This window comes from Pelodiscus sinensis, chromosome 1 (assembly GCF_052426305.1).
Source record: "Pelodiscus sinensis isolate ZL-2025 chromosome 1, ASM5242630v1, whole genome shotgun sequence".
In the NCBI taxonomy this organism is placed as follows: domain Eukaryota; kingdom Metazoa; phylum Chordata; order Testudines; family Trionychidae; genus Pelodiscus; species Pelodiscus sinensis.
The window spans coordinates 228,262,167-228,332,617 of NC_143052.1; the positions used below are offsets into that span (position 1 = coordinate 228,262,167).

Sequence of the window (70,451 nt, forward strand, 5' to 3'; positions counted from 1 at the left end):
TCTTTAAGAATGGCCTACATTCTTTGTAGGCGATATTTACATCTGCATTCGGTCTTATTTAAATGCATAAATAAATGCATATTGTCTTCTTTCATCCCACTTATAATGTCATCCAGATCACTCTTTATCTGTCATCTTATTTATTTTCCACTCCTGAAATGTTTGTGTCATCTGTAAATTGCATCAGTGATAATTTTATGTTTTCTTCCAAGTTATTGATAAAAATGTCAAATAGCTCAGCACCAGGAATTGATGCCTGAAGGACCCCACTACAAACACATCTGTTTAATGATGTTTCCTCATTTACATTATGAAAGCTATTAGTTAGCACATATTAAATTGATTAAAATCTGGCTATGTAAATTTTATATCATCCTAGGTTTTTTTTAAATCAAAACTCTCTGTTGTACCAATTCAGGCACCTTACTGTCTAAGGGTATGTCTACACAGCAAAGTTATTTTGAAATAACAGCCATTATTTCAAAATTTTGCTAGCATCTATATATGCCAACCGCTATTTCAAAATAGCGGCGGGCTTATTTCAAAATTTGTAAACTTCATTCTACGAGGAATAGCGCCTGTTTCAAAAGATATTTTGAAATAGGTGCTGTGTAGACAGGAAATAGGTGCTATTTCAAATGAGAGGGCCTCCAGCCCATCCCAGGGTGCCCTGCTGGCCACTCTGGCCACAAAAATAAAAACTCCTCTCCTCCCTCCCTCCTCCCTGGAGCCCTTACAGTGGGTAGAGTCTGGCCACAGTCTTTGGGTACAGCTAGACTACAGGCTTTTGTCGACAGAAGTTTGTTGACAGATACTGTCGACAAAGCTTCTGTCAACAAAGAGGGCCTAGACTACATCCAGTTCTGCCGACAAAGCAAGCCGCTTTGTCGACATGACAGTGTAGATGCAAAGGATAGTGTAGATGCAATGACGCCTTCTGTTGACAGAACTCTGTCGACAAAAGGCGTTATTCCTCGTAGAATGAGGTTTACAGCCATCGACAAAACTGCCGAGTTCTGTTGACATTATGTCGACAGAACTCAGTGGTAGTGTGGACGCAGGTATAGTTTTGTCGACAAAAGTCCATTTTTGTCAACAAAACCCTGTAGTCTAGACACCCTTTCAGAGCCAGCACACCACACCTCCTCCAGTACCATGATATGGATAGGGATGTGGATACAAATTTTGTACCCATGCAGGGCTCTAACTATCCAGAGAAATCTGTGCACAAGGGATAGAATTGGGGAGGGAGAGGTTCTTTACTGTTCATTTAAGATCATTTCCATTGCTCCAGAAGAGTAAAAGGACATTCGTATGATACACTATCTGGCCCAAGTTTCCTAAGAAGGTGTCACATTTCTAAATGCAAATTAATTTTTAAAAAGTACAAACTGGCTGCTTGTTTCAATCTGACTCCACACCAAGATTCATAAAGTCAGTGGGAGTTTAGCTACTGACTACAATGGAGTCAGGATTTCTCCCATGCTGATGGGATTTAGATAAAATCAAAGCATTAGCATGAAAATCAATAGGTCTCCTAAATAATCCTTCTAACCAAGAGCAGCACTGATGTAGTCACCCAAAGGTTTGTATTCTGTAGAATGAATGCCACCCTAGATTGTTGTGAACTCTTGCAATTTTACATGAATCTCGCAATATTTGGCGTAGTCTTAAAACTCCAGCTTCAGATAGATACATGACTATATAGCCCTCAAGGCTGCAGAGAAACATTTGAAAACATGCAATGAGTTCACCCAAAGACCTCAGAAACCAGACGGCAAAGAAAAAGACCCCAAAGGTACTGGGGTTTTTTTTAATCATGATATTAAGGCAATCTTGTGATTTTTGAATGCTTGGAGTTGGCAATATTGACAGTCCCATCTCTTCCCAGCCACTCCCCGACTTACGAACACACCAACTTACAACCATCCATACTTACGACCAACCTCCCATTAACCCCATTATAATAATTTTGAGTTGAGAACCATGTATGTCAATTTTTTTGAACAGCACAGGGAACGCGTTTAAGGGTATTTCCAACTTATGACCAAATCGAGTTACAACCAGCTGTTCAGAACATAACCCGTTCGTAAATCGAGGACTGCCTGTAGTTTTAGGCTCAGGATGAAAAGCCAATGTGACAACTGACAGTTGATTCTGTTTTTGAAAACAAAAGTGAGAGCAGCCACAGAGAGAGAAACACTTGAGGCCATCCTATTTTATACAACCTTCCCTTGAGATTTCTGTATGTGAAACAATGTAGCATGTGGACTTTCAAAAACAAAGGTCGAAAGAAAAACCTGACTTCAGATTGGATTTTGCATGGTGCTGAGCACTCTGACCTCCATCTAGCTAAGCATATGCTCAACTGTAAGTATACAGGTAGTCCTAGAGATTTCTCTAAAGGCACTAGGGTTAGGAATGAGTTGAAGTTAAGCACACGCCTAAGTAGTTTTTTGGATCAAGACCAGATTGCTCCGTGCTTTGCTGGATTTCACTCTTGGTGCTTTATTTTATGTTTAATTTTATTTTTAATTCTTGAAAATGTATCCCTGAGGTGAAACCTTGGCCTCAATGAAGTCAATGGCAAAGGACCTATTTACTTCGGTAGGATCTTAATTCTACTTATGGCCTTTAATTATGGTTTTATACATATATATCTAACCAAACACATAGCAAAGGGACCTTGCTCACTAAGGCTATGTCTACACTGCAGGTTTCTTGTGCAAGAACTTTTTGTGCAAGAGCATCCATGGCAGTGTGGACACTCTTTTATGCAAGAAAGCTCTGATGGCCATTTTAGCCATACACATGTTGCCATACACATTTTAGCCATACACATGCCTTTTTGCGAAAGAGATCTTGTGCAAAAATGCTTAGTCCTCGTAGAAAGAGGAAAAACTGTTGTGCAAAAAGCCCTGTGTTCTTATGATTAACTGTACTTTTTCTTGTGTAAGAACACGCTTGTAGTATGGACGCTCCATAAGTTTTTGCACAACAGTTTTTGTAGCCCAAATCACAAGTGTAAGTTTTATATCTTCTTATAGAAACTGAATATTCTCTGCCCAGTTGTTATCTTGTTTATATCTACACTCAAGGTCTGATACTGAGAGATGCCTGTGAGCACAATGGGCACTAAGGGCACTTACCACCACGCTGGAAATAGGCATCTCCCAGGACCAGGTTTAAAGCTTGCAACTAGCAGGGCTTGCTCTAAAGCACCATAAAATCAGGGGAATCATTCTCTTGATTTTATTATGCTTTGGGTAAAACCCTAAATGAAGGAGTTGAGTCTAGAGCTGTCTGAAACTTTTTATCCAAACCTTTTTTTTCACTAAAAATGCGCATTTGGATAGACCAAAACATTTCACAGATCTGTGTCAATTTTTGTGAAGTGTGTGTGTAATTTGGAAATGCCAGGTTAGATTCACAAAATGGATATGAAGGTCCCAGATTTGAACTCCAACCCTCCACTCCACTCCTGGAGTGGAAATTTACACACAGAGAAGCCAGGTAAGTGCTCTAATCAGGAGGCTATTGCATAGGAAAAGTTCTTGTCCTCTGCTGTTGGAGCTGTTCTACTTGGTATTAATAAATATTCATTGGCACAGGGACCGGAATCTCCCAAAATCTGCTCTAACCCCCCATGGCCTACGGAGTCACTTTCTCTGGCCCAATGAACATTGAAGGGTTTCAGACTAAGTGGAGCAGCTTCAGTAGGCGAGATTAAGCAGACCGACCAGCACAGCATAGCCAATAGCTTATAGAGGAGAAGGGTTAGGACTTTCACCTGGGCTAAAGGACATCTGGCTTCAACTTGTTGCTCTACATTAAGGATTTGAACCCGGGACTCTGAGGTTATGTCTATATTGTGGGCTAACGTTGAATTAAGATATGCAACTTCAGCTACATTAATTGTGTAGATGAAGTAGAAGTAACTTAACTCAGCATTTGGCGCTGTCTACATAACAGAAAGTCAAATGAAGAAAACTCTTCCTTCAACTTCCCTTACTCTTCACAAAATGGGGATTACAGGAGTCAGAGTAAGAAGCCCATTATTTCAAAATTATTCAGAAAAACAGGCTTCCTATGTAAATGCGCACTCTGTTATTTCAAAATAAGCATGCCATGTAGAAATAGCCTAACAACATAGGTGAGAGCACAAACCATTGAGATATTGGGCCTAAGTGGAAAAGTACCTTTCCCTCAAAGTTATAAATTTAGGTTTAGTTTCCAAAAAACAGTGTGAAATGCTCAATATAAAAGCCAAACATTTTATTCGACCCAAAATTATACTTTTTCTGATTTTTTGATCCACTGTTTTTTTAAAAAAAATTGGTTCAGGGTTGATCTGAAACTAATGTTATTTTTGTTTTTTTCAGAACAACCTATGAATTGAAAATCAGTTATTCATTCATTGCCTAAGTCCCCAACTACTGGCATTAGCCAACTTCTAAGGTTATTAAAATAGTCATCTGAAGCTTTGAGAAAATAGCAATTTACTATAAAAAAACAGCTAGGAATGTAAAGGATTCTAAACATTCCCTTGCTGCAATAAGACTTAAATATGCAATTAATGGAATTTCACACAATTATTATAATGAAATCTGTCTACAATAAGCACCAAATGACTAAGCAGATATTGATTCTATAGAGGAGGTGAACTAACCAGAAATTAAACAAAACAGCACTGGAAATGTATAGTGACCACTTGAAAATATCTCTGAGGTAGAAGTTTGCTTCTAGACCAAGACCCAGATTTTTAAAGGTATTTGGCCATTCCTGCGTCAGAACTGCAACATAACTGCTATAGCCACCTCAACCTCATTTTCAAAAGGAATTTAGGCACTTAGGATGGGATTTTGGCTGCTAAGTTCTCTATCTCTTTTGAAATTGAGAATTAGAAACCTAAGTCATTTAGGCACCTCTGCAAATCTTACTGTTTTCAATCTACAGTCTGTGCACTTGTTGAAACATAAGCTCTGTTTCCTTTTGGTTGGAAATATTGTCAGTCAGGCTGCTCTTTCTTTTGCACGCTTCGCATTCTCATTATAAAATATGTCAGATGCAGAGCACAGCAATCAGGCATCATACAGATTTACTGGGAGACAAAAAAAAAAGATTTTCTGAACTTACTACAAATCTGAGGATTGTACCATAACTGTGAACTTGCAGAGTGAGGAAACAGCTAACGGTTACATGGTCATTTCCTGAGCTCTATGCACCGAGGAGTAACAAACACAAGACGTTTTCTAACAGCCAGTCTGTTACTTATGGGCTTTTCACGCTACACCAAAAACACTGGAGCAGGTAAGGACATTTTTTCACTTCTTTTTTCATGCTCTTTTATTGGAGTAGTTTTTCAGGAGATGAAATAAAAACTGGCTCATTTCTCCCCCTCCGCTGCCCTCCATTAATTACTCATGGAAAGAGCATGAAATAATCACTTCAAAGCAATGAGCCATAAATATATGTGCGTATGCATGTGTGCCGCTGATGACTGGGCAATTTATAGGTTAAAGTGACACCATATAATAAAAAGGTAACTTTGCAATCAGTCAGAATTATTACACCAAGTACCATAAGAAGACACGGTTTACCTTAGTTTAAGATGTTTAAATAATCTATTAGAAGAAAGGAATATCAGGTATAATTATTTCTAGTAAGAATAGTAAATGGTGTAATGAATTTCAAGTGATGTTGTAAAAAGCAGAGCATCAGTTTCTAGTCTTTGGTAGAAACACAAATGAATAAACTTTGTACCCAATTTCTTTGAAAATCTCGACTGGATATATATCTGTAACCTTTGTAGAGTTACGATTTATAGTCATTCTGAGACTGCACTAGCAAAACATGTGAAGGGAAGTTTACAGCATGCGCGTATACAGGAGTTCCCCATGGCTCCCAGCTTCTGGTCTATGCTGCTGCCAGGAACTGTGGTGAGTTCAGGAGCCACCTGGAGCTCACTGCGAGAGCCGGGAGCTGCAGCTTCCAGTATTCACAAATTTTGCCATTCACGGTGGTGCCAGGAACGCATCCAGCACAAATGGCAAGAGTTTCCTGTTATTCTTCACAGAGTTTTGATGATTGCCTCATAGCATAAAAGCAGAACTCTGACAGACCGGCACTAGAAAGAAATCTTGTAGCACAGTGAACTTGCTGTTGTATCTGTTGTCTTTCACAATATACTATTTCTATGTAATAGATTTGCCACATTTCAAAAATAGTCAGATTTAGGGCACTTGTTATAATAATGTGCTGTCACCAGCCCATCACTATTCAATGATCGCTGGAAATGTTCAGATATTGTAGGGCAGTTGTAACATGAGACATTGGTTACCTGACTGTGCCTGCCTTTTCGAATGAGCACCTTCAGGAGTTTATAAATGGAAAAAATACTGACATAGATTCTAGAAAGGATTTTCAAAAGCCCTCCATGTGAATAAGGTGCATACATCTCATCAGCTTCCAATGGGGTTCTGAAGACACTTCTGTACTTATACATAGACCATTACAGCAGAATCTGAGCACCTCACAGTCTTTAATATATTAACCTCACAAATCCCAGTGAGACAAGATAGTGCTATTATCCTCATCATACAGCCAGGAAATAGAAGCTCAGAGGGTTTGTCTACACGAGTGGTCTCTAAACTTTTTACCTCATGCCACCCTCATCCCTGTCCATGCCCTCTCCTCCCTACACCCAGCCAGTGCCAGAAGCAGAGGTTGGAACCAAAGATGGGGGCAGGAGCGACACATTGATGGGGACCAAGGGCACTAAGGTGGTTGCTGGGGTTGTGAGTGGGCCACAGGGCCAAAGCTAGGAGCGGAGACTGCTAGCACTCTCTCCCTGCCCCTGGTGGTGGCTTCACTCTCCCCCTGCCCATGGTGGTGGCTTCACTGAGCCTCCCTGCCTACCTTGAATGCTCCTCCATCTCTCTCTAGAAGACTGTGCCCCACATTTTGCCGACCTCTGGTCTATGCTGCACTAGAAACCAGCCTTATAGCCTGCCTATACAGACCTGTGCTTTCTGAGCTCATGCTAGTGCTCTAAAAATAGGGGTACAGGCATTGCAGCACCACTGGAGGCTCCTGTTATCCTGTCCCTTTCCTCCACATGCAGGTGGTTAGCCTACGCCTCCATCATTGCTACAGTATCCACCCTGCTATTTTTGCCATGAGAGCACAAGTCCTCCCCCGTCACAAATTGGTTTGCTTGGTCTAGGGAGGCTCACTCTCTACTAGATTGTCAACACACCAAGAAAGGCTAAGGGGTTTGCTCAAGGTCACACAGAAAGTTGTTGGGCAGCCTGGAATGGAATGGCTAGCAGCCTGAATGTTTCTGCGGCCTTTTCCACGATACTGCAGGTATTTCTGAAAATTTTACCCAGTATCATCTACCTCTACGATTAACAGTGTAGGCAATTTTGCTCTCACCCGATTGTAAATACAAACATGAGAGGCCAAGCTGAGGATCTTTAATCATTTTGTCCTGTATCTTCCTGGTCAGAATGAGCATTCTTGTTTAGTGCAGGAAGATGGCCTGGAAGCAGGGGCATGTACAAGAATTTAAACTCTGCTCTTTTGGGGAGGACACATTCTGTACCTCCAGTGCAGCCCTGGGCCGGAGGTGTTCATCCTCTCCACCGTGGCCTCATAGCTAGAGTAGCTCTTTTTCAACACTGGGGAACTGGCTTTTCCTGACAGGAACCCAGGACTGCTCCTGATTATTGTGGGGGTTCAAGCCTCTGCTTGCCCCTCCCCTTGTGCACACCCCTATTTGGAACGAGTACCACAAAGGAGAAAGGGCTTGGTTACTTTTAGTAATAAAACTAGAAAGATTTACAACAGAAATTGCCAGTGTGGTAAATGTGGTAATCCCTCCCCCACACCTCCTACACCCAGCTATAAACTATCTATAGGCAGGAGGGTGGGGAATCACAAAGCCATAGGGTTAGAGAGGACCACAAGGGTATTCTAGTCTAACCCCTTGTCAAGGTGAAGGTTTTGTTGTGTCTGGGCCATCCAAGACAGATGGCTATCCACCCTCATTTCAGAAACCTCCAGAGAAGGAGCTTCCATGACTTCCCTCAGCAGTCTGTTCCACTGTCCTACTGTTCTCACAGTTAGGATATTTTTCCTGAGATTTAATCTAAATCTGTAGTTTGATCCCATTAGCTCTCGTCCTGCCTTCTGTGGCCAGAGAGAACAACTTTTAACTATGGTTTTCTGGCAACCTTTCAAATATTTGAAGACCATTATCATGTCCCCCCTTAATTTCCTTTTTTCCAAAGTACACAAACCCAACCCCCAGGCCTCCAGCAACCTGTCTTTAAGAAGCTCTGTTAGGATCATGAAGCTGGCCTGCCATGGTCTTTTTTCTGGAGAACTTCCAGTGGAACATGGTGAGCAGGGCTCCTATGGCCTCTATGTCAGGATTTGAATCCTTATGGTAGGTGAGAAGTTCTGTTAAAATAGCATAGTGGAGTTCTGTGGCTATTATCTCTCAATCATTCCATATTGTTTGATTGGCTTACAAATAAAAGGATGGGTTTTATCTGAAGTTGCAGAGATCATTGCTGGCAACTCACATCAGCAAAGATTCAGTTTCCTAGTATTACAGTATTGATTCAATGTTCCAACCTTCCAAAATGTTGCCATAATTTTTGTCTCCTGTTCTTTTGCCTTTGCCCAAATGTTTCATTCTATTTAAGTATAATTTTAAAATGCAGTTCCATTCTGAGAAATGATGCTGTAAATATGGCATGGTGGGATTCCAGGTTTATTGTGTCTCAACGAGCTCCAGATTAAATGTTCTTGACTTACATGTAAAAAGAAGTTTGTTTGTTTGTTCTACCTGCCTGCCCTGAAAACTGTCTAGGATCTGAAAGTCAAGCTTGTTTTCTTTTGGAGCCATATATTACCTGAAGGAAGCCAGGTAGTAGCTTCATAGTTAAGACTTTGTTCTAAAAATGGGTGTAAAATTAGCAATACAACTTCCTTTCCCCATCCTGTTTTGTTTGTTTGTTTTGCTCAACAACTTTTCCGTTTTTGGGGGGGGGGGTCAACAACTTTTCCCTCGGGAATAGTTGCTCTTAAAGGGGCAAGCCTCCTCTTTTTTGTTGGTGTTGTTGCTTACAAAAATTCCTCGGTGTTCCTTATTTAAAAAAAATTATTGTTTGGTGTTCCTCAGTCTTGAAAAATTTAAGAAGCCCTGGTCTATACTACAGGGGTTTTGCGCAAAAAGCTTTTTGCGGAAGAGATCTTCCACAAAAACTTCTTGTGCAAAAGCGCATCTACACCTCAAAAGCGCATTGCAAAAGTGATGTGCTTTTGCGTAAGAGAGTGTCCACACTCCATGGATTGCCATCGGAGCACTTGTGCTTTTTCTGACAGGCTCTTTTTGCGCAAGAAACCCCTGTAGAGCATCCACACACACCTTTTTGCATAAGAGCTGTAACGCAAAAAGGAGTTATTCCTCATGGGGAGAGGAATAATTCTACTAATAATAATTCCTGTCGATTTACTGTTTTGGTTTGGTTTGGGGTTTTTTGTGCAAAAACTCACTTGAAGTGTGGAAGTTCTGCCAGTTTGGGGGCAAAAATCTCGTAGTGTAGACATAGTCTAACAATAAATGCCACTTGGCAAGAAATTTTTCAAAAGGTTAGATGTGATTCCCTTTGAATTTTCTGTATAGTTTTTTCTTGTTTTCTTATGCATTTTTAATAGGAAAATTTTGAAGGCTCTGGCTGAAAAACCTACTTTTCATTTCTTATGAATATTTCTTTTTTAAAAAATCATTTACCTCCACAAAGCTTAGTAATGAGGGGGATCCTGAGTAAAATGGCTCATTTAAAAAAATGCCAGGTTAGCCATCATTTATGTTATAACTGAATGTTTATTCCCTATGCACATTGCTGATGTATGGAAGAAGAGTGACTGGAGGCTTAATGAATGGAAAATAAACATACAAAATAGACACACAAACTTTTTGCATTAAAGCCTACATTTTTCTATCCTATTTTATCTTACAACTGCTAGATACTTGTTCAGCTGCTGATGGACTCTTGATGTTTCTACCAGCATCAGTTCTTTTGCAAAGCCCCCAATTAAGTACTGAAATCATTCAAAAAATAATGCTCAAAATCATTCAAAAAATCATTCAAAAAATAATACTCAAAAAACCTTCACTGTGAAACATTTAGAATTGCTACACGGATAAGGTGACCATATTTCTCTATGCTGAATATGGGACACCTGGTAAAATGACTCATACTCAAGTGAGTTCAATGGCAGTGAATCAGAACTATGCAGTACAAACATTCAAATGAGCATCAAGTTGACTGAGCCCCTGTTAAAAAGAAATGATGTGTAATTGGAATATTTCTATTTACCTTCTTTAAGGTTTGCCTGGGGAGAGGTCACATGCACATACATACACACACACTCCTGTACACCTCTCTCACACAAGAATGCAGGTGGCCGACTGACCTGACCAAACCTTCCCTGACCCGTGCTCTCCAACCTCCATGCCTGGCTAGGCCCCCAGAAGAGACCCACCTCTCCTGGTGCCCTAGCACTGTGTCTTCTCCAGGCATGCAGGGTCACAGGAGGCCCCTCCCCAGATTTCTGTGAGGCTTTGTCTACATTGTAGTGTTTTTGTGCAAGAAGCTTTTTGCGGAAGAGATCTTCTGCAGAAACTTCTTGTGAAAAAGCACGTCCACCAGGAGTGCACTGGCAATCAAAATAGGCCTGGGAAATGGGTTGAGAATGGCCCTCCCCATGACGTCACCCCTGCGTGCCCCTCAAGCTCCTCCCCCTGTGTCATGTCCGGCACACAGCGCAGGAGATGGGTCAGGCTCTGCGTGCCACATACAGCGTGGACGCGGAGTCACTCGGGGTGAGGGACAACAGTGTGCGGACACGGCAGCCCACCGGGAAATTCCCAGTATCCTGCCGAGCCAGTCCACCCACCTCAAAAGCTCTTGTGCAAGGAAGCTCTGCTTCACAAAATGGCTTTTTCTGATAGGCTCTTTTTGCACAAGAAACCCCTGAGGATCATCCACATTTGCCTTTTTGCGCAAGAGCTGTAGCACAAAAAGGAGTTATTCCTCGTGGGGAGAGGAATAACTCTACTGGCAAAAGCCCTCTGTCCTGTTGATTTACTGTTATCTTTTCTGCACAAAAACATGCTTGAAGTGTGGATGCTCTGACAGTTTATGCGCAAAAACCCTGTAGTGTAGACATAGCCTGAGGGTTTACACCAGAACATGGCCAGCAGCAGCCTTTCAGTTTGGTGCATGAGGGAAGGGACAGGAGCTGCTTCCAGTCACGGGGTGGGAATGGAGGGTTGGGATAACTTGGCCTGTGTCTTTGCAGAGATCATCTCTTTCCTCCTACCCTTCAACTCCCCTGTGGCTAGAAGCAGCTTATCCCTTCCTGCCCATAGAAAGGCAGCTAACACCTCCAAGCTGCTGACAGCCACTGACATGACCACCTCCTGTCTCCTGGCTACAGAGTGTGCAAGAAGGCATTAATCCCTCGGGTTGTATTATGCCCTAAAGGCCTAGGGAACCTGACAGCAGAGGCTTCAGTGAACCAGACCAGAGAGGTGGATCAGTAAGGGAGAGTGCCTAGGGGACAGAGCAGCCCCACGCTGCTTGGGGGGCAGGACCCAGGCTGGGGGCTGGAAGGGTGAAGAGGGTGCTAAGGCCCTGCATGGAGGGCTGCTGCGGAGCCTGCTGGATCAGGGCACAAATCAACTGGAAATAATTTCCTGCCCGCCACTGCTAAGCTTACCTGAGGGGCAGAGAAGCTTCTGCCTGGCAGCACTGTGCAGGGCTTTGGCACATGCAGGACTTGGCTCCTCCTGGCCTGTGCCCTGGGCTAGAGGGCCTTGAGCTCTCCATGGTTGCCAGCCCAGCCAGAGGCAGTGAGGGGAAGAAGGAGCCTGTCAGCCCGGCTGTTGGTGACCTGAATGATCAGACCAGAGGCTGTCAGGGGGAATACGTAGGAGCAGCAGGGCTGTGGAGGTGAAGGGGCACAGCAAGGAGAGGACAGTGAGAGCACGTAAAGAGCTGATGGGTGTGCAGCAGAGGCCACACATAACCAGCGACCACCAGCCTGTTCTGCAAGGGGACCAGTTCTGGCTAGAAACAGGACAGGTGGTGGGGGGAACATGCTGGCCAAGAGCAGGCACGCAGCAGGGGCTGCACTGATGGACCAGCAGGGAGAGTAGTTGGCCTCTCGCACTGCAGCTTTCCCTGACCACCAACCTTGCACACCCACCTCTCTTGTCAACCACAGAACGTCCTCCCCCACTCTCCGCTGGTGGATGGGACAGCTAGCAAACAAGGATCCAGTCACCAGTAGGACCCACCAGTATAAGAAGAGACACAAAAATTACAGGAGAGAGAGAAAAAATACGGGACAATTTGCTCATTTTTAGGAAAAAGGAGGGACACCTGCAGGAGGGCTTAACTACAGGACTGTCCTTTTAAAAAACAGGACATCTGGTCACCATATATATATGCACAAACCCTCAAAAATCAGGCAAGTGAAACCTCAAGCCACCTAACAGTACACACCCTGCAGGCCTATCACAGATCTGATAAGAAATCCCCTCCTTGCTACCTAGTAGACAGCTGTGACTCAGTCTGTAGGTCTGCAGGGTGTATTAAGCATCTGGAGCCTGAATGAAGCCCAGCCAGTATCCCAATCTTGCGGTCCCTAGGCACATCCTCAGAGTGCAGGCGCAGTGTCTAACACTTCTTTCTAAGAGCTGGAACCCGCTGTCCAGCTGCCTAGCCCCTGTGCTCATTACTGTCCATTCAGACTCCTCCCACTTAAAAATATCTGGTCCCACAACACCACTCCATGATGTGAGTCTGTTTCCTCTCTCTGGCAACACGACATTTAGGAGGAATATAACACAGACATTTGCCCAGCATTTAACACATTATTGCTTTATTTACTTAACAAATAAAGCACAAGGAAGAACCGATCATTTTGCAATGCCCCTTATTAATTTACCTTCCTGAGGAGTCTTTGGGACACCATCTCGGCTCAGGAAAGACAGGCAAGCAGCATTTTCCCTGATTTATATGGCTATTTCAGCACCAGTCAGTTTGAGCTGCTGAAAGTAGCCGACAATCTCACATACATTCACTGACCTCATCCCAGATAAACCAGTTCTCCTGGGAAGACACTATCCTATTGTCTAGTTATGACATTTCAGAGAGAAGTACATTAAGCCGATTAACCTCTGCTGTTATTCTTTTGCCACTAGCCTTTGTAATTTCTGTAAAATATAAAGGCAAAAAGACAACAGAGAAGGCAAAAGGCTGCACTGCAGTCCAATGAGCTAGCTAGCTGCTTTGCATATATAACTTTTTTATGAGTCTGATTATTTGTTACATTATAGGTTTGTTATTTGGTATTATAATAGGTTTATCAATTTACATTAGCATATTTCAACTGTAATGCAAGGAACACACAACTTCTTGTATGCTAAGGCAAGTTACCATAAATATTATCAAAACCTTTAACCTAGATAGGAAGTGATGAGCTAAAACACAGTATATGAATGTGTGACTTTTCACATATAGAAGTGGACAAGTTAAAGTGAGTGAGTAGGAAAGGCCACCCAAGTTTGTGGCCTTTTTCAGACTTAACAGTCACACCACAAACTTGGAAGTAACCAAGTAACTGCTTAGCACAGAAACAATAGAGATGAGGAAGAACCATCATCGCTAATACTTGTGAATATGTCATAATATGCACGAGCATGCTAGCCCATAGAGTAAGTGTACCCTAAGTTAAGTTTGGACCAGGAAGGAGGGTACTTAGGATCAGGCCTATTAATAGATAAAGCCTGAGCTCTGGTGGAATGGGCCTGGATCAGTACCAGCAACTGGATCGCTACCAACCCGTAGCAACTGTGGATGCAGGAAGTGATCCACTTCAAGAGTCTCTGGGAGGAGATCAAGGAACCCTCTTACCTCACTCCACGTAGGCCACAAAGAGATGTGTGGACTTGCGGAAGGGCCTTGTCCTTTCTAGGAAGAAGGCCAGTGCTCTACAAACATCTAATGCATGGAGGCACCTCTCCTCATTGATCGCATGAGGTTTGAGATAAAAGATTGGCAAAAAGATGTCCTGGTGCAGATGGAAGGCAGACTACCTTAGGAAGGAAGACTGGATGAGGCCACCTTATCCTTGAAGAATTGTTTATACAGATGTTCCAATATCAGTGCTCGAAGCTCCAACACCCTTCTAGCTGATGTGATTGCAATCAGGAAGGCCACATTGAAAGAAAGCAGCAACACAAGACACATGGCCAAGGGGTCAAATGGCAATCCCATGAGCTGTGCCAAAACTAAGTTTAAATTCTACTGCAGGAGAAGATCTCAAGTCTGGGGGTAGAGCTGCTCCATACCCTTCAGGAACCAGGATGTGACATCATGAAAGAAGACAGAGTGTCCTTGGAGGGGCAGATGAAATGTGGAAATGGCCACAAGGTGGACTCTCATGGTGACCAGAGCAAGCCGTGCTGCTTCAGGTGGTACAAGTAGTCCAGATTTCCTGAAGGGAGGCCTTGGACAGAACAACTTGTTGCTGCTGCATCCACACCAAGAATCGAGTCCACTTGGTGACATAAGTAGATCGCGTTGAGGGTTTTCGACTCTCAAGGAGAACCCTTTGAACTTCATCTGAACACTCCTGCTCCTGAGGGTTCAACCACGGATGAACCATGCCATCAGATGTAGTGAGCTGAGGTTCAGGTGCAGTAGATGTCCGTAGTCCTGGGACAACAAGTCTCTTCCTAGGGGCAGCTGCTTGGGCACACAGGATATCAGGTTCATGAGTGCCCCAAACTAGTGCTGGTGAGGCCGGACCAGCACAATGAGAATCACCAATGCCTTGACCTTCTGCAAGACTTTGTCAATGAGAGGAAATGGAGGGAAGGTGTAGAGAAGACTTTCCGAACCCTGGAACAGGAATGCATTCGGAAGGGAGCCCTGCTTCAGACTGAACTGGGAGCAAAATCTGCTGCACTTTGCATTCTTTTTCATTGTGAGGAACCCCAATCATGGAAGAATGAGGCAGTCACCTTGGGGTGAAGAGTCCACTGTGGTGAAAGAACTCTCTACTGAGATGATCTGTAATCATGTTCTGCACCCCTGGGAGGTGAAGTGCCTCTAGCATGATGCTGTGAAGGACACAGAACTGCCAGAGCCTCATAGCTTCTGTTCATAGCTCTAGGGAATGGGTTCCCCCTTGTCTGTTTATGGAGTACTTGATGGTGGTGGCATCAATGAGAACATGCACCACTCTACCCATGAGGTGAGGGAGAAACACCCTAAATACATTTCTGATGACCTTAAGCTCTTTTGTATTTATGTGGAGTGATCTTTGCTGTACAGACCACACCCCTTGAGTACGAAGGGTCCCCATGTGGGCCACCTAACCACAATTTGAAGTGTTGGCTACTAGCTCCCCCAAGTGCAGTTGAGGATGGTATGGGAAGCCTGACATGCTCTGTCTTTATCCACCATTCTAGGGCCCTTAGCACAACGGGTGGGACCATCATCACCCTTTCTAGGGTGTGATTGGCTGGCGTGTACACTGACACAGTTTGAAGGGGCCTCGTTCTGAGCCTGGCCAGGGGCATGACATACATTCAAGCGGCCACGTGCTCCAGGATCTGCAGACACACCTTTGCAATGGTCATGGGAGTGCCACACGAGGGTCAGCAGGGCCTTGAACCTCTCTTGAGGGAGCAACTCTCTGGCTGTGGTAAAGTCCAGGACTGCCCCAATGAACTCTAGCCTTTGTGTTGGCACGAAGAGAGACTTTTTCTTGTTTATCAATAGACCAAGCCAGTGGCATGTGTCCAGGAGAAGACTTATGTTGCGTTGGACCTTGAGCCTCGAGGGGCCTTTGACAAGCCAATTGTCTAGGTAAGTATACTTACCTGTAGGACTACTACTTGTAGTCCTTGACGCCTCAGGTATTTAAACTAATGATAGAACTATTTACAAAATAATAGGGAATGCTAGCTACCTCTAAGCACCATCACTGAAGGTAAGAAGTAACTGAAGAGGAAGGGACCAGGGAGTGTCCTATATAGAGTGGCATACATGCACTGCTCCAGAGGATGCTGAAGACCCCAACCCCTATGGGTACTGCTTGGAGAAAAAATTCCGGCACCAAAGCATGTGGCAGACACAGACACCTATGTTGAATGGACATGAGCAAGGCCTCAAAGAGGAACCCGTATTATCTAAACAACATTATGAATTTCCCATCAAATCAGGCAACAGTACCTTTAAAATGTAGTTTGAAGTTTGGTAACGATACAAAGAGTTAATAATCTCTCACCGAATTAATATAGTCACAAAATGTCACATTCTTGACTGAGAAACACATGTTTTACCCTTTCCACAACTACTGTGCACCACAGACCACATACCACAACCATACTGCTGCCCTCCTTGGGATGCCAGCCTTCCATCACTCTCTTCAACTCCTCTCCTGCACACATACAGCCCTTGGCTAACCACTTCCAACACTACCAACTATTGCAGTGAAAATCCCCAAATAGTAGCATGGGGGGCAGGGAGAGAAATAATTTGGAAAAAGGGTAGGTGCAAAAGGGGGGAGCTCTTGTAAAAATCTGGCCCCAATTGCAAGGGTTCCTCTAAGCTGTGTGGTAGCAGGGCCCTGCTGCTGCTCTGTACTCAGCAGGGAACCGCTGCTGTCCCTAAGGCAGAAGTGCCCCTCCCCCAGCTCTGAGGTCCTGAGGCTGTAGGGTTCTGCTGCTGTGCAGCTTAGAGGAAACCTTGCCCCATTGTGGGTTCCGAATAAACACTTTTGGAAGTCTGGCCCATAAATGCTTTGGAACTAGCTAGCACATTTCAATACTATGCTCCTGATATCTGTGCTTGTGTGAACTTAGAAATATCTTGAGATTTTATCATTTTGAGATATGATTTGTTTATGGGTTCTTGTTTTTTTCTTTGCTCTTCTTCACAGACAACAAAACTGATTACAGTGTGGAAACAGCAGCGCTGACCAGATGAAAAATTCCCTAGGGAACTGCCTGTAAGTCTGATCATAGTTTGCACTCATACAGTTATGTTTTGAGATGAAAAGTCTTGTGTTTTGCAGCAGTCTGCTATTTCCTGTATTATACAGACCCTGTGACAGATGGGCTATGTCTAAACTACATCCCTCTGTTGGCAGAGGGATGTAAATTAGACGTATCAAAAGTGCAAATGAAGCAGGGATTTAAATATCCCGCACTTCGTTTGCATAAATGTGGCCACCACTTTTTTTTTTTCAAAACGGGGCTTTTCGAAAAAAAACGGCAGTTTAGATGGGGCATTTTCAACAGAAATGCCCCATTTTGAAAGATCCTGTACTCCTCAAAAAATGAGGAGTACGGTATCTTTCAAAATGGGGAATTTCTGTCAAAAATGACCCATCTAAACTGTCGGGGGGGGGGGTTGTTTTGTTTTTTGTTTTGTTTGTTTGTTTGTTTATTTGTTTTCAAAAAACCCCAGGGTTTTTTCGAAAAGCTCCCACTATTATGCAAATGAAGCACAGGATATTTAAATCCCCGCTTCATTTGCATTTTCGATATGTTTAATTTACATCCCTCTGCTGACAGTGGGGTGTAGTTTAGACATGGCATGGAGTGAAAGAATGTCCAAGAGCTCCTTATAGGTATACTAGGATGAAATTAAGAAAGGGCTCATTTAGTCTGAATGTTAGAAATAATTTCTAAATGATTAGTTAGATAAGACTGAGGAGTTATCTCTCAACCACAAACAAGGAAGCTCCATTGTTTGTAAGTAAACATCTAACACTCAGCTGGATACTATCCTGTTCTACCTGAGTCAACAGTGGTGAAAAATGTACTCAAATGAAATGAACCAGGATTAATCCTCACCAAGAGAGAGACAGAAAATTCTGCCATTTCGCAGTCTTGTAATTAAAGTCTGCGATAGTAATGGAACCTATAAATAAGATTGCCTCTCACTTCCAATTATATGATAGAGTATTCAGTTGCTTATAACTTTGCAAAATGTCTACTACTCAGGCTGAAATCTTCCATGCCAGGAAATGTTCCTTCTAATCTTTCCATCCATGGATTGGAATACATTTTATGTGCATCAAGGCATGTGTGAATGTGTATCACCAACAGAAACAAAAACCTAGTTTGGGGCACTCTGTAGCCACCTGGGTGGCATTTGAATCTCCCCTGAGTAGCCAGACAAGTGCTCAGTTTACAGGGAACATTGAGGCCAGGTATTTATGTCTTTGGAAATATTTTTTGGAAAATTTCAGCAGAAATGTTTCAGCCATATCTCAGAAAAAAAGTTAGGGGGAAATATGTAGTTTAACATGCTAGAACATGTTTACTGCTGTTTGCTGACAGATTGTAGTACTTCGATGCTTTGGAGCCAGGCTTTCAAATTTTCGAAGAGGTTCACCATAGTGTCAGGGGCATGCATTTTGCTAGTCCTGTGAATCTCTGCCAAAACCTGCTCAAATTATGTGCTTCCAAAAAAACACATTCAATGCAAGCTCAGTAGAAGTCTGGTAGCTAAATTCCCAGGAGTCTATCCTCACTGAGTATGCTCCATTCCAGGCTTCAGGTACAGATACATTTTGGGAGGGCACTAGGAAATTTGACATCTGACTGGTTAGAGTTGGTACTATATTCTGCAGTGTAGATTCTAAGCCCAAGGTTGTGGCCCATCTTCAACATTTTTCAGCCTACAGTTACTAATCAGTGTACTCTCTGAAGCCCTGTGTTCTCTAACCCAGGGTCCTATTCCACATCTCAACAGCGCACCCAGTATTTCAAAATAGCTTTCGAAATAATGGGTGCTCTATTCTGACGTCCCTGTAAACCTTATTCCACGAGGAGTAAGGGACATTTCGGAATAGCAGTTTATTTCGAAATTTGGCTCTGTGTAGATAGTGCCAAATTATGAAATAAGCTATTTCGAAATACACTCAAAATAAGCTCAAGGAGTCTTCTGGGGTGGTGAGTCAGTGAAGAATCACAATGATGTCACTCCTTACCTTAAACAGCTTGTGCATATGGCAGGAACCTTTTTTTCTTAAAGCGTAGTTGCCACACCAGTCATTAGAAAAACACTAGTATTCCAAGATGGAGTCCATCACCAATGGACCCAGTATTGTTACAGCCACCATAACTCAAGGGCTATTTGTAGTGTCCTTAGGAAGCCTTTTCCATTCCCCTTCCCCTTGCAAAATAGTTTATAGTGTCCATCCTCAAACCTCCAAATAATAGCTGAAAATAATTCTAAACGGTTAAGGTTGTTATAATGAGCAATGAACCTTTCCCCTGTAAGTCCAGTCCAGGTTGTCAGAGAATAAAATGAAAGGGTTGATGGCTTAGGCAAAGCATCAGAAGACTGAGCATCTCAATTAGCACTTTTACACTGCATCTACACTACCGAAAACTTGACCAGGCAAGGTCGGGAATAGCATTACTCTTCATGAAATCAGGAGTAACTAACATCAACTTCAGAGGCCTTTAAGGTCAATATGACGGTCTTAGTAGTATGGACACATCATTTAGAAAATTGACTTTATGCAGCTACATTCGATCTGAACTCCTAGTGTAGGCCAGCCCTTAGTTTCAGCCACGGTAGTGAGGGTAAGTGTACTATGACTGTCATTTACAGTTTGGTCCTTGCCCTTTAGGTGCCCTGTGGACCCTTTAGAGTATGTCGACACAGCAGTTACCCACTCATGGCTGGCATGTGCTGGCTGACTCAGGCTCACAGGGCTCCAGCTATGGGGCTCTTTCATTGCAGCGTAAACATCTGCAGTCAGAGCTTTGGAACCCTCCTACCTCACAGGATCCTAGAACTCAGGCTCCGGCCCGAGCAATGAAACAGCTCCCAGCCCATATTCCACAAGCCTGAATAGGCTGGCATAGGCCAGCTACGAGTGTCTAATTGCTGTGTAGACAAACCCTTAGGGCTCGTCTACATTGGCCCCTTTTCCGGAAGGGGCATGTTAATTTCACAGGTCGTAATAGGGAAATCCGCGGGGGATTTAAATATCCCCCGCGGCATTTAAATAAAAATGTCCGCCGCTTTTTTCCGGCTTTTAGAAAAGCCGGAAAAGAGCATCTACACTGGCCCCGATCCTCCGGAAAAAAAGCCCTTTTCCGGAGGATCTTATTCCTACTTCAAAGTAGGAATAAGATCCTCCGGAAAAGGGCTTTTTTTCCGGAGGATCGGGGCCAGTGTAGATGCTCTTTTCCGGCTTTTCTAAAAGCCGGAAAAAAGCGGCGGACATTTTTATTTAAATGCCGCGGGGGATATTTAAATCCCCCGCGGATTTCCCTATTACGACCTGTGAAATTAACATGCCCCTTCCGGAAAAGGGGCCAGTGTAGACGTAGCCTTAGAGTATGCTGATCCACATAATCCCTAGCTCCCTGTAATTTAGTCCAGTAACCCAATCTTCACATCCATTACGCTTTTTGATGAGATGAAAACAAACAGCAAAATCTTCTCACCCACTCCAGTTCACTTGCCTGTCTCACCACTATTTCTGTCTTGTCTTTTAGATTATGAAATCTTCTGAGCGGTGACTGGTATTTATTATATGTTTGTACAGCACCTAGCATGAAGGAGGCCCCACCTGGTTGGCCTCTAGGCACCATTGCAATATATATATTAAATGATCATCATACAGCATAAATTGTCAGATCCATAAAATATAATATCTGACTTTAGGTGCAACAGAGAAAACCCTGAGTAAATAAAACTCTTCTATCTACTCAAGTAGCTTGGCTAGTAACAGAAATCTTGATTATGAAAAAGAAATGTTAGGTAAGAAATCAGAATCTTGAATTTAAGGGCACAATCCTGTTCCATAAAAGTCAGTGACTAAGCTCCCACTGAGTCTTCTCTCTGGGTACGTCTAGACTGCAAAGTTTTTCCAAGATGCCTCTGGTATCCTGGAAATACTCTTCCGTGTCCAAGGAATGTGTCTGCTCTTCTGACATTTTTTCGGAACAGCAGACGTGGGGGTTTTGGCATCCCTTTAACCTCATTTTACGAGAAAGAGGGGATGTTCTGAAAAAGGGTTTTTTTCTGACATTTGGCCCAGTGTAGACAGGCCAAATGTTGGAAAAGCCTCTTCCAAAAACAGAAGCAGAAAAAGCTACACAAATTGCGGTTCACAATTTGCGTTAATCTTTTTCCGGAAGAACTGTGCAGTCTAGACATAGTCTGTCTCTCTTTCTCTCTCTCTCTCCCATCACAATGCCATAGAAGGTCTGACTATTCTTCAATCAGAGATCTGATTGCAGCTTGGGTAGACATACACCTGCTAGCTTTAATGTTGCTAGTAAGCCTAAAATTAGCAGTGCAAATGCAGCAGAGCTGGCTTCAGAGCAATCTGTGGAAACCCACCTGGAACTCTGTGCACATATTAGCACTACTAGCTAACATTGGAGTTCTCCCCCACCCTTTCCAGTATCTTCACTGCAATTTTTACTACATAAAAGTTAGCACAGGAATCCCTATACAACAGCAATCACATCTCTGTGCAAAGTGTGCATGACCCTGAGTGTTGTCTTGCTCTGTAATATCCTCCACCGTGAAGGCACTTCCTCTCATTCTAGTCAAACCATTCAGATAGCTGGCAGTTCTCTTGGGGGGAGGGCAAAGACTTCACATGCTCTCCCATGCACAGACCAATAAGGGTCTGTGGGCAAGAAAGCCCTGCTCCTTCCACCTGAGGCTCTGCCCCTTCCAGGGTGGCCTGGAGCCCCTTCAAATATTTCTCAAGTAGCCTCTAGGCTGAGGGATGGGTGAGAAGTTGTCACCTGTTCTTTGGACTAACAAAAGGTTTTCTGGTTTCAAAGCATCCATCACAGTTTTCACTAGTATGACAAAATCAGCTTTACTTGTTTGCATGCTTTCCCTTGTTTGTGGATTTGGTTTGTAATGGGTCTTGGCCCCCTTCTCTGACATGCTGATTGTTTCAACCACTACTTCCTTCTTTCTCCTCCGTTCTGTTTAACTCCTTGGTTTGCTGCTTCACAGGCTCCATAATCAAGCCTTTTACTCTCACTTTTCTTCCCTGGCTTTCGTCTATGAAGAGATTAATTGTACATCTCCACAATGAATGAGTGTGTGGGGACTAGGCTACCTTTTTCAGCTGATTTCATAGCAAACAGCAGGAAGCAATGTGCAGCAATGTGATAAAAATGGTTTGGAGCGGAAGATGATTTTCTCTAGCTCTTAGCTAGAAGTCACCTTATAGTCTCTTTCAGGAAGTGATCAGTTTCTGATCATTCATTGTTTAATGCCACCATTAGAAGCATTGCTAGCATATTACCTGTAATATTGCCTTTATCAGTAACCTGATTCTCCACTGCTTTCTTTACCCCATGTGGAGCCATGTACAGTTTTGCTCCTATTATGAATTTGAAGTGTGGGTAAGGACAGGAAGTTGCAAGAAACAGCTAAGGTCTTGGGTTGAGGTTGGTGGGTGGGTAAAGCTACTGTTTTGTGTGTGTTCTATGCAGCTCTCTGTTTGGCAGGTGCCGCCTGAGGCTCACTGCACCCTACTGTGTGATTTTCTGGGCCTGGTTTTCATTTGTATTAAGGCCCCTTTCTGTTCATTGGGTAGCATAAATAGGCCCTAAAGGGATAGAAATAGCCTTCCCACCAAACACTCCCTGTGCAGGTGGTCTCCTTAGCTGGTGGAAGCACTTTAGACTGGCCCTGCTTCGGATCCTGGTGTAAAGTTGCCAACTTTCTAATCTCACAAAACTGAACATCCTTGCCCCTACCCTGCCCCACCCTTTCTTTGAGGCCCCGTACCTGTCCTGCTCCTTCCCCAAGGCTCTGCCCCTGCTCACTCCATCCACCCTCCTTCTATTACTAGCTCTGTCCCACCCACACTCACCCATTTGCACTGGGTTGGGGGAGGGTTGGAGTGCAGGAAGGGGTGTGGGCTCAAGCTTGGGCTATAGGCTACATAGTGGGGCCAGAAATTAGGGGTTCAGGGTGTGGGAGGGGCTCTGGGATGGGGCACAGATGGAGGAAGGGATGTGGGGTGCGGGCTCCGGGAGGGAGTTTGGGCACAGGAAGAGTTACTGAGCTGGGGCAAAGGTTTGGGCTGCAGGAGGGGTGCAGGCTCTTGGAGGCAGATAGCTGGGGAGTGGGATGAAGGATGTGGAGCGGTATTCGGGTGGCAGTTACCGTGGGGTGCTCAACCTCCGCTCTGCCCTACACCCTGCCATTCAGACACTATATAAAGAGAAGGGGCACATGTGAGAGTCTCTCTTTTTCCTTCCCCTGTTTCTGAGAGGCTCCTCTTCAGTTTCTCTCCTCCTGACCAGCTTCCCCAGCCATGATGAACAGACAGACCCTCCAGGATCTACATGCCTTGGCTCCTTCTGCAACCCATATGTCTGTGCAAGTGTGTGAGTGCCTGGGGGCAGGAATGAATGGGTGTGAATGAGTGAATGAATGGAGGGGTGTGTGCTTGCTTACTTGTCTGTGTGTGTTTGTGTGTGTGAGAGAGAGAGAGAGTGAGAGAGAGAGAGAGAGAGAGAGTTCTATCATCTTTAGTTTAAACCTTTGGTGGCTGCTTTCTCCTCTTTAGTTTTACCTAGTGGCAATAAACCCATACTAGTGTAACACTGGGTAGTCTCCAGTGAGATTATTTTGGGGGTAACATTAACTGGTGGAGAATGTGGGTAGACAACCACAAGGAAGCACTACTGATAGAGCATTGGTGGGTAATGATTTTTATGGGAGTCACTGTAAGAATGTGGCGGGTCTGATGAAGGTTAGATGTAGAAGGAAGCTTGGCTAACATATGGGAGTATAGGAGGGAGTGTGGAGTCTAGGAGAGAGTTTGGGAAAGGAGGTAGTTGTGATTTGGGGCACTGGATTGAGGTGTAGGGAACTGGATTATGAACTAGGGCTGAAAGAGATTGTGGTCTTAGGCAAAGGATACAGATGCCATGGAGCAGAGCGCGTGGGGGAACCCCAATATGCCTTCTCCCCCATCCTGGAACATTAGAGGGAAGTGGTGCCATGGAGTAGAGAGCATGTGGAAACCCTGATACGCCTGCTCCCCCTTCCTGGAACAGTAAGGGAAGGAATGCCATGGAGTAGAGAGTGTGTGAGGACCCAATATGCCTGCTCCCCATTCCAGGTACATTAGAGGAAAAGGATGATATGGAGTAGAGAATGTGTGAACCCTGATATTCCTGCTCCCCCTTCCAGATGTCTGGTATTTTGTTATGTGAATAAGGGAAGAGACCTCTCCTCCTCCCCTCCTACCCCCGACAAAGTTTCCCCTCCTCCTCCTTCTCTGGGCACCAAGGGAGTAGATTAATGGGCCCCAGAGGCGGTTTCATCATGCGAGTGAAAGTGTTTCAAAGTGACTGAGGCCCTCATGAGAAGTGGGCCCGCTGAGGGCAGCTTAACCATGTGGGAGGAACCACCCCAGGTCCTTGCTTCACCCTACCATAACCCAGTGCTTATGTTTTTTTTTCTTTTGAAGTGCTTGTGAGGCCTAAGTTCTTGCAGTTTAAAAGTTGCAGTTTTTAAAATGCTTACGGTTTTTGCAGGTTTTTAACATAGAACATCAAGAGAGCTGGTACCAGCTGAAGAGCAACAGAAACACCATGCTTTTCTGTGTTGCATGCACTGTGTTCTGTGTTGCATGTTCTGTGTCTGTCTTGTGGGTGTCCTGTGCTAGCATTGTTATGTTTGGGAAAAGAAAAATACCTAGGCTACGTCTACACTGGCCCCTTTTCCGGAAGGGGCATGTAAATTTCACCAGTCGTCGTAGGGAAATCCGCGGGGGATTTAAATATCCCCCGCGGCATTTAAATAAAAATGTCCGCCGCTTTTTTCCGGCTTTTAAAAAAGCCGGAAAAGAGCGTCTACACTGGCCCCGATCCTCCGGAAAAAAAGCCCTTTTCCGGAGGCTCTTATTCCTACTTCAAATTCCTTCAAAGTAGGAATAAGAGCCTCCGGAAAAGGGCGCTTTTTCCGGAGGATCGGGGCCAGTGTAGACGCTCTTTTCCGGCTTTTTTAAAAGCCGGAAAAAAGCGGCGGACATTTTTATTTAAATGCCGCGGGGGATATTTAAATCCCCCGCGGATTTCCCTATGACGACTGGTGAAATTTACATGCCCCTTCCGGAAAAGGGGCCAGTGTAGACGTAGCCCTAGTGTATACTCATTTTCCCCTACTTCCACTATCTCCAACCAAATTACCAGGCATACTCCCACCTCTGTGAAATTTTTAGTTTATCTGATTACCATTTTGTTTGTTTTGTTACTGATATACATTTGTATTATCTGTTTATTGTTAAACTCTCCCCCATCTCCAACCACACTATCAGCTACACCTCCATCTCCGTAAAAAGGCCTTTTGTCAGGTTTTTTCTCTGATTATCAATTTTGTTGTTCATATACATTTGTATTGTATCTGATTATCATTTTGCCTTTCTTGATATACTGGTACATTTTCTTTATCTGTATGAAAAATCCAAAAATTGTCCTAGTAATTGAAATATTGGTATGGATGGGCGGAGGCACTTTTGTGTGGTCACCATAATTTGGGGTGACCAAAGGGTGGATAATGTTGCACAAAAAAGCCTCCGACTGAGCTTACTTGATTTATATACATGGATTTTCTGAAACTACACCAAACTATAAGGTCTAAGGTTTTAAACTGCCACTCATTGTGATCTTTGTCAAACTTTGTAATCTTTTTAACTCTCAGCCACGTTGCTTGTAACTTTCTCTAAGCTGCATTCTCCCCTGAATGAATGGAGAAAGAGTATGAGAGTGTGTTTGAAGAAGGCTTGGAACAATGGACCACTTTTCAGTGAGTCTGGGCAAGCTCCCTGATGACAAGGTGAATGAGTCACAGGAGCCATTCAGACACTATATAAAGAGAAGGAGCATATGTGAGACTCTCTCTTTTTCCTTCCCCCTGCTCCTGAGAATCTCCTCTTCAGTGTCTCTCCTCCTGACCAGCTTCCCCAGCCATGATGAACTGACAGACCCTCCAGGATCCACATGCCTTGGCTCCGTCTGCAACCCATATGTCTGTGTAAGCGTGTGAGTGCGTGAGGGCAGGAATGAATGGGTGTGAATGAGTGAATGAATGGAGGGGTGTGTGCTTGCTTGCTTGTCTGTGTGTGTCTGTGTGTGTGTGTGTGAGAGAGAGAGAGTTCCATCATCTTTAGTTTAAACCTTTGTTCTCCTCTTTAGTTTTACCTAGTGGCAATAAACCCATACTAGTGTAACACTGGGTAGTCTCCAGTGAGAATATTTTTGGGGTAACAGGCTCATGGGCCCATATTTGGTCTCCAAGATCCATGTGCCGAAAAGGGCCTTTTTGTGTGGATTTCCCACAAGTGGAAGGGCCAGGCACACCTGTCTCCAGGGCCCTGGACTCACCTTCCTGGAATCCCTCCAGTTCTCACAGGAGTTATAGGTGGTTTAGGCCATGGAGGAGGGCACACTGTTCCACTCCACAGTGTTAAAGGCACAGCTCCATTGGAACTGTGATGCCAAGAAACAGAAGATTCCTGGGCTTCAGAGACAATGCAGAGGCACTTGGCCTTCATCCAATGGTCTTGGCCTCTTATGGATTCCCCAGAGTCCTTAACTGTTGGAGTCAAAACTGAAAGCTAATTCTTTGGCTGTTTCTGACAGAAATGTGTGGAGAAGAACTCTGCAAAGTCCTGGTGGTGTTTTCTCTCTCCTCAACCCTGTACATAAGGTTTTGCCATGACTCATAGACTCCCAGGCCAGAAGGGACTGCCATGATCACTTAGTCTGACCTGCTGCACAGTGCAGCTCACAGAACCTCACCCACTCACTGCATAACCCCTGGCTGGGTTACTGGAGTTCTGAAGTCTTGAGAAAGGGTAATTAGGCCCATAACTGTTATTTATTATTGCATCTCTGAGTAGGTGGAAGAGCTGCTCTCTGGGCTGAAAGCAAGAACTGAACTGGAGACCTCTAGGACTAAAATTGTAAGTCTTGTTAGCTTGAGCAAAAGAGTCAACAACTCTAGGTGAGAGCTGTAACAGACTCATCCACAGAGGGGGGAAGGTAACACATACTGACCTGTGAGTTACATAAATACTCCAAGATTTGGTTCCAAGTGGTGTGGTTAACTAGGAGTTTATCATGTGCTTTCTGTAGGAAGATGCATTCTAATCAAATTAAAAATCTCTAAACATGTTGGTGGCTTTCTATGCTACTTGTGTGATTGAGCTTCTCTGCCCACAATCATTTTATGCACCCAAGTTTCCAAAGAACTTTTTTCAAATAATCAAAACTTGCTTTTCTCAGTTGAATTTGTGTGGTGTGAGGTTATGTGGCTTTTGAAAGAGTTGTGAATAATCTATTAAATCAAAAATCTCCACCCAGTATACAATGAGAACAGAAACTAGGCTGTATTGTGTTGTATAATAGCACACACTTGATGCCTACAGAAATGCAGCTAGAAAATGTCACTGTTTTCTGAAGTTTCTTGATTACAAACAAACCTGAGAAAAATATTTTGGGAAATGTTTATACAGATTCCTCTCTTTCTTTCTCTCAGATAGTGATTTATAACACTCCAGGTAGCTGAGAACTCTTTTCCAAATGCCACATTTGGTATCCCTAGCCTCTGTTTGTCAGAAAGTGGGAGTAGGTGATAGGGGATGGATCCCCAGATGATTGCCTGTTTTGTTCATTCTCTCTGAAGCACCTGGCATTGGTCACTGTCGGCAGACAGGATCCTGGGCTAGATGGACCTTTGGTCTGACCCAGTAGGGCCGTTCTCATGTTCTTATGTTCACATAGAGAGCGATTTTCTAAAATGACAAGTTATTTTGGGTACCTCTGTGTTTGGATGCCCAACTTGAGCTGCCTTAAAGAGGCCTAATTTTCAGGAAACATTGAGCGCTTATCCCTGAAATGCAGTCCCCTTACTGTGTCTCAGGTAGGGCATCCAGAAAATCATTAGCCTTGGCACCCAAAATTACTACTCAGGTTAGAAAACTTTGGCCTTATATGCTGAATTATTTCCTTGGACTTATTTCATCATGGTTGTCTCATAAAGTTACTCAATATGCTTCCTTGGATCCACAAAGGTTATGTTGCAGGCTCTGTCTTGTAAAACCTTGATACCTTCTTAGCTTTACAATGTGAGCAGTCCCACCGAAGACAACAGGACTATTTAAATCCTTAATGTTATGCATTTATGTTAGGGTTTGAAGCATGGGAACTTGCTGTCCACAAGGTGCTTACATAGGAAGACATTCACCTAGTGCAGAGGTGGCAAACCTGAGTCTGAGAGAGAGCCACAGTTACCAAAGTACATTGCCAAAGAGCTACAGTAATTTGTGAGCAATTTCCATCAGGTGCCTCCTATCCTGTATCCAGCATCTTTTGCCCACCAGAGGCCCCACCGATCAGTGCCTCCTCTTGCTTCCCCATGCCTCCTGCCCTCTGCAATCAGCTGTTTCATAGCAGTCGGGGGCTCTGTGGGGGAGGGAAGGAGCGAGGGCGCAATACACTTGGAGGAGGTGGAGCCAGGAGTTGGGCACTGGAAAGTTGGCACCTGTAGCTACAGTCAGTCCCTGAGCAAGGAGCCACATATTAACTTCAGAAGAGCCACAGGTGGCTCCAGAGCCAGAGGTTGGCCACCATACTTCTACAGAAAACTGTTGCCTATTTTGGGGGCTATTCTTGGCACCCCAGACAGAAGTAAGAGTGAATCTAGTCAATATTTACAAATGTATAGGGCGAGTTAAACATACAAAGTTGCCGCTCTACTACAGACAAATTTAAATTACTAGTAAGTTCTCCACACCTCATAAAAGAACAGATGCAGTTACTGAAGCAAAAGGCTTCATTTTATGATAAACAATAAGTGCTCCTAGATTAATGCAGATTAGTAATATAGTGTACTTATCCTGGCAGATGTTAGCAATTTCCAAAGCTTTATTGTTGTTCTCTTTATAATAATAACACTTAGCACTTCCATAGTGAGGTACATGTCCAAAGTAACAGATAAACATTGACTAATTAATTCTCACAGACCCCTGAGAAGTAAGTAAACAAGTATGATCATCCCCATAGTTTAAAAGGAGAAACTAAATTAGAGAAGAGAAGTGACTTGCCAAAAATCACATTGCAAAAGAGTGACAAAGCCAGCACTAAAAGTCAGGATAATCTGAATGCCAGTGTAATGCATTTTCCTCCAGTGTCAGGGAGCCAACTGTAGCAGGATCAATCTAGCAGCACTCTGAATACAGCTGATCCTGGAAGGGGTTGCCTAATTGATTGTATTTCCTGATTAGTGGAGGGATAGACTCTGGAGTGTCCAGAGCTCATTGGCTATTCAATGTGTTAGGGTGACTCTTCTTCATGCTTGTTTCCCTGACCTCACTTCCTGACTGTCTCTCTGGCTCATCACTGGTCCTGACTCTTGAACCCTGCTTGGCTTTGCTCTAACCCCCAGGCAAGGCCCATTCCTGTGGCTCTGACCATTAGGTGTCACCACCCGCATCCCAGTAGTGTCCTTGACATCCAAACCGTACTAACTCTCAGCTGATTCCTGTTTCTTCCAGTTGGCTGAAATTGACTTGGTATGGTTTATGAGGGGTATTTCTACAGAAAGCTGTGGAAGAGATCCATCCAGAGGTTTAACCTGGGCCCAATGCATGCAGGATCAGTATTTGGGAAGTTTTGGTTAGACCTTCATAGATGTCCATGCACTGAAGGCATGTTCAAAAAAATGGCTAGTTGCTTTAATACTTAGTCATCATGCATGAATTATTTAGTCTTTACAGCAACCTCATGCATGTGCAAAGTTGTCTGGTACAATCACTGTTACGCCCGTGAATATACATTGAAAAAGGAGAGAACCATGGTGAGAGAGGGGTCGGTTTGTTTTTGTGTTTGTTTTTGTTTGCTTTTGTGCAACGGGATGGGATTCTGCTGCTAAATGACTCTCCTCCTAAATATTGTACTGAATTAAATGTAGTTGGTGAGGGTGGCAATTCAGTGACATTTCTAATCAAAAGTACATGTGTTTTCACTGTCCACTTCTCACAAATGATGAGATTTACGCTGATAAATCAAGAGTCAGACAGACATGTGATAAGATCTTATTCCCAAAGGTACTAATGATAGCTTATTGTTTTGCTCATATTAAAATACTAACAGTATAGGAAGCCAGTTAGCACATGATGTGACCTAAAAATAGTAGAACGAACACATGTTCACAGTTCCAAAAGTGGTTGGTTTCTCTTGTGATCCACGAGACCATTTTAAAATATTTCCTGTTGTTTGTGGGGGGGAACTCTTTTTGAAAAATACATTTTGGTTGGTGAGTTTCTGTCTTCATTCCCCAGTGATCCTTGGTATAGGAAAACAATTTGTTACTGCAATATAGTGCAACTGGTACATAAAATAAAGCATATTTTTGTGTGATGTCATCATCCTTGTGTAGGTCTGATAGAATGCTTCAAAATCTCATACAGTGAAAAAGTAAGCAGTGCACATACCATAGGTTACAGTGGTAACATCTGAAGAGATGGTTTGGGAGTGGTAGAAGAACAGACGAGAAATAAACCACATTCGCACTTTGTTTTTGATATTTTTCTAAAGAATTTCACAGAAGTGAAAGAGGAAGAAAGAGGGACCTGGTCTGAGCAGAAAGTACTATCATGTAAAAAAACTTTTCCTCTTATCATGAGAGGAGCAGCTTTTTATCATTGCACTTCATCTTCAGTGTCTAAGATGTCTGACTGTTCTGTCTCTGCTCACCTGCACTGTTAGTTCTAGAAAAGATTTTAAAAAACACTATGCCCTTCATAGATTTGTTCACAAAACAGAATTTATAACTTTACTTTTAAAAAACAAATGTGTTAAGCCTGAAATTGTGTTTGTCCATGCGGGCAGGGAGTGGTGATGGTGGTGGTGGTATTTTACATTTCATAGAATCATAGAATCATAGAATAATAGGACTGGAAGGGACCTCGAGAGGTCATCGAGTCCAGCCCCCTGCCCTTAAGGCAGGACCAAGCTCCGTCTACACCATCCCTGACAGATGTCTATCTAACCTGTTCTTAAATATCTCCAGAGAGGGAGATTCCACCACCTCCCTTGGCAATTTATTCCAATATTGACCACCCTGACAGTTAGGAATTTTTTCCTAATATCCAATCTAAACCTCCCTTGCTGCACTTTAAGCCCATTACTCCTTGTCCTGTCCTCAGAAACCAAGAGGAACAAATTTTCTCCTTCCTCCTTGTGACACCCTTTTAAATATTTGAAAACCGCTATCATGTCCTCCCTTAATCTTCTTTTTTCCAAACTAAACAAGCCCAGTTTATGAAGCCTGGCTTCATAGGTCATGTTCTCTAAACCTTTAATCATTCTTGTCGCTCTTCTCTGTACCCTTTCCAATTTCTCCACATCTTTCTTGAAATGTGGTGCCCAGAACTGGACACAGTACTCCAGCTGAGGCCTAACTAGTGCAGAGTAGAGCGGCAGAATGACTTCACGAGTTTTGCTTACAACACACCTGTTGATACAACCTAGAATCATATTTGCTTTTTTTGCAACAGCATCACACTGTTGACTCATATTCAACTAGTGGTCCACTATGACCCCTAGATCCCTTTCCGCCATGCTCCTTCCTAGACAGTCACTTCCCATCTTGTATGTATGGAACTGATTGTTCCTTCCTAAGTGGAGCTCTTTGCATTTCTCTTTATTAAACCTCATCCTGTTTACCTCTGACCATTTCTCTAACTTGCTAAGGTCATTTTGAATTATGTCCCTATCCTCCAAAGAAGTTGCAACCCCACCCAGTTTGGTATCATCTGCAAACTTAATAAGCGTACTCTCTATCCCAATATCTACATCATTGATGAAGATATTGAATAGTACGGGTCCCAAAACAGACCCTTGTGGAACTCCACTTGTTATCCCTTTCCAGCAGGATTTAGCACCGTTAACAACAACTCTCTGACTACGGTTATCCAGCCAATTATGCACCCACCTTATCGTGGCCCTATCTAAGTTATATTTGCCTAGTTTATCAATAAGAATATCATGCGAGACCGTATCAAATGCCTTACTAAAGTCTAGGTATATGACATCCACCGCTTCTCCCTTATCCACAAGGCTCGTTATCCTATCAAAGAAAGCTATCAGATTAGTTTGGCATGACTTGTTCTTCACAAACCCATGCTGGCTATTCCCTATCACTTTATTACCTTCCAAGTGTTTGCATATGATTTCCTTAATTACCTGCTCCATTATCTTCCCTGGGACAGACGTTAAACTGACCGGTCTGTAGTTTCCTGGGTTGTTCTTATTCCCCTTTTTATAGATGGGCACAATATTTGCCCTTTTCCAGTCTTCTGGAATCTCCCCTGTCTGCCATGATTTTTCAAAAATAATAGCTAAGGGCTCAGATACCTCCTCTATCAGCTCCTTGAGTATCCTGGGATGCATTTCAGCAGGACCCGGTGACTTGCTGACATCTAACTTTCCTAAGTGATTTTTAACTTGTTCTTTGTGTATCCTATCTTCTAAACTTACCCTCTCTCTGCTTGTATTCACTACGTTAGGCACACCTCCAGACTTCTCGGTGAAGACCAAAACAAAGAAGTCATTGAGCATCTCCGCCATTTCCAACTTTCCTGTTACTGCTTCTCCCGCCTCACTAAGCAGTGGGCCTACCCTGTCCTTGGTCTTCCTCTTGCTTTTAATGTATTTATAAAAGGTCTTCTCATTTCCCTTTATGCCTGTAGCTAGTTTGATCTCATTTTGTGCCTTTGCCTTTCTAATCTTGCCCCTGCATTCCCGTGTTGCTTGCCTATATTCATCCTTTGTTATTTTTCCTAGTTTCCATTTTTTATATGACTCCTTTTTTATTTTGAGATCATGCAAGATCTCCTTGTTAAGCCAAGCTGGTCTTTTGCCATATTTTCTATCTTTCCTACACAGCAGAATTGTTTGCTTTTGGGCCCTTAACAACATTCCTTTGAATTTACTTTCCTTAAATTCACATCGACTATTTGTTTTCTTTTGAGATTTGGTTGAGATTATCAAAAGCAGAAATGGGGATTTAGCCAAACATCTTCAAATACTTTTACTTTACTTTTATATCTAAATCCTATTTTATTTCAGGATGCATATTAGTAGTTAAATCCTATTTTATTTCAGGTATTATATAATTTCTAGCACCAGACAGCCTGATCAACCCATATCTTCATTATTTCAGCAGGCCCAAATAATGACTCTAGGATAGCTATGAAAATATCCAAATATTGCTTAATTCCGTCTTCCCCATTAGCAAAATCCACCTATGGGTGATCTCTCATATTTATTTGTATGTGGTTACCTCCTCTTTTGGTATCCCTAAAAGCTATTCCCCTTTTCAGTAGACTGCCACCAAAGAAGTGTTCTGCCAGTTATTTTCCTCACAGGATAATAAATCTCAGTCCTTTTTACCAGTGTTCCCTCTAATTTTATATGTCCATGTGCAGAAGGAATTGTGTTGTGTGCACCAATATGGAGATGTCCAATATATTACCTCCATATTGGTGCACATAACAAAATTCATTCTGCACATGGACGGTCTGTGGTGGCATGGGGCCAAGGGGTTTGAAGTGTGGGAATGGGCTCAAGGATGGGGGGAATAAGGGCTCTGGCGGGGGTGGGATGCAGGATGTGGGGTGTGACTGGAGATGAGAGGTTTGGAGTGTGGGAAGGGGCTCAGAACTGAGGCAGAGGATTGAGGTGCAGGGTGAAGGCTGTGATAGGGGGTGCAGGATCTGGGGCAAGGCTGGAGATGAGGGGTTTGGGTACAAGTTCCCCTGGGAGAGTGCTTCTCCAGTCCTCTCTCACTGTAGCAGCTCTGAGCCAGGTGAGAGGTACCACCCTCCCACCCATGGCAGCTCCAGTGAGGCTGGGTTGGGCTGGAAGAGGGCACGTCTCACCTAGCTATGTCAGGTCCATGATGTGGAGAGAACTTTGAGAAAGTTCTCCTTTCCTCCAGCCACAGCAGCTCCTTGCTGGGGCCAGAGGAGTGAGCTTCTCTTTGGCCCCAGCAAGGAGCCGCCATGGCTAAGGGAGAGGCACAGTCCTCTCCCCAGCAGGGAGTTGCCATAGTTGGGGGGAGAGGTGCCTCTCCTCTGGCCATAGCATCTACATGTACACCAGCACTGAGCTCCTGCATGGGACTTATTAGGCACAGCTGTGCAGCCATGCGGCTATACAGACTAGAGAGAACCTAACTTCTTACTCCCTTCAGTGCAACATTCCTTTTGGTTGTCCCATTAAATAGCAACAGTCTCCCATGATTCACTCACATACACATTTTAGATAGCACATAAAATATATCAGTGGTCCCCAACCTTTTGTGGCTGCTGAGCACCCAGGGGCGGGGCTGCTCACATGCCGGGCGTCCGGGGGTGGGGCCGCTCATGCGCCCCATTTCCGGGGGTGGGGCTATGCATGCGCCGCATGCCCAGGGGCAGGGGCCGCCCACACGCCCTGTGCTCGGGGCCAGCACTGCACATGTGCCGCACGCCAGGAGGTAGGGGCCGCCCACATGCCCTGGGTTGGCACCGGGCATTTGCTGCACACCCAGGGCAGGGGCCGCCCACGCGCCCTGAGCCCAGGACCGGCACCGCGCATGTGCCGCGCACCTGGGGCAGGGGCTTCCCATGCGCCACATGCCCAGGGCCTGCACCACACATGTGCCACGCGCTGGGAGTGGAGCCAGCCCAGAAGTTTCGGCGGGTGCACATAAATGCCCCAGCAGGTGGCATGGCACCTGCAGGCACCACATTGGGGACCACTGAACTATATGCTTCATTCTAGTAGAGAGTTATTTTACTAAAAAAAAGGAGTATCAAGAGTTTAAAATAAAAAAAATTGTTTTCAGAGTCACTTCCTAATGCTGTTCCTATCAAAATTCCCCTTGGCTGCTAATGAAGTAAGACTGGGGCCTAAAAAAGAAATGAGCATTAAACAATAGGAAAGAAAAAAAAAACAAAAGAAAGAAAATGGGGACCCCCCTGGTTGGACCAGGGCTACTCGACTTTGGAAGCCCCGGGGGCCACAATGATACTCACAGCATATGCCAGGGCCACAACTTAAGTGTGATTGCATATACATGCAAATATATATGCAAATATCTTCTCTCACACTCACAGGCATGAATACAAAGATTAAGGCAAGACTACACATCATTCAGGCCCCATTTAAGTCAGTTCTGTTGATATTAATAAAATACAATATTTACCCAATTTCTACCCATCAGACAGTACTTTTAATGAGCAATGAGGGTGTATCTAGAGTGCATGGCTCCGTCGACGGAGCCATGTAAAGTAGTTTACTCAATATAGTCAATGAAACGGGGATTTAAATAATCCCCGCTTCATTAAAATAAAAATGGCCACTCCGTCGACAGAGCCATTTACTCTAGACACACCCTGACAGTCCAGGAATTTAACTACTAATATGCATATTAACAGAAGACCATTCTATTGACTCGCTGTTGTGGAGTGTGTTCTCAGTGGAGGCCATCTTCAAAGTATCCCACCCGTGGGTCACCTGTTGAGCCCCACTTCAATCCAAATCGCACCGTGGGCCACAAACAAATGGGCCATGTATTGAGTAGCCCTGCACTAGACAGTGGTGATTTTTCTGAATACATTCGCAGCAGCTGGACACAAAAGGAGGATTTTCAGAAATGGTCGGCACTGGCCTAGCAGTGCTTCCCCTGAAGACTAGAACACATTCTGGCATTTGGAGGATAGGTAGATGGATGCATCAGATTTCTGGTAATCATTATCTTTGAAACAGGACCCTCCCTGACAATGAAGATGTTTTCACTGCAAAGTTCCATCTATGATCCAGTGACTATGTGGGATGGGTGGGGCGAGGCAAGAACCCAACCATTTATGTAGTGAAATAGCTAGAATTTAACTTTTTTATATTATCAGAGGTTTTCAGTGTATCATTTTATATTGACTTCCACTTAATTGGCACAAGGTTCAAGGCAACAGTAAATCATCCTATTAGAGTATTACCTAAAAGCTCCCTTTAACTAGGGTGCAACAATCACTGGAACTCCTCGTTGGAGGGCAGGGGAGTGAATAGTCTAACAAAGAAAACAATTTCTCCAAATCATATTGGAACCTGCATTGTCGTCATAATGACCTTCATGACCCTAATGCCCTGCCTCAATGTAAGACACAGCCAACACACTTTCCACCTGCAGAAGATATTCTGGGGGTTCTGTGGTCTCAGAATGACACTCTGTCATTGGAAAACTGAACACCTCTTTATAGACTCATGCTCTGTTTCTTGAAGGTACATGCCACTTTGAAATAAAAATAGTTGACCAGTACACATCAGAGTTCAGCCTGAGAAAGGAGGGTGTGGACCACAGATTGTATCTGTGAGAAACTGGAAATGCTGCAGCAAGCTAAAAATTCGGTTTTGCTTTTTGTAACCTGAATGAGGCATGAGAACTCTTTTGTTTGCTTCACTGTTAGCTCCAAAATACAAAGGTCAGAAAACATGAACTACCTACTCTTTTTTAAATAAGCAGATAAATGTATCATTTTTCAAGTTCTGAAACCTAACATTTGGAACCTCTCTTTAGCTTTCCCAGGATTGCCAACAAGCAAATAAAAAAAAAGGAAAGGAAAGATAGAAGCATTAGTAATCATTTAGATGTGCAACGCTTGTTTTTACACATAGTGACCCACAAAACTCCCGCTCACCTGCTGCTTAATGTTGTTGGCACCTAAACTCACTTTGCTCCTGAGCTTATGATGTAAAAGTTTCCTCAGAACCTACTTCTGCCTATGAGAATGCAAAGTGCTGTCAAACCCTAGGCATATGGATGCCTACTGACTGGTCTACAGTCTTTCGGGGACCCTGAGCAAGGTGAGGGGGGATTGGCTCTGTGCTCTCAGAAGGGGTGAGGCTTCAGCCTCCAAGCAGTCCATGTTCCAGAGGAAAGATTGGTGCTTTGCCTGATCTGGTAGGTATAGTTAGATGCCACCTAACTCCACACAAAATAGGGATGTGGATGTGGACGTGCTGCGTTATAGATTTTAGGCCAGTACCTAACACACTCACTCAGGATGTGGGAGACCTCAGCTCAAGTCTCTCCTCTGCTAGATGAGAAGAAAGGATTTGAACTGTGATCTGCCACCCTAATTGCCGGGACATGAAATAGCCTGATGTGGGAATGGAGGTTCCCTCAATTACTCCTAGTCAAGTTGTCCCACTTTAATTAAATAATTAACTGTTAATTGGGACAGATAAAAGTTAGAATGACTCTATTGCCTACTGAAAATTAGGAGATTTCTGTTCATGTCCCTTCTATTCATTCGCCAGAGAGAGAAGTTCAATCTTCTCCCATATCTTGGGGAACATGGTGAGCACTGGGTTGAAGGTTATGCTCCTTTGCCCCTCCCCAGAGCTGTCCTGTGTGAAATCTGGCAGACACTAAGCACACCTATTGGAATGGGCCCAAAACGTGACTTAGGTAGTCAAACCCCATCCTTCCTCAGTTTGTGAATCATAAGCATAGATAGGTGCCTCCTTGTAGATTGTACTTACCTCTAAGAGGGAAAAGGACTTTGCACACATCCCTCTGTCTATGTCTCCCATTGACTAGCTTAAATGACTTTCTGCCTAGTATGCAGCTTTTGTGGCTCCCATTCTAAGGTTCTAGTGTCTCCACACTCATTGTTTAGTGAGCCAAGGTATCTAACAGTCGTGGGTTGCAGTGTGTTCCTGTGATTTTCCAAATGCTTAAAAGTAAGATACTGTTGCAACTCATGTAGCTTCTGGGTGTGGTATACTGTCCGACCTAGTGACGCTGAGACCACTTAAGGTACGTCTACACAGCAGTGCCGTTTTAGAATAACTGGCATTATTCAGAAATAACGTAGTCCGTGTCTATACTATGAGCGGTTATTTCAATATAATTTCAAAATAAAGTCAAGATGGAGGACTTCTTACTTCAACTCCTGTAACTCTTATTGTACGAGGAGTATGGGAAGTCGGAGGAAGAATGCTCTTTCTTGGACTTCCTGCTGTGTAGACAGCGCCAAAAAGCCAAAATAATCTATTTTCTTAAGTTATGCTGAAGTTGTGTAGCTTATTTCAGCTTTAGCCCTACTGTGTAGATGTGCCCTTAGAGAGAGAAAGAATGAGTTTGCTATAGAGCCTAAGATAACAGGCAGCCTAAGCTAATAGGCAGGTGGCTTTTAGCTCATGTGGTAGAGGCTCATGCACTAAGCTGTGTAGGTGCTTCAATTCTGCCTCTTGGCGTTACACTATGGCACACACTCATCACAATGCCTATGTCATGTTTGTGGATTCAGGCTTCAGATGGAACCTATCATCCCTGAATTTCAGGGCACATTATTGACATCAGTATTAACTCCACTAAAATTAACGAGGCAACATTGGGGTAATAGTGAAATCGAGATACAATCAGCCCCATTAATTCAATTACCATACAACGCTACTTTGCTCTGCAGGTGAATACTGCATGGATAATATATAAAATAAGTATGCAATGTTTTACTATGAGAAGAAATGGGAAACATTCAATATTACTTGTTGGATTGGTAGGGGGATTTATAAGTACAGTTTATCTGAGCATGAAGGGGAATACCGAGGAACTCTTTGCACTTTAAAATAAGGAAACTTTATGTCCTTTAGTCAGCTATCAACAGAAGGGGACTTTGGTCTGTGTACCTCTGCAAACTGTCTAAAACACATTTGCAATGGAATGGAACAATTATTATTGAGTGGGTTGTTGTGCTTTCAGCACGGTGGCACTGCTATTTTTATGACTCCTTGCGGTCTATTTATAGGTGGGCTAGCAACAGCAGGGACAAAAAGTCAAAAAGAAAAGAGCTTTGGTTAAAACCCCTTTTCTCTCTTCCCTTTCCACATTCTCTGCGATTCCCATTCCCATGTGCTATTGCTTACACCTTTAAAGGTAAGAGAGTGCACCAAAGAGAGCCTCCCAGCTTGGGGCTGACAGAAGTCACACTCTAAAAAATAACTGTGTAGAAAGCACTTTGAAGTTGTGACCTGAACTGGAGTTTGGGCTCGGAAGCTTTAGGAGGGGAGGGCGCATACCCAGAGCCTTCAGCTGTTCGTGTGGATATATTCTAGAAGGTAATGCATTAAGAAACTTGTGGAAATTCAGAGAAGAGCAATACAAACAGTGAAGGGGCTGGAAGAACTCACTCGGGGGACTAGCTATTGCAATATGTTTCTAAGGTGCCTATTGCCTTTGAACGTTATGTAGGAGTAGTTGTGCATACAAAAATGCCTTTGACTTCAGTGGGAGTTACATAAATGGAAGAGCTGCAGAGACTATACTGAGCCCTGGCCACCCTCTTGGCTACTTTAGGGTGTTTGTTGGTGGTGCACGTGCCCTAAATTGCTCAAATGTCAAAAGATGAAAGCAGCACATGACTATACCAACCACCACTGGGGCATGGCCAGAGGGCAGTGAGCCATTGGGTCCCATGACCACAGCCTGTATCCTGTTGGCTGCCCTACTCAAAAACTGCAACATTAATGGCACAACATAGCAACTTCTCCTAGTAACAGGATTTTTATCAGCCACAGGACCCATTTTCAGAGTAAATACTGTGCCAGTAACATGACCCTAACTTAGCCATCACATGATTAGGGGTGACAAACAAAAGGAGAAACTATGACACAACGAGGGCTACAACAGGGAAAGATCCCTTGAGGGAAATAACAATTACAAAGCCTCAGAGGATCACATAAGGTGAGCAGAGTAAGAATACATCCCTGGCCTATTGGAACAAGCTGAGGAGCATTGTCCAAATGATAGCAAGGAACATTAGCATCACAGAGCATGAACTTTTCCAATTGCCTGCAGTGGTCACAGCAACGTTCACCAACATATAAGTTTCCCTGTTCCCAAGAGGGCAATGATTTCAGTGCAGTTGTTCATGTTCACTGAGAGGTTAACACATTCCATGGCACTAACAAATGGGCATCAGAGTTAGGGTGATCACTGTGTAGTCTGCTTTGCCTGTGCTGTCCGCATTTCTCCCTCACCTATCCCTCTTGCTTAGGTCTCATCTCCTTCCTTGTCCATACATTTATCTTTCTTACTTTTAGATATCAGCTAATTTTCTTCTGTCCTCTTAATACTGCCATTTTTTCTTTTTTTTAAAAAATCTGCTCTCTTCTTTGTTTTCTTCTGCTGATGCATTTCTTATCACTTTCTCCTCCATTTTTCTTTTCCCTGCTTGCTATGGGATTGGTCAGAACATTCCTTCAGAAGTGCTCCCTCTGCATGAGGCTACGTCTACACTGCAGGCTTTCTTCAGAAGAAGATTTTCCAGAAGAGATCTTCTGAAAAAACTTCTTTCAAAAGACAGTGTCCACACTGCCAAAGTGCATTGAAAAAGCCATCTGCTTTTTCGAAAGATCATGTCCACATTGATTGGTTGCTATCTTGCATGTAAGCTGTGATTGCTATGGACGGAGTGGCCACCAGGGCACCTGTGCTTTTTCTTCTTTCCTTTTCTTTCGAAATAACTCCCTTTTCCCCTTCCACACACGCCTTTTTCCAAAAGAGCTCTTTTGGGAAAAGGCTTTTTCCTCATAGAACGAGGTTTACCAATGTCGGAAAAACCCCTCTGTTCTTTCAATTTTCTTTTGGAAGAATGTGATTGCAGTGTGGACATAAGTGACTTTTTTCAGAAAAATGGCTGTTTTTCTGAAAAAACTCTGTAATGTAGACATAGCCAGAGAAGGCAGAAGATGAACGTTCTATTAAATTTCCCTTAGAAGTTCTTTTTGCCTCATCTATAGGGCGTCTGACTAGGAATAGACAGATTCCTTTCTCATGCGGCACAGCTCTTGTGGAAGGAACCTGATCAGTTTTCCTTTCCAGCATCTAAGAGTTAGAGACAGAGGAAAATTAACTAGTACAAGTCACTTTATATCTCACCAAGCTCACAGAAACCTGCACAGGGGCTGTAGCAATTGTATTTTGTAGCCTAATCAGGGGCACTGTTGGCTTATCCTGGTGATTTGTGGAACTTACGAATAATTTTTTATTCATGTATGAGCCAGATGCATACATTGATTGTACACATTTTGCCCATCCACCCAGAATAAAAGAAAGAGGAAACATTCAGTTTCACAAGTAAACTGTGAGTGAAAGATAATAAATATATGCTGGACAATTACTAACAGCTAGACAAAAAGCATATCTTTTACTTACATTGTTACATTTTCTTTTGAGTTTTATACACAGCACTTTTTTTTTTTTACAGAACCAAGTGATGCATCTTTACACAAATGAATAAAACTGGTTAAAAATATGGAGAGACAGAGTAAAAGGGATCAACATTAGATAGACAATGCCCTTTGGGGGGCTCCAATTTTGTGTTGATGTGTTTTCACACATAACTATTCAAGTGTGTCTTGGATCTGCAAGCAACAAAGCATATTTTATATGATTTATATTCAAATAGGGGTTCAATGCTTCCCCCTTTGCAAGCAGTGGCAAAACAATTTTGGGCTTCAAGCAAAGCTGGACCAGGCTTATACTCAAAATTCAGATAGATGTTGCTCTTTGATTTTATACAGAGATTGTGGTAAACAACTGAAAGCTCTTTCTCCATGATGTTTAATAGTTTCTTGTTTTGATGTTAGAATAAATTCTAGGATAAAGGCAACTGTTCTGGTCTCATGACCCATATATGATTCTTGCACTGTCTGAAGCAACCTGTGAAACAGTCCAGATTACACAAAGAAGGGAAATGAAGGACCTAATCCTGACAAAAGTTATGTGTGTATTTATCTTTTGCACATGAGTAATCCAGAGAGGTAGATCCTCAGAGGGTGTAAACTGTCATAGATATCTAGCTTTGATGATGTTATGACTGTTTACACCAGTTGAGGATCTGCCCCATTAAAGTCACTGGGATTATTTACATGATGAAAGTTTAGCATGTGATCAGCGTTAGAGGATCAGAGCCTAATTGCTATAGTGCCATATAAAACCTTAAGGAGACAAGCTGGGTGAGGTATATCTTTTACTAGAGCAAATTATTTTGGCAAGAGGGACAAGGTTTCAAGCTTATGAAGAGTTCTTCAAGTGTGGGAAACTAATGCAGAGTGTCCCCTATGTAACCTCAAAAGTTTGTCTCTCACCCATCTTGTCTCTCTAATATCCTGACACCAAAACAGCTCCAACAACACTGATTACAGAAAACCCTGCTTCTCAGTCAGATTACAACAGATAAAAACAAGGAGCAAAACCATGTGACTGTGGTACAGAAAAGTGTCACACACAAAACAAAACATGGGCGTTGTTTTTTTTGGCATATGACAACCTTTAAGAAGGATGTATCCGTAGTAATAAATCAAGTACAGTTCTACACAGTGACTTCAGTCCTACAATTATAGCAAATCTATCACTGAATATGTAAATATAAACCTTCACTGGGATCCAGGGTTAAATACAGGTGGTCAGCATGAAACATGGGTCTGCCCATGATCATTTTAGTTGGAAACAAAGCTTTAAAGCTTTTATCTTTATTAATGAACTGAAACCTGTCTTAAAATCTCCTCAGGGAAATGAAAACTATTGGCTAGTTGCCTGAAAGAACCCTTTATTAACTATAGAATAGAATTGGTACTCGGGCAGCGGGATACATTGGAGAGAACTCTTAAGATCATCAATTCCCTAATAAAGGTAGTCTCTTTGTTATTGTTAACCTTGTTCCACATAAAGGCCCTAACCCCATAGCCCCACAGTTGGGTTCTGTATGAACACACGATGAAAAGATTGTCCTGGCCCTGAAGAGTCTAAGGTATAGATTTCACTGTAATAAAAATAATAGTAAAACAACGTGCGTCCACTGAAAGGTCTCATACACAGGACCTTCCACTCCCAGGTCTCTTATCACCAGAGCTAAGAAAGATCTCTTTGATAGGTGAGATAGTAGGAAGTTGTTTAGTAACTGGGACCAGCATCTGGGGTGGGAATCTAATTATGCACTATGCCACTCTGTATAAACATTCTGCCAAACATTTGAGGCTCACAGGAGTTTGAGTGCTACCCATGGTGGCATTTCATAATGAATTATCATGATACCTAGCCACAAAAAATATCAGTGGTGCCTTCAGTGCTAAATAAGCTGACAGACTCCACCATGTCTTAAATGGAACAGCAAGAGCAACATACCACCATATCCTTAATACACAGGAAAGAGGCAGCAAAAGTCTTTGATATGTGAATTTTCTACTTGTGAAGATAAACTTTTAAAATGTGTATACAGGTTTGGCCTGATCCTTCAATTGGCTGGATAGGTGAGTAAGTGCTTGGCCAGAGTTTCAGAGAACAGTGAGAGAAAAAAAATAATGTATACATGTAAACTGGGAAAAGTACCTAGTAGAATACTAATTATAATCCCAAGTATAGGATTGTGAAGAGGATTTTTTCTGAATTTTGAGGTATTCATGAAAGTATCTCTTTCTGGGTACATCTAGACTACATGCTTCTTTCAAAACAAGCTTTTTCAAAAGAATCTTTCAAAAAAACTTCTTTTGAAAGAGATCATCTAGATGGCCACAACTGTTTTTGAAAAAGCGATCCGCTTTTTTGAAAGAGAGCACCCAAGTGACGTGGACACTCTCTTTCGAAAAAGCCCTGTTTGCGGTCAAGAACGCCTTTTTTCAAAAGAACTCTTTCGAAAAAAGACTTTCTTCCTCATAAAATGAGGTTTACTGCTGTCGAAAAAACTGCCGCATTCTTTCGATTTAATTTCGAAATAAAGCAGCGGCAGTCTAGATGCAGGTGAAGTTTTTTTTTTTTAAAAGGCCACTTTTTTCGAAAAAACCCTATAGTCTAGATAGAGCCTATACTATAGGCAGCCCCAAGGAACAAACTGTCACTTATTTTCTGCCCAACGTAGGTCAGGTTATAAGGGAAATGAGCAACTGTACATCTTCCTCTTCGTTTCACCACAATCATATGATGCAATAACTAGTGCTAGGAAGCGATCAGAGACCGGAAGACATAGTCTGTTGATCTTGTTATAAACACTTCTCAAAAGATTTAATACGAACGGAAACCAGTTATTAAACTTAGCACTGATACAGCAGTGCATTGTCAAACTACTGTATAGTCATTGACTGATTAGTTCGTATGACATCTATTTGGGGTAGTTAATTCAGTATCATTCTAAATCTCCCTCTGGAGCAGCATAGTTCTACATTTCCCTTACTCCCTGTACAGGGCACATATAACCCCTGGAGTCTGGTTCTTCACTGCCATACACTCTGTGTAATCATTTGGGAGTACTAAGCAGGGATTTCCGAGATGCTTGCCTGTGGGCTGACTTTGGGCAAGCTACTTTCACTCTAGTTGCTTCATTTCCACGTCTGTAACAGGGATAATGATAACCGTTTGGAAAGCAGTTGGAGATCTAAAGATGAAAAATACAATATAAAAGTTAGATTTTAGTATTTACACCAAAATGTAAAATGTAAAGTAAATGTAAAATAGGTGTAAAATGTTAAGTAGATATAAAATGCTGCCATTTGCACCGATGTAGATGACTACACAAATTTTGATTATATTAATGCAATAATGACTATACTTGTCTGTATTTAAAGTTGCACCAATTTAATTCAGGACTTGTCCACATGAGAAAGTTGTACTTTTGCACCTAAGATGTGACCCGAAACCAGTTTGTTAAACAGGTGCAAACAACTGTGCAGATATTCTTATTTTGGCTTGGATGGCTATTTTCAGTTTAGGTTAAATTATAGCTTTCAGATAAACTGAAATAAACCAACCAGCAGTGATAGTTGAGGGTCCCTCCTTCACAGAATAATCACTAAGGCCCCAATCCACAGAGGTGCATAGGTAAATGAAAGCCTGTGTTCCCCAAAAATAACTCACATGCAAGGCCTGATCTGGTAGTTGTGTTCAGAAGCCACTTTCTGGATTGGATCCCGTGCAAAATCTGGTAGCAGCAAAAGGTGGTTCTTGGGCTGTGGGAGACTGTTCCATGATGGAAGTCAGGAAGTATGCAGGGAGGATGTGAAGGGTGCAATCAAATCTCCTATGGTCCCCCAAATCAGCGTGAGGGAGCTCCATGGCCACATTCCTAGTGATCCACGGCTCAAGCTCAGCCTTCTTCTCCCCCCTACCCCATGAGGCTGTGAGGTTGGAGTGCTAGCATTGGCTTCCCGCTGGAGTGGGGGGCGAGAGAGAGCCTCAAGCCTCGCTGTGTGATCCAGCTCGGGGAAGAAGTGCCCCCCCTTCCACTCCCCTGGCTGGGGGAACAGCAGCATGTAGGAGCACTGCCTGGAGGCTTTCCCTGCTGCTCCCATTCGCCGGAATCTGGCCAATGGGAGCAATGGAAGGCAGTGCCTGGGACAGGTGTGGGGTGTGAAGGCAAGTAAGTGCCTCCAGCCCTCATGCCCAGGCCCCCACATCTTCAGCCCCCTCACATACCACCACTCCCCTCTGCTGAGACACCACACCCCTGACCTGCCCTTCCCCCTGGGGCCAGACACCCTACCCCCACTCTGCTCCTGCACCCTCCCCCTGGCCAGACACCTTACCCTCAGCCCACTCCTGCACCCACCCTTGCTCCTGCACCCTTCTTCCTGGCCACACATTGCACTTTCCCTTGCTCTTGCCCCCTAGCCCTGGCCAGACACCATACTCCCAGAGCGCTTCTGCACCCTACCTCCGATCCAGACCTCACATACTCACACCCTCCTGTACCTCGCCTTCCCATCCCTTCCCCTCACCTGGTAGGGCTGGGGCACCAGAGGAGTGAAGTGTCTCAATTGGGGGCCACATCAGTGAAGGATGGGTTTTTTTGAGAATTTTTTGGTTTTGTTTCTCACTTGTGTGGTCCCCAACTGATTTTTCTGTGGGTCAGTGGCCCCCCAAAAAGGCTCCCCACCCCTGACATAAATAAAGAAAACATGGAAATTTTTTGAGTTGGACATAAATCAATATTTTACTTTATTTTAAATGAATTCTGATATACTAACATGAATAAGTTAAAGCATTTAATCTGTTTAATAATTTAAATTTATATTTCCTTTTTTACTGGTTAAATTAAACTCTTCTCCCTAGCTGCAGCACTAGCAAAATGATTCAAGTGTAATTGTGTATTTAATGGCAAGTTTCCATTAGCAACTGATGGTCCACGGAAAGGTTTTCTTTGAGCCAGGTGGACCATGGGCCAAAAAGTTTGAGCACCACTGTGTTAGGCAGATGGGTGAGCACTGTGTTGCAGGGGGATGGGCGGGTGGGGCTGGTGGCAGCACGGCAGGGCTGGGGGAATGCCACCCCTCCTACACGGAGAACCCTGGGCCCAGCCCCGTTGGCGGGAAGCCCTGCCCGCACTCACTTGGCACTGGCCTCACCAAACAGATAGAGCGGCAGCAGGAAGAGGCAGCCGAGGGAACAGGGAGCCATGAGAGCTGTGCTGCCTGCCATGATCCCAGAAAGCAATTTCTATAAAACCTTTATTACTGTATACATTTGTATTATATTCTAACAAAACATTTCACTAGTCGCAGTTTCCACTCACATTTTTCACTAGCCTCTATTATCCACACTCATTTCTTGACTGTTTTGAACACCTTTATATTTTAAAAAATTACGGTCCACATTTACAAAAAAGAGCCCCCTTTCTTCCCCCCCTCAGAAGTTCCTGCATACGGGCCTGGAAGTGGATAAATATTTAAAGAGTGATTGGGCCAGAAAGAGAGAATGATGTCATAGCCTTGTTCAGATTTCCATGCGTGAGACCCAAGATCCCATGCCACTCCTCCAGTGGCCCTCCTTTCATTATTTATCCACATTGGAACAGCTTCAGCAAGAGGGATGCAGGGAAGCTCACATCTGAGCTCAGAGGTTAGGGCCCTCTCCTAAGACCCTATTCAACTTCTATCTACCCATGAGCCATAGGGAGAACTGAAACTGAGTGTCACATATCCCAGATGAATGCTCTGACCACTGGGCTAAAAGTTATTATGTGGGCACTACCTTTTCCTCCTGTTGCAGGGGTTGTGTGTGGAGTGAGACACATGATGCTTTATACTGAAACCTTTACTGCCTTCTGTGTACATGCCTGTGGATTCAGATATGCACTTCTGAAAATGGAATACTAAAAACTTACATCATGTATTACCTTTAATACAATGTATTATCCCCCTGCTGAAGCTGTTCCAATGTGGATAAATAATGAAAAGGTCATTGGAGGTGTGGCATTGGATCCTGGGTCTCCCACATGGATGGCTGATACACCAGGCCACAGCACCATTCTTGCTCTCTTTTTGGCCCAATCTCTCTCTCAATATTTATCCACACTGAGATAGCAATAGTGTCAAATGCTAGTCTAACCAAAGCACAGGTCATTTTTATTTCTATATCTAGACTATATCAACCCTATGCCCCTCATTCCAGGGCATCGCTCAGTATAGTGGTGAAAATAATCAAGGTAAAAGATATATTGCCTTGTCTCCCCTAGCATTTTACATCAAGCTATCTCAATGAGAAAAACTCTTTCCCCTCCCGTGAAAAAACAATAACCAAAACCTGGGCCACTAAGTATCTCTGCCTTTAAATTTATTTGAAATGAATATCTCTGTCTGCACCCCAACATTTATATTTAGCAGAATGAGGTTATTAAACTAGGGAGCACCTGCCACTTATTAATTTAGTCCTTTTTCCCACAAGGCACATGTTTAATTTTAAGCATATGTTTAAGTTGTCCTTATTCAACAAAGTATATAAGCATATGCTTTAGTTCAATGGGACTTAAGTATGTCTGTAAGGCTACGTCTACACTGCAGTTATTTCAGAATAAGCTATTCTGCAATAGTTATTCCAAAATAGTTTATTTCGAAATAGCACGTCTACACTGCAGAGAAGCCTCAAAATTAGTCCGAGGCAGGTTTCCCTAATGTAGACATGCTATCTTGATTGAAAGCCCCAGGAGGAATAACTTAGAATGGCCCTGGTGAGGGGCTATTTTGAAAAAGCAGAAGTGGAGTGTCTACACATGCCTTATTTTGAAATAGCTATTTCAGAATAGGCATTATTCTCCATAGAATGAGGCTTACAGAAGTCAGAATAAGCTGTCTGTTATTTCAAAATTATTTCAAAATAATGGAATTGCTGTGTAGACACTTGCATTGTTATTTCAGAATATGGCTGTTATTTCGAAATAGCTTTGCTGTGTAGACACACCCTAAGTGATTTTCTGAAGCAGGATCTAAAAGCAGGCGCTAATATATTTTAGGAACAGAAACCAAGATATGATAAGGAGGTTCTTTTCTTTTTCTCCTTTGGAAAACCCTTGCTCTACCTAACTATTTGTTGAGTTTTTCTAACTCTCCTTACAACACGGTACTTCTCCTTGCAATTTCTCAATCCTCCTCCATGCAATCAGAAAAGGAAATTCATTCAATTGTAATACATTGGTGCCTCAATGTTCACCAAATTCCCTGACACAAATCTAATGATCCAGAGCGTCCATGTAGAATTAAATCATCAGCTGAATATTTACCATCTGCGTGGTTTTCATTATGTTTTGTCCTTGTTTGCTTGTTTAACCAACTACCCTGCCTTCTAGAGATGGAACAATGTCCTCAGTACATAAGCAACTAATAACAAGTCTTCTGTGCTTCTTAAATGTTAAGCCTTTTCTATTTAGTTTAATGTATTTATTTTATCAGGCTGTCATAAATGTCTTTTAGAATAAGAGTAAATTCAAAGCATTCTACTATCTGATCTTAAGCTTTCACTTTCCTTTGATGATCAGTCAGAAGTATTACAGGAAAAGTAAAGAATATCTTGTGCTATCTTGTTACAAGAAAAACAGGGTTTCTCTAATACTCCAGTGCTCTGATATGATCTCCACCTGAGAGACATATGAAGTGAGATAGACCTGAAAGGTTACCTAGCAATAAGTTGCTAGGTCTCACTACAGAGGAATTGTGGATTCCTTGGGAGTGAAGTAGAGATGGTGCCAGAACTTGTCAGTGTGAATCCATACCTGATCTCAATAACTGTGTAGATTAATCCAATACCATAATTTTCACACATGCACTTTGTGATTGTATTAATAGGAAAAGAATAAATGCGAGAATAAATCCATCTATTTTATTTATCATTTTGATATGAGTAAAGTAGACCTATTTCTTTTGGTCTTAGCCTTCTCTCCCACCTTCTTCTTTTAACAGCTGTTTGGGCTGCATTTATTGGCTGATTTACATTTGTCTGCTAATTGGAGGGGGAAAGTTCCAGCTCCTGTCACCAAAGCTAACTTGCAGGTGGTTGTTTTTACTTGACATCGCAAGTCAGAAAAAAAATCTGATTTTACTTAAGCTACAAGGAGATATGGTATTGCGATGTGGCTGGCCAGAGACAATATGGTCAGAAAGAAATCCCTTCTCTGCTACAACTTCAGGGTGCTGATGAGGATTCATCCCTTCTTACCATATAACCCTCTGGAAGAGTCTATATTAAGACAAGAAGAAGCTTAGCAGTTAAAACATTTGTCTTTTGATATGTGAGACAACCCAGAAATTGAGATGAGTGGCAATGGCACTTCTGATCCCGTTTCTCTTGCACATCTGAAAACCCCTTTGTCAGTTGATCTGTCTAATTAGTGATCCTTTTAATGCACCTGTCACCAAGGTACAAGTACAACAATGACATTTTAACATGAATATCTATGTGTAAAATTCAAAAATTCAAATAGTCCCGGGATACATTCTTCCCATTCTACCCTGACCATTCCACTAATTTCAATTGTGCTGCAAGAATATAACTGAAGGAAAAGCCTTGAGTAGAAAGCAAAATGTGTAATGAATAAACCCAAATTTACTCAGTCTTAATATGGTTTTAAATACAAAACTTGCTACAATTACTTTTCAACTTCTTTTACTGAATTTTCAAGTTAAACGGCAGAAAAGACAGTGGTTGGTCGGAAGTCCTGAAAATTGTACAGAAAAGCATGAAAATATAGATAGTAAACACACAAAAACAGATGCAATATGGGGACAATTAAAAGAGATCAACCCACTTTAGGTAACTGACTTTAAATTATCTCTGTATGAAGAGCAATCAAAGAGGTAGGGCAGTTTGCCAGTAAGGGTAATGGCCACAGATTCAATTTCTCTGCTTTATTAGATATTTCTGCTGTGATCTTGGGCAAGTCATTTAGCTTCTCTGTGCCTCAATTCCATTTTGGAAAGGTGGGATATGAATGTTGCATATGTTATGCAGAGATCAGAGAAGAAGGCCATAATGTGACCTTCCAACTTTAAAGTCTATAAGAAAGCTGATCAAACTTCTGCACATTTTTTTCTGATTTCAGTCATTTTTGTTACCTATTCTTCCAGCACTTACTTATGTCTTGCATCACTATGCCCCTAACCCAGGAAGAAACAAGCACAATGCCATTAACTTAATCTCACATGCTTTAAGTTACACATCCGTATAACGATTTCCTGGATCAGAGCCTACAATACATGTTTTTCTGTAAAGCCCTAGCCAGAGTGAGTGCAGAGAGAGGCTTTTGCACATGGTTCACTTCTTCTACATCTTTTAGCCAGGAAGTGATCTGGCAAATCCTTCTTTAAAACAAAGGGCCCATTTTACACTTAATATAATGCTCCTGACACAAACGGTAATACAGCTGTGACGAATTTGCTCCCATGTGCAACTGTGATCATGGAGGCAGTTTATTTTGTGGCACATGTTAATTTGTTTTCATGTGACTTGAACAGTGGAACTCCTGTCCGTGTTCTTGTAGATACTGTCTCTTAACTTCATATGCCATTTTCGGTGTCTCAAATTGCCTACCTTCATGCTAAACCACTGTAGCTAGAAACCTCTGAAGGACAAATCGTATCTGTCTGTATCCATTTTTAGTACATTTGAATTATTGTATGCTAAAAGTATTTCTAGGCTGCTAATTTTTTTACCTCTGTGTAATTTAAGGCTATACAGGGCTCGTACTCTCAGGGTATGTCTACACTATAGAGTTTTGTCAGAAAAACTGCGGTTTTCCGAACAAAACCTGAGTTACGTCCACACTGCAATCGTGTTCTTCTAAAAGTAAAATGAAAGAACAGAGGGATTTTTCCAACATTCCTTCTATGAGGAAGAAGCCTTTTTCCAAAAGAGCTCATTTGGAAAAAGGTTTGTGTGGACAGGGAAAAGGGAGTTCCTTCTAAAGAAGAAAGAGGAAAAAGCACAGGTGCCCTGGCGGCCTCTCCATCCATAGTAATCACAGCTTAAATGTGAGATAGCATCCACAGTGAATGGATGCTGTCTTTCAAAAAGGTAAATCGCTTTTTCGATGCACTTTTGTGTGTGGACATTCACTTTTGGAAGAAGATTTTTTGGAAGATCTCTTCTGAAAAAAGGGTCTTCTGAAAGAAGCCTGCAGTCTAGACATAGCCTCTGTTCTCTCCTTCCTGTCATGGTAGCCTCTGATAACTCCTTGTCTAACTTTACCTGGTAAAGTCTCCAAGGCAATAGTCATATATTTCCATCTGTTTTGGCAAACCTAGCAAATTTTTGGGCACTATGAGAAATCACTTATCATCGATAAAACATTCATCAACAGTTGTCACCAGTAGGATGTAGTAAGTCCTACTGGACTCGTTGCAGTTCCCACTCTCAATCCCCTCCACTGCCAGCTGCATTTCCCTGGGCCTCATTCTGGGCCCCTCAATGTAGGCCCTCTTCCATTGTTATTTGCAGTGTTTATGTATCTGTATCAGTCCCAGAATATTAGCGAGACAAGATGGGTGAGGTGACATCTTTTATTGAACTAACATCTGATAGTGGGAGAGAGAAGCTTTCAAGCTACATGAAGTTCTTCAGGTCTGGGAAAGGTGCTCAGCGTATCCTCCAGATCTGAAGAAGAGCTCTGTGTAACTCAAAATTTTGTGTCTCTCACCAACAGAAGTTGGTCCAATAAAATATATCACCTTGCTCATCTTGTTTCATCAAAGAGCTAACTTCTGATCAGTTATGTCCCTTTCTCTTCTTCAGCTGCAATGCAGTTATATTTTTGACCCCATACAGTTGCTGGACAAATATGGGAAAATAAAGTGGGAATGGTAAAAGGCAAATCTAGCCCCACTAAAGTTCATGGCACTTTTGACTCCACACTTGATGTGTTTTAGGAGATGATTTTGATGCTATGGAATAGTTCAATACAAAACTAAATTGAAATGTGAACATAAATAATGCCATGTTTATGTTTAACTAACTGGAAAATGTATTCTTAACTATTGCTTTAACATATCTCTCTCTCCTCTATATTTGCCCTTTAGATGTTAACTGAACTCTCATGATACGATCCAGCAGGCCTTTAAGAATCAACTTCTATTTCCATAATGGTAACAAATACAACCCAACTGGACAATGATACACTGGACATGCTTCAGAACAAAGTTATTCAAAGCACCCTCCCAGCTGTGTACTTCTCGGTGGCCATCATCAGCATCCCTGGGCATATATTCTCGCTTTGCGTGTTCTTCCGGCACATCAAACCCAAGACACCTTCAGTCATCTTCATGATTAACCTTAGCATCACAGACCTTACCCTGGCATTCTGTTTACCTTTCCAGATTAGCTATCACTGGAAAAACAACAACTGGATCTTTGGTAAGAGCATTTGCAGCTTAGTCACAGTGATGTTCTACACAAACATGTATACTTCCATACTCACCATGACCTGCATCAGCATCGAGAGGTACTTGGGAGTGGTGTATCCCATGAAATTAGTCCAGTGGAGAAGAAAGAGATATGCTCTAGCTGCCTGCTTGGGGATGTGGGCCTTTTTGCTATTAGCTCTGTACCCACTGGCAAGCTCAGATCTGACCTATGAAGTAAAAGCATTAGGGATCATAACTTGTTTTGACGTGCTGAAATGGGATATGTTGCCCAATATTGCAGCATGGGCAATTTTTCTTCTCACGCTGTTTGTTCTTCTCTTCCTGATCCCATTCATAGTGACAGTAGTCTGCTACATAGCCACTATTCGGAAGCTCATTCAGACCTCTAGCAAACAAGGGAGTAGGCAGAAGACTAGATCTATTTACTTGGCTGCAGTTGTCCTCTTGGTATTCGTCACTTGCTTCGCCCCTAATAACTTCATTCTATTTGTGCACATGATCAGCCGTCTCTTTTTCGAAAAGAGCTTCTACCCTGCTTACAAGCTCACCCTGGGCCTCAGTTGCCTGAACAACTGCCTAGATCCATTTGTTTACTATTTCGTATCCAAAGAATTTTATCAGGCAATAAGATGTAAAGCACCGTACAATGACAGTTTGGAGACCAGAAGGGAAAGTTTATTCTCTGGCAGGACAATGTCAGTCAGGTCTATGTCAAGTGGGCCTATGGAAGGGTTAGATGGAGTTAAGGATTGTTTGCAAAGACAAGAAAGTGTTTTTTAACTACAGTTATAAAAGCAGTAGTAAGGCAGTAGTAAGCTATCAAGTGGAACAAAAAGCCCCCTCATTTTTTAGTAAACAATGTTCTGGGAAACATCAATGCCTGTAGCATCAAAAGTCCAACTACACTGAACAGAAAGTGTCTCACGCATGTCTAAAAATCAATAACCACTTTCTGGGAAGGACTAGAGAAGGAATATGGTGAACCAACATTATCAAAGGAGGAACGTCACCCTATGTGAATCCAGTGATCCAAGATCAAGTTGGAAAAGATGCAGAAAGAATTGCTTCTACTAAACACTTCCAAATGTGACTGAAAAGCAAGGACAAACCAAAAGTACTGCAGATTTTGAGATCTCAGTGCTTAGACAAATACTTATGAGTCTTGTTATACTAAAGGGAAATCCTGTAAAAGTAGTTTGGGGGGCTTTGTAAATAATGTTAATTTAGGTATGAATTTCTTGTTGTGTTGCTGCAGCACAAAAATGAACAATGTCTTGGTATTTTATCATTAATGCTTATGTGTAGCCTCTGTGAACTAATCACAACAGTTATGTATCACTTGCTTGATTTATACGTGTGCTAACCTAACCACATAAACCTTCAAAGAGGTTAGCTTGGTTAATAGCTATTTATTTCAATTTCGTCTATCAAAATATCTCCTAAAATGAAGTAAAAAAGAAAGGCCAACGTCAGTACCCTCAACCACATCAATGCCCCAGCTGCTGAGTGGTTGCATCATTGTTAAATCTAGATAATTCTAAGGGGCAATGGTGAAGTGAAGATGGCTTACATGGCAATTTTCTTACATTGACCCACTACATGAATATTGCTGAGCTCTCATCCCCTTAACTTAGTTTATTTGTTTGTTTTATAATGGGCTAAACTCTCTGCCCCGCTGCTGAATACAGTTCCCACTGCAGTCAGTGATACTATTGCTTTATGTAGTTTATGAACAGTATTTTTGCTTTTTCTCTAGGATCTAGTACACATAATGGTCTAAATTCTCCATCTAGTATGAATGGGAGTAATCCAATTGATCTCAACTGCATTACACGACTGCCTGCACTATAGACAGCGCCAAAAGCTGAGTTAAGGTACTTCAGCTGCATTACATAAACATGCTGAGGATTTGTCTCCTAAATCATGGCATTATCTCATTTGCTTTTGATATTTTACATATCTGGACTATTTGTTTTACAGAGAGAGAGGACGAAAAGCACTGGGCAGTTGACATTTAAAAACTTTCCTGGTGCTTAATGCATATATTATCAGTGCTGTGGCATGTTCTGGTCCTCAGTATCCTATCCCAACATAGTGCATAATATCAAGCATCTCCTCATAGCTCAGCAAATGAATGTTTGCTTATATATACAATAAAACAGCATCTATATTTTTCTTTTTAATCTGAAACAACTTTTTTCCCTAAATTTTATGAAATTATATGTAACTTCAACACTGGTGAAAATGAGGAGCTAATGCCACTTTTTAGAGCCAAACAAGCTTCCTTGACCGTCAGGTCAAAACAACTCAGCAATACTTCTAAAATCCTAGGGCTTGATCAAACTCCCAAGTAGCTCAGCGGGAAGTTTACTATTGATATTGATGAGCACTAGATCAGGCCTCAAGCAGTAGGCCAGTCCGGAATAGCAACTGCCAACAGTGCTCGACTATATGGTAATTCCATAACACAGACAAAAATGTTTAAAAGGTAATAGATTAGATGATTAAAATATATCTGCCTTTTTATATAAGGTATGATTCAAATTCAGTAATCTAAATGTGACTCGTTCTATACATTAGCCTCATGCACCACCTATTCTCTAAAGTTTGTGTTTTGTTGTAGTCACTGGATAACCAAAAGCTTGTTTTAGAATTTATATGGATTTTTCTTACTTATTATCCTTGCATGTCAAATGATCAGTAATATTTTTATGCAGTCCATAGAAACTCTGATTATCTTTAAAAAAATACCTTGCACATTAACTTTCTTTAAGCACATGGGTATGGCATGAAAGAAAGAAAGAAAGAAAGAAAGAAAGAAAGAAAGAAAGAAAGAAAGAAAGAAAGAAAGAAAGAAAGAAAGAAAGAAAGAAAGAAAGAAAGAAAGAAAGAAAAGAGAATCTGGATATGCATTATAGTTACAGTGTCTGAGAAGACACAGAGCAGATGCCCTTTAATCTGATTTCTGATTTTTTTCTATTTGCTGGATGATATAATTGCTGTGAAGATGGTGGGCATTTTTTCCATGTGGTTAATAAAACAAATATAAAGACGCATTCTAAGAATGTTTCCTTTGTGTGTGTGTATACAATGTATGAGTTACTCTTAAGCTTGCAAAAGGACAGGGCAGCTAAGTGTGAAGTAAAAGATGCCTTAGCATCTTGGAGGCTGACTATTTTGCATTTCTGTTCAGATCCTTTTGTCTTATAAAAGCCATGACCAGCATTAGCATATACACTTTCCTCAATCAAGCTTGTAAAGGAGATTTTTAAAACACCATAAAATAAGACTTTAGCTTTGTAAAGGCCTGGGCAGTCCCTGCACTTCCTCAGGATGCATTTACAGATGTGTTCCCCCACCTTAATTGCCCCTAATTGACAACACTGCATTCACAATGCCAGACTGGTCAAGGAGCAGCCAATGCACACAAATAGCAAGTCCCGTTTTTTAATAAGGCTTCAGAATGGGGGCTATTCAAACAATTCATAAAGTCTTCCACTTAGGGTCCTGGTTCAGAGCTCTCAACTTAATCAACACCATGTGTTTGAGTCTGCTCTCCTACAGCCTGAGAGAAACCACCAACCACAAAGCTTTTACACTCTTCTCCCTTACTTGGCTTCCTCTGCCTATTTATCTAGCCCAGGCCTTGTTGGTTTCACCCCTAGGATACTACAGCTACAGGCTCCTGCCTGTTCCTTAAAGGGATAGTATTTTCCTTCACAAATTTACATTCAGATTTTCCTCAGTTGCATGGAAGCTACACTCCTGTACAGTTTTTCTTCATTTCATTGCAATTTGCAAATATATATTCTTAATATCTGTGCATTTTTGGTGTTCATTAGCAGTAATGATACATTCAACTATATGTGTTAACTTATATAGTATACATTTATCAATGCATCAAGAGGAAAATGGTTTTATAAATAACACAGTTGCCTGATCTAATCCTATTCTCTGAACCAATGTGAATCTTGTGGGTGGAACCGTTCAATCCTTCAGCCCCAGGGTCTGGATAATGACTGCTGACCAGTCAACTAGACCCTGAAACCCCAGTTATGTAGACATGTTTCCCCTTCCTTTCCTGTGGAGTCCACTTAACAATGTCTACGCTGTCGTTTTTTTGTGGAAGAGAATATGCAAATCACGCTCATTTGCATATCTCCTTCCAATTCTTTTTGTGGAGACCTTTTGTTAATAAAAAGCCCCGTATAGACGGGGCCATTTGTCAGAAAAAAACCCTTTTTCCCAAGATCCCTTATTCCTCAAAAATGAGGTTTACAGGATCTTGCAAAAAAGGTTTTTTTTCTGACAAATGGCCCTGTTTGCATGGGCTTTTTATCAGCAAAACCTTTTCCGCAAAAAGAATTGGAAAAAGATATGCAAACGAGAGTGTGATTTGCATATCCTCTTCTGCAAAAAAAAGCACTGTAGCCAGGTGATTTCTAATCTCTTGCTACTCTGTTGAAGGACCATGAGGCAGGTAAAGTAAGGAATACAGGTATAACCAGGGTTCGCCAAACCACGGCGAGCCCCGCTCGCCAGCCATGCTGTCCAGCGCAGATCGTTCTGCGCATGCGCAGACCGCCCGAACCCGGCTCTTCTGGGTTACAATCTACTCGCCACGGGCAAGTAGATTGTATACTTTGTCGAGCCCTGGGCATAACACCCTAAAGTCTTTAACGTGCATTTTACTCTTAAGCACAAGTACCAGTACAGATCTAGGTAAAACAACACACAACTGAATGCCATTTCCAACCAGACTGATACCATCTCTCTGCTTGGTCCAAGATCTGCCAGTGTTCTGCCTAAGAGAGATTCCCTTTTCTCACCTGCAGCAGAGGTCAGCTCCCTATGCTTTACTTTTCAAAACAATTTCTGACATCTTTCCTCACTTCTCTTCTGATGCTGGGATTTTCCATTCTCCAGCCCCACCTCTCTGGGCTGCTGAGAATAATGTTGCTAACAGTTAATGGTTCTGCCGGTAGCTCTCAGTTGTCTCTATTGGGTAGGACTATTCAAAATAGATGGAACTGTTTCAACTTCTCAGCCATGAGCCTGGTCTACACATAAATTTTGCTAACATAGCTATCTCAGTCAGGGACGTCATCTTCACTCCACCACACACACTGACACACCTCTGACTAATATAGTTATGACTGCAAAAGCTCTATTGTAGATGCAATCATACCAGCAAAAAATCATTGCTTACTCTGTTAGGGGAACTTGTATAAAAGAACTCTTTAGCCAGTATAAGTTAAATCTCCACTTGGGAGTTTTTTGGCAAATTCTTCCAAGTGCAGACAATTCTATAATCTGTCTTCTGCCCCCAATCAAAGTTCTAATCTACAGTGACAAATACAACTAGTATTTATAAAACCAAATGGCATTCAAGACTGGATACAGACATACCCCCCAAAGTATCATGAACACCTTTTGATAAGTCATGTCAAAAGAAAGACTTAGCATTTAAGGTGCTCATACTTGCCAAAGAACTTTGTCCCATCCCTCAAAAAAAAAAAAAGTATTAAAAAAAAGCCCTGATGACAGCCCATGTAGCAATTTTGAGACCATACATTGCTGTGCCCACGAAAGCTCATGATACCATCTACATGTTTTGTTAGTATATAAAGTGCTACCAGACCATTTGTTGTGTTTTAATTAAATATTGTCATCTTTAAAATGGTCAAGAAAGCAAAGCTTCTCCAACTCTCAAAATCTGAAAACAGATTTAATGTTGCCACCTCAGAAAGCAGAGATTTGGGTTAATACATTAAAAAGCCCAAAATGGATTGGGAAAGGGTTTGAAAGCTAACTGGACCTTGTGTGCATATACACACCAATAATCAATAGGATGTTCTCATACCATAATTCTACTACACGGAGTGACTCTGCATTTATGTCAATGTCATCAAGAGTAGAATATGATCCATACTATACACTTCCATGTATTCACAAAGTGACAAGGTGTATTTTAGACTACAGCTTCCCAAATGCTGTTAAACTCACTTAACAAGACTTTAAACTATATATCCTTTCAGTGAATATTTGATTAGAAAATATAGTTCCACTTTGTATCGTGTCTATGAACAATCCCGTATCTAATATTGCCTTACAATGTTGCCAAATTTTCTGATTTTTTTTTTTGTGGTTTTTACTGTTTTTTTTTCTTAGAGGCACAGAATTGTGCTGGAATTATGCTATTACTTGAACCTCTTCAATTTTTTTAAAGAGCTCTTCTAGTTGAAGAGAAACCCTTGAAAATGTAAAGTGTGCTGTAAAGAATGAAAAATCAGAGGCAGAGAAAAATAGCCCAACATTTACTATTTACAACAATCTCATGATTTTTGAATATTTCTGATTGGCTGCTCTTACCTGTAAGGCCTGTGCATTACTACAACTGGGACTCAAAATGGGACCTTGATAGTCCACAAGCAGTTCAGATATATGAAACAAAGAAATCCTCCCTTTGGCTAATCTAGTTAAAACAGTTCCAAGTGTGTCTGGCTAGCCAATAGCATTAAGACAGGATTTTGAAATTTGGGGGAAGAAAATTACACTCTGGTTCAGAAGGAACAACTGGCACATGTCTTCAGTTGCCACATCATAGCTATAACAAGCCATTTGGGGTAAAGCAAAGGAACCACCCACCAGCATGCAAGGGGTTAACTTAGGCCTGGCTAGCCCTGCTCCATAATACCTGCAGCCAAAGTCAGGCCTAGAGGGGAGAGAAAAGGCCCAGCTTGAGGGCTGACTGGTGAAGAGGCAGGAGCTAGCTGCCTCCCTACTTGACATAAGGCTCGCTAGCCTGCAGGCTGAGGCAGTCACCAGAGATGAAGCACTGTCTTTCTGGCCAAAAAAAGCAGAAAAAGAAGCCTAGGAGCACCTCGCCTGTAAGGAATCCTAGTGACCAAAGCACAGAGACCTTATGGGGGTTCTGACCCCACCAAACTTCCAGCTACCCTACCTGGAGGAACCGGGGGACCACAGCAAGATGCCACCCAAGGTGCACTACTAGGAGATAAGCCATCACTGGAACTTTGACCATAGGGCACTGGCTCTCAAAGGGTCCTCTAGTGGTCCACAGCTGCCTCCCAAGTGGTCCACAGCTGGAGCTCCCCCCCCCCCCACACACACACCTCCCGCGGTGCTGCTGCAGTCTTGCAGATGACGCACAGCCATGCGGCTGTAGCACTAGCTCTGGCCGGAAGGCGGGGAGGTGAAGAAGCAAACTCACCGCCCCTCCCCATGCGTGCCGCAGAGCTACACGTGAAGGAGCACCACCTCCATGGTAAAAGTGGCATGTCACTCTCTTGGTCCCGCAGGGCAGGAAGAAGGTTGGACTGTGCAGGGCTTGGCCAGGCAGGGCAGGCTCTTGTGATGCAGAAGCGGCCGGTGCCCACACATTCCCTGGCGGCAGGTTGGGCTGCACCGCACCATGCCTGGCAGCAGTGAAAGGCGACACTGGGACTGAGGACCCTGCACATGCAGGAGGCAGGTGGGGACTTGCAGCCTTTAGAGAGGCTTTTCCCCTCCAGGGACTTGGTCTGGAGGGAGGGGCTGAGTAGTGGCTCAGACCCCAAGGTCAACATGGACTGGACCCTTGTGAGACTCCATCCCCCACAGTGCTGGACACCCCAGCGTCACCTACACACCCATCCCCTTGCCGCACCGTAGAGGCTCCCTGCCCCTTCATTTCTCTGAATTGCCCCTCCGAGCCACCTTGATCCCAGGCCTAATTCCCAGGGGCACCTTGCCCCCAGCTACCTGAACCCTCTCAGCCGTCCCCCAGCTTCAGCCCCAGGCACCCTCTGCCCCCATCTCCCTGCCCCTGGCCAGACACCCTACCCCCACCCTGCTCCTGGCACTCCAGCTACTCTGTCAGTCTCCAGCCCTGATTCCTAGCCAGCCTCTGGCTAGCACATCATCCCAATTTTTTTTCTAGTGCCTCAGTCCACTGCCACCTGCCACTAGCCTGCCCAGGACTACAGGACAAGGTCTCCAGCCTGCCAACTTTGCCAGCTGCAGAAGATGCATGTCCAGCGATACAGGAAGTTCCACTGCCAACATACATTTTGTCTGAGGTTTTTTCCTAGCTCCTAATTGCTGTTGCTGGGTCACAGGTGAATGATGAGGCAGGGTTCTGAGACCAACTGGGAGGCCTAATCAGCCTGGCATTCGCTTCCTGCGTACATCTGCAAAATTGTGGAAGGAGAAGAGCGATGCACTCTAGGGAGGTATGAAAGGATCCAACGTGAAGGGCTGGAACCATGGAGCAGGAGAGGCTGTGGAGTGGTCAAGGCAGGGAGCTGTGATCAATTGAGGGTTTGAACATGGAAGCAGAGGTTGCCTGGAGCAAAAGATGTATACGGAGTTGCTGGGATTTATTCATAATGCAGGTAACAAAGCACTTATATTTTGATGTTTAGATGCTTCAGTACTTAATTAAATATGCAACAAGGCAGTGGCTATGACAAGAGATGCTTCATCTATTAGCTTACTTTGCATACACAGAAAATTAAATAGCATTAATGAATAACGCAATGTATATATATTTGCACCTTGAAACCAGTGTGCATGAGGTTTTGTGGGGAGATAAATGTATCTAAAGTTTTCAGGGTGAAAACCAAGCCATTTCTATATTAGAGTGATACAGATATAAAAAGTTAGACACCAGATGACATTTAAAAAAAAAATGTTTTAATTCATTCACATTGATAAGATGCTGAACAGATAACTGCTAACTTTCCAGATTATCTGTGCACTAAGAGTATACGTTTTATGAAGATACACTTTAAACTCCATAGCTGACAAAGGGATTTAGCCATTGATATGGGACTGCTTAAAATTATTCATATGCTTAAGTGCTTTGCTTGATTGGATCCCTAATCCTTGTAACAACTACAAATCTCAGTACAGCCTATGATAATTATGCCTCTTTATGTCCTTTATCTTGCAAACACATATGTGCTTAACTTCTCATATGCTTAAAGTCTAGCATGTGTATAAATATTTGCAGGACTGGGGCCTTAAACTTTAAACAGAAGAAATTATAGTCATGCTGTGGTCCTTGTTTAAAAGCTAATGAGCTTGGATGATAGTGAGAAAACTGAAGTAATGTACTGCCATCTTGTGGCTAACTGAATTAGCAGATTTCATTTTCCTAGTGCTAGTTACTATTTTTCCTGAACTGACAAATGTTTCATCACCAAAATACATCCTTTGCAGAAGACCTTTACTGGAATAATATCATTTTTCTTCCTATGACTATTACAGTGCATAGGTAAAAGTTTCTAAAGAACAGAGAGTTTTAGAAGTTAAATAACTTCATTTACTGAATCATTTTATGGATTAATTGCTGCACAAATTTAAACAATGTTTGTTTCATTTGTAGTACAAACAATAGTTTGCCAAATTATTAATTTAACTTTTTCCTGCGTAGAAATTGTGCTTTTTTCCTCATAGTTCCTTGTTTTAATTTGGAAAAGTACAAATTTACATTTATAATAATGATAAGAATAAAAGAAAAAATATCTGTCATTTTGTTTTAACGTTTACAATATTTAGTGACTAATTCTGGAATCCTTTGTCCTTGAATACTAGAAAGATGAGTCACAAGAATAAGAAATATATTTAAACACACTGGGCTAGTTTCAGCTCTTAGTTTTATCTGTGTAACCCCATTAACTTCAGTGTGGTTGCAGAGGTCTAAAAGAGAAAACAGAATTTGGCCTATTTTCTGATGTCTGCAGAATTAAAAAGTTGTTGTTGTGTTGGTTTGGTTTTGGTTTGGGGCTTTTTCTTTACAGAAATCAGTGTAACTCTGCAAATACAGTTCGAGTACCACAATATTTGTGGTTACAAATGTCACAAACGAACTGCTTTGTAGTTTCAAGAAAAAAAAACCCTCCGGTACTTTAACAAAGAAATCATCTTTAACTTACTTTCTCCATTGTTCACAGTTTACATTCTCAAGTACAATGCAAAATGAAGCACTTCTGATTACATTTTACTAGGGAACAGTGGCCCCTGCTCCCTACACTCGCCAACGCCCCTTTCTGGGGATAGGTCGCTCCTGAGTCTCCCCCACCTGCCAGCTGCTGGAGAGGGCCAGGCCAAGGTATGGCAGTCCTGGTCTGCCCTGTCTCTCTTCCTCCAGCCACTGGGCCCCCCGAGGCCAGCCCAGCCCAGCTCCCCTCCCCTTCCGGATACCGGGGGGGTGGGCTGGGCCAAGGCCCTGGCTGCCAGGGGGTTGGGCTGAGTCAGAGGCTCTCCCCATTCCAGGGAGGATCCAGGGCTGCCCAGGCCCCCGTTCTCTCCCCCTACCTCTGGCCCCAAGGCTGCCCTGGGTCTTGCTCCCCTGTCTCAGCCCATTCTCCCGCACCCACCTATCGACCCTGGCTCTTTCCTTCTCCCAGCTGCCAGGGAGCAGGGCCAGGGCAAGGCTGGCCCAGCTTTTCCCTGACCTAGTGTGTGTGTGAGGGGGTTGGGGTGCAGGGAGGGGGCACAATTCCCACACTCCTGGATTACCAAAGAGGGGGAGGCCTCAGAGACGGGGAGGCCCCCTACAGCACCAGGAAAGGGAGAGGCTGTATGGCTCACAGCTTCGGGCTCCCCTCCTGGAGTACCAGGGGGGAGAGAGGAAAGGCCGTATGGCTCATGGGCCATGAAGTTTGCGGCTTCGTCCGCATGGAGGATAGCAGGGAGGGAAGGAGAAGAGAGCTGTTCAGGGGCCTCCCCAGGCCCCAAGTGGCAGCTGAGCATTGGGGAAAGGGGAGGGTGGAGGGAGGGTGGTGGCAAGTAGGCTGCAGAGTGATCTGATGATGTCACACTGTCATCCCCACAGGAATTTTTTTTAAATATATAGAGGGATAATATTAACAACACAGCCTAGAAAAAGTATAGTTCAATTAGCTCAGCTGCCACTCACAGATGTTATTTGCTCCTTACATTTCTATATTTCTATGGCTAGCCAATATTATTGGCCTTCAAATAAAAGGCACCAATGGACCTGAGATGTCCAGTATTCGCTGAATTTTTCCCTGGCCAGGAGGCGAAAATGCTGGGCACCTACCAACACTGAATACCTAGCCTCCCTCTCCCCTCGAGTCCTGCCATGGCCCCCAACACCAGCCCCCATGCTTACCAGGATCCCCAAAGCTGCCGGCACAAAATGGCTGTCAGCCAAAAGACCTAGGGGAAGCAATGCTCAACTGCTCCCCTGTTCCTATCCCTGCACTCACTCTTAAAGGGGACATGTTGTTTTATTGTTTTGGTTTAATAAGTCCTTGGAGTCTTTTTTTTTTTTAAACCTAACAACTTTGGTCTCCCCCCTCCCCTTTTTTCCCCCTTCAACAGAATTTTTTCCCAGTGTTTTTTGGGGGAAAAAGGGGGTGATGTTCGGTATTTTTGTTTCAACCATCTGGCAACCCTACCCATAATGTGACTGAAATCCTGCCAGAATTTGCATAAGCATTAGGGCTTATCTTCATTGCAGAGTTAACTCAAGTCATCCTTAACTCGAGAGTCATACTCTAGCTTGAGTGAGAGTCATACTGCAAAATATGTGAGCTACCCTGGGTGAATGGATTAGCAACATAGAATAACGTCACTCCCGGTACAATACACTCCCTGATGTCAGCACCTGTGAAGCTTTAAGGAATATAAATGGGTTAAGTGATGAGCCCATTTATTTGAATGTAAAAGACCACTTTACTCAAAGCTAGAGATTTTGTGTGTACATAGGCATAGAGTTGGGGGCAATGCTTGAGTTAAAATATAATTCAGGCTAACAATGCAGTGAGGACAAAGCCCAGAGTATGGCTATCACAGGGATGTTTGGGGAATTACAAATACATTTACACAGAAAACAATTTGGAGGAATTTCCAAATAGGGAGGCTAAAATATTCCCATCAATGGATATAAAAGTAATGGAAACCAACTCTTCAAAACTAAATGTCAGAGAGAATTGGGAAAGAGTTGAGATAATATCCCCCCTTCCCCTACTCACCATCAGAAGCCCTTATGTGCACACTATATGCAGCTGAGCTTCTCTGACCATTTGAGAGAAGTGGTTTGGTGGGGGAGACGGACAGAGAAGAAGGCGACAGAGCTGAAGCAGATTCCCTCACCATCATCTCAAGGAAATCTGTGGCAATTTTCCCTGAGTAAGTTAACATTAGCAGTATGGACCCACCAAAGAAAACACAACTCATGGGCAACTTGTGGAACCTGATGCCAGGTATATTGTGAAGGCCAAAACTGTAAGGGTATGTCTACACTACAGCGTTATTTCAAAATATCTTATTTCAAAATAGTTAATTCAAAATAAGTTATTTCGAAATAACGCATCTACACACAAAATGCATTTCGAAATAACATTTTCCTATTTCAAAATAGCGCGTCCACACTGATTGGATGCTGAATCGCATTTAAGGCAAGCTGAAATCAGTTCCAGCAGGGCATCAGGTCAGTAGTTGCTTTGTGTGGCTGCTGCCTAAGGCTATCTGAGGCTTGTGCTTAAAGGGACCCCTCTGGACAGCCAGTTCTCAGCTTTCCCCGCTTACTTGCCAACCTCGCTGAGGGACAGCAAAGCATTTTTTTTATCTGCTTGCTTTGGTTGTCCTGACTTGGGACACCACAGCACTCAGTACCATGGAGCCAGAGCTGCCTCTGGGCACTCTGGTGCTCATTTTGGATATCTTGCTGCAAGCCTGGCTGCAATTGCTGGAGACTGCCTGGCAGCATCTGCTGCAGCCCAACTCCCAGGCCCTCTTCCGGACCCCCTCTGGGGGCCATGGAGGAGCAACAGCAGCGCCGTGTGCCAAAGGCTGCATGCTGAGACTTTCTTCCCTGACCGCCACATCAGGGTCGGGGACATGGACGTGCCTGGTGGGGGATGCAGCCTATCCCCTACAACCCTGGCTGATGAAACCCTACACGGGACACCTCAACCCCCCCGCCCCCGACAGGCCTTTAATGCCAAGCTCAGCAGGGCCCTCATTGTCGTGGAGGGGGCGTTTGGCTGGTTGAAGGCCCGTTTTAGATGCCTCCTTACCCGCCTTAACCTATCCAAGCGGAATATTCCGCACGTGGTGGCAGAGTGTGTGCTGCATAATTTGTGCGAGAGGAAGGGGGAGGTTTTCCTGCCAGCCTGGATGGCAGAGGCCGACCACTTGGCTGGCCTTTACGTTCAGCCCTGTATGGCTGCCAGCCGGGTGTGGGAGAATGTCCTGGGCAGGGTGGTGCGCCCTGCAATCACAGCGGGTGTGGCTGTGGAGAAACAAGAGAAGCGGTCAGTTATCCCTGGGGACACAGTGGGTGAAGCCCAGCCCCGCTCTGCAATGCAAGGACAGCAGGTCTCCGCACCATCAAGTCCTGCTATCCCCAGGAGTGTGAGCTGGCCCGGGGCTGCTCCCATGCTTCTGTGCTGTATATAGTGTGAGTGTGGGGTGGGAAGGAGGGGAGATGTGCCCTGCCTCTGCGTAGAAGGGGCTTCTGCAGGGAGGGCATTGTGCAGTGTCCCTCCCCAGGGTCAGGAGCATGTCATGTGCCTTCATACATACATGCGTGTGGGTAACAGGCCAGGGTCCCTGTGTGGCAGGTTGCTGCATGATCCATGGTCAGTGAGACCCACATGTGTGGTCCCTCGGTTCCCTTCCTCCCCCCTCCCCCGCATAAGGGGACAGTGATGGCACTCACATGTTGAGGCCTCTCTGGCCTCAGAAGACAGTGGTGACATGGCTGCTGTGATGGCTTGGGGGTCATGGGTGAGTGCCACACTCCCTCCAGGCTCCTGCGATGCCTGACCATCATCCTCCTTCTCCTCCTCCTCCGTGCCCTGGTCAGGGCCCTCTGCCCCGGTCAGGGCCCTCTGCCCCAGTGTTGATGACCACCTGGGGGGCACGGACAGTCTGGCCCCCCAAGATGCAGTCTAGGGTGTCAAAATCGGGCAAGGGGTCTGGGTCTGCCCCTGGTTGGGAGCTGCCCCCTGTGGCCCTGGCGTAGGCCTGCCTTATCTCCCTTATCTTCACACGCACCTGCTCCTGGGTGCGCATGTGGCCTTTGGTGACCAGGCTGTCAGCTATCCATCTGTAGACAGCTGCATTTCTGCATCTAGTGCATAGATCATGGACGTTGGAGGATTCCCCCCAAACCTCAATGAGGTCCATGATCTCCGCACTGGACCAGGAAGGCACCTGCCTTTTCCGGCCCTGGGAAGCTGCCAGCCTACTCCTGGAGAGTGGTGAAGGGCTGGCTGGCACTGCCTGGCTGGCTCATGCTGGCAACTGGGTCAGGGGCAGCGCCTACGGGCTCTGGGCTGGCAGGCCTTGGAGCTGGCACAGGCCCTGTGGCCAGAAAGACTCTACTCCTTTAAGGGCTCCGGGGCTCGGGGGGAACAGAAGAGTTTTCTTGGTTTGGCCCAGAGTGGCCACCAGGGCATCCTGAGAAGGGCTGGAGGCCCCCTATTTCGAAATAAGCGTCTACAAAGAGCTTATTTTGAGTTAGCTATTTTGAATTTGGTGTTATTCCTTGTAGAATGAGGTTTACCAAATTCAAAATAAGCGCTCCACTATTTTGTATTAATTTTGAAATAGTGGTTTGGCTTTATAGATGCTAGGAAAGTTATTTCGAAATAATGGCTATTATTTTTAAATAACTTTGCTGTGTAGACATACCCTAAGGGAGTTAAAAAAATTAAATAAGTTAATGAAGGATAGACCCATAAAAAGCTGTTAGCCAAGATGACCAGGAATGCAGCCCACCTGGATGTCCATAAGCCACAGAGTGCCCAAACGTAGGACTGCTGACAGGGGATGGATTACTTGAATCATTTGTTCAATTCATTCCCTGTGAAACACATGATATTGGCCACTCTCAGAAGACACGATACAGAGCTAAAGGGATCTCTGGTCTGATGTAGTATTGCTGTTCTTATATTATGTTCTAATATCACTGAGATACTGCACTAGCCAAGGCAAGTCAGGCTTCCTGGCTATTTCCCACTGGCCCTAAAAGCTATAAAGGATACTGAACAATTGTCTCACAGCCCTGAGAGAGCTCCTGCTGGATGCACATTCACCAAGCGGGTGTCTCTGAAGTCCATATCATCAGGCTTCTCCTGTCTGTGTACTCCTGAAGCCTCTTGAGTCTGAACAGAGTCCAGGCACTACCCTTGGCTAGAGGCTATAGAAATCTATCAGGGTGCAGTTCCTCTGTCTACTAGCATGTCTCCTGAGCACTGAGATCCTGTGGTCCAAGAGCGTGTGATTAGTGCTGACTCTCCCAAACTCCACAGAAGTTTAAGCACACCCTCTAGCACACTTTCATTCTTGCAGGCACTCCGGGTTTATACTTTACTTCTTTAGGGGAATGTGAGGGTGCAAGCTGGAAGATAGTTGGACATTGCACAGAGTTCTAAAATAATTACTCTTCATGCTAGCACAAGAAATGCAGAGATCTAGACCGGCAGTTCTCAGCCAGCAGTGTGCGGCCCCTGGGAAGGAGAGGCTGGGAACAGGTTTCAGGGAGGTCCACCAAAACTAAATCAGAGAACAGAGCTAGTGTTAGATTTGCTGGGGTCCAAGGCAGAAAACTGAAGCCTGATCCTTGCCACCCAAGGCTGAAGTTGAATCAGTATAAACACTGACCATGACATATGCATATGCTTGTTAAAGATAATCCCATGTCTTGACAAAATCATTGACTGGCACCAGCATCAATTTTCACACTAAGTGAAACAAAAATAATATTCATTTTTTAAAATTTTTGTATCTATATTGTCCCTTTCATTTTTATAATATACCGTATTTTCCGGTGTATAGGGCGACTGGGCGTATAAGACGACCCCCTATCTTTTTAATTAAAAGATAGGTTTCATCTTATACCCCAGCGCCCCTCCGCCTCCTTTGCTCCCGGTGTCCCTGGTCTGCTGGAGCTGGTCCCCAGCAGACCAGAGGCACCGGGAGCAAAGCCGCCAGGAGCGCCAGGAGCGCCTGGGCTCCCCCCCTCCCCCCCCCGCCGGAGCCCCTCCGCGGCTTTCAAAGCCTCGGGGGAAGCCGGCGGGGGGGCATCCCAGGCGCGCATGGGCTGCCCCCCCCGCCGGAGCCCCTCCGCGGCTTTGAAAGCCTCGGGGGAAGCCGGCGGGGGGGCATCCCAGGCGCGCATGGGCTGCCCGCCCGCCAGAGCCCCTCCGCGGCTTTGAAAGCCTCGGGGGAAGCCGGCGGCGGGGCATCCCAGGCGCGCATGGGCTGCCCCCCCTCCGGAGCCCCTCCGCGCCGCGCGGAGGGGCTCCGGAGGGGGGGCAGCCCATGCGCGCCTGGGATGCCCCGCCGCCGGCTTCCCCCGAGGCTTTCAAAGCCGCGGAGGGGCTCTGGCGGGCGGGCAGCCCATGCGCGCCTGGGATGCCCCCCCGCCGGCTTCCCCCGAGGCTTTCAAAGCCGCGGAGGGGCTCCGGCGGCGGGGCATCCGGCGTACAAGACGACCCCCGATTTTTGGGGGATGTTTTTTAACTTCAGAGGTCGTCTTGTACGCCGGAATATACGGTATATGTATTTTACTGTGTAACAATCAGTTTAATGCAATTTTAATCTATTGGATTTAAATAAAAACAATTTTTGTGGCACAGGTCAACCGTGTAGTTTTTATAGGTTGGGAAAAGCCTCAGGGAAAAAAAAGGGTGAGAACTTCTGCTCTAGATCAAATAATAAACACACCGGTACATATTTTTCTGCCTCAGTTTCCTCATGGCTCGTGAGCATTCTTTTGGGCTTAGGGTAGAGATCTTTGGGAATCCCTTCTGCAAGTGGCTTCTCCTCTGTGCCATGCAGTCTCTTGCTCTGACCTCTGCACTCAGTCCCCTTCCACTCTCCTGCCCAGGCTTCCTCTAACCCCTGGCAGGCTTCTTAGAGGAAAAGGAGAACCACCATCACCCTTGCTCACAGTGGCATAGGAGAGAGGTGAGAACAAAACCACCCGAGTTCTTTAGCACCTTCCTCTCTTTGCCTCTCCTATGAGAATGGTGTCAAGGTGCTGAGGGGAGAGAGAGTGTTCTTTCTGTAGCAGCTCTAATTGGTTACTCTGCCCAGGAGGTGGGCAAGTGGGGCAGGCGGCCAACAAAGGGGATTTTCCCTGAAGCAGTGCTCAAATTTACTAGGGGCTGGACCTTACTGTGTCTTTGTCAGGCTGGCTTCAGCCATAGCCAAATCCTGTCACTTAAAAAAAAGAAGACGACGACGATGACATTGGCACCATCGAGACTTAATGATCCTCCGTTGTTACCCCTGTGCCATCATTCCTTGGAGGTAAAAAAAAAATAACAAAGAAAACAGCAAACTCTTCATTCCAAGTGGCATCTGCAGCCTGACAAAGAAACACCTAATTTAGGCTTGAATAAAGATTTTAATGGATTAACACATTACAAAGGCAATTTCCCCTTCTTTGATATTTGCATCGCCAAACAAAATATTGTGAATGAGGCTCATCCAGCCTGACTTAATTAGCTTCATTAATACTGATCCTACAATTGACAGGTAACTGCTTTTGCTGTTATATATATCCCGAATTCTGTAATTTCCACTCCAACTCATCTGATGAAGTGGATTT

At 43.6% G+C, this 70,451-nt stretch overlaps 1 protein-coding gene across 2 annotated transcripts; it reads left to right on the forward strand.

Moving 5' to 3' along the window:
* The first annotated feature begins 4,898 nt into the window (after nt 1-4,898).
* On the forward strand, nt 4,899-57,051 carry LOC102456588 (P2Y receptor family member 8). Of its 2 annotated transcripts, XM_014579900.4 has the most exons (4): nt 4,899-5,310; nt 15,876-15,962; nt 17,038-17,106; nt 52,505-57,051. In XM_014579900.4, exon 4 carries the CDS (start codon nt 52,568-52,570, stop codon nt 53,627-53,629), a length of 1,062 nt encoding a protein of 353 aa, XP_014435386.1. In that variant the 5' UTR covers nt 4,899-5,310; nt 15,876-15,962; nt 17,038-17,106; nt 52,505-52,567; the 3' UTR covers nt 53,630-57,051. The 2 variants fall into 2 exon arrangements, with proteins under 2 accessions (XP_014435386.1, XP_006135912.1); XM_006135850.5 differs by lacking the exon at nt 15,876-15,962.
* Nucleotides 57,052-70,451: the final 13,400 nt, after the last annotated feature.

What these genes read in the sequence shown, in the direction of transcription:
- LOC102456588 (XM_014579900.4), top strand. Translation starts at nt 52,568, where the DNA reads ATGGTAACAAATACAACCCAACTGGACAATGATACACTGGACATGCTT.